This window comes from Ruditapes philippinarum, unplaced genomic scaffold (genome assembly GCF_026571515.1).
Source record: "Ruditapes philippinarum isolate M1 unplaced genomic scaffold, ASM2657151v2 ctg5770_1_1_1_1, whole genome shotgun sequence".
Taxonomy (NCBI): domain Eukaryota; kingdom Metazoa; phylum Mollusca; class Bivalvia; order Venerida; family Veneridae; genus Ruditapes; species Ruditapes philippinarum.
In genome coordinates this window covers 1-56,515 of record NW_026864447.1, presented here as the reverse complement: position 1 = coordinate 56,515, position 56,515 = coordinate 1, and the positions used below count along the sequence as shown (strand labels likewise).

Here is a 56,515-nt window from a genome sequence, read left to right as displayed (position 1 = left end):
ACGCAGCTTCCTATACATAGTTTACTTTATTCATTCTTTTACTTAAAATAGACATATTCAATACGAATGTCATAAATTTTTTATATTTCTGTGATTAAAATATTTTTGTCTCAATGATGAGCATAGTATGACTTTATTTTTTTTTATTATAAAGATAGCCATACTTTTGGAATCAATGTATGGATTTGATTGATACGTAAACAGAACAACCCTTAGTATAAGAATGTCATGTTGAGCAACCCAAGTTTGGCCGTGTCCTTGACATGATCTCGACAAGTAATGTCAATTTATTGTATATTTTATAGATGGCCATAAGTTTGTTTTATCTAGCTGTTCTGTATACATTTATGCGCAAAACTACATTTTGGAGAGTTTTTAGTAGGACAAACTTAACTTAACATTGACTTTTACATGATTTTGACCTTATATGTATTTTGCTTTCCATAAATTAGCCATACTTTTTAATTTTTGAAAGGAATTGATTGATGCTTGATCATTTAAACCACACACACTAATCATGGTGAGCAATTCAGTTACTCCATTGGCGTTAAATTGACCTTAAAAGTATAGGTCAAATAATTGAATATGGCTGAATTTTGCGGGATTTGCTATAATTGTGTTAATAATAGTCTGATTTTATTCAATTTAGACTAATTTAGATAAAATCATCAAGTGGACTTACAAATTATCTATACCTATATTGACCTTTGACATTTGAAGTCAATGCAAGTTATTGAATTTTCATATCATTGTTGGCCAAATTACTAAAGTATTACTTTGCCCTTTAATTGTCATTGACCCTCAAGGAAAATTATGAAATTTTATTTGAATTCTGTAAAACGTAACTAAACTAAAAACACGTAAGACATGATCATCATTCTATCTAAAGTGAATATGCTATTACAATTAAATGGTCTTCATGGAATCTTTTTACTTTAAAATTTCTACAACTTTGTTCTTTAATGGACAAGACGAAATTTAGTTATAATTAATGAAATGAACTTGACAGTCCTTCATTCATAAATGCCTCCTTCCTCTATGAGCGTTTTTATATTTTGATAGTTATACAAAAAGACCTTTGCCCCTTTTTGCAATTGTCATTGAATTAAGATAAATGATTTTCTGTATACCGGGGTAAACTTTATCACATTCAGTGATTGTTCTTGTTCTTCTGTTTAATGCAAGTGAAACACGAGACTAAAGTCCTATATTGTGACATATGCAATCATTCTTTTAAATAGTACAAAACTGGTCACATGATATTGCTGTATGATGTAATTGATCATTAATATTTTATGACTGGTAGAAATAAGCATGTTAACAAGTAACTTCTCGAGCTCAACAGTGCAATGTAAGAATTAGATTTAACGCATGTTCCGTTTTGTTACAGTTTGTTGAAATTCCAGTATTTGTTCGGGGTAATGAAATAATGATGAAATACATTTGGTTTTTAAAAAAAACAGTTAAGATGTCCCCCAACGTAAATTCTGAAACCCTCGACATTTCCCAGGGATGATATGTTTACTTTTACCTGGTAGACTATTTTTTGTGTCATTTTGACAACTGTCTTTTGTTTTGAAGAATATCGTCTTGGATATCAACTGTTTACACAAATATTTTACAGTTTGTCTTTAAATGAACATAATGGTAATCAGGAAACAAACATGAAAGACTAACAACTTATTCTACAAAACATTTTGTTGAGTGTCATTTGTAAGAAGGGCGACAAAGTAGCGAGAAGCAAACCTAAGAACATACTCAATCAAATCGAAAATAAAAAACAGAATCCGTTAATCTTTAAAAAGTGCATCATATCACTGTTAATAAACATTCTTCTTAACAGCGTCCGGATACCTATATATAACGCATCAGTTACGTTCGTTTCTAAACAAATAAGATCTGGAAATAAAACGTCCGCTCTACTTATTCGACCAGTATCGAGGGTTTCCATATTGTTTATGTATTTTATCGTCGGCTAATTTCATTTTCCACCTGAATAATTTTTATGTTACAATTACCTTACATTAACATGTCTAACATTTGCAACACCAGATGTTGATGAACCTCGTTTGAAACGCAAGGTCCATTAGGTCTAAATTAAATAGTATTTTGAACAGAACGATTTTTAAAAAGTTGCAATTGTCCTGATCCAATCATGAACTCATAAAGACTACCCACAATTTAAGATATAGAGAAAAAGCTTTCTTGCTTAAAACAACAACATAAGATTTGGCAAACTTTCTACTCTACTTCTCTTTACAATAAATGTAACATGAAAATCAATGCTGGTCCAGATACATGTCTGCAGAATGCTCTACCCACGAACTTTGAGACGTATACTTTTCGCACTATATGAACTATGAAAATATTGTTTTACTTAAAACTGTAATGAAGCAAGCTTTTTTACAGTCTCGAATGAAAGATTCTTTAAATAAAATAAAACCAAAGGCTGTGGAAGATTTTAAATATCCCTCTACTTGGATTTCACTAAGAAAGCGAAGTATTTCATCATTGTTAACTACGACAAGAGACATGTTGATTGAAATAACTTTCAAGTACATTATCTTCATTCTAATACTAAGGAAATTTAAACATTTACAAAGAATTATTCGCTTGTAAGTTTCAGGAATTTATTGACATATACTTTCCTGAAAATTAATATGCGTTTTATAAATTTAAATTTCCGCATGCGACATCTAATATAAACATGTCTTAATGTTTAACTGCATAAGTTTATTTCAAGAACAATAATATTATGTTTTATATTTTTTGTTCATTTTGAGTGTTTTGTTTTCCATTTTAATAATGTGTAGTAAAAAATCTATTAAGGAAACCAATATTTTGTTTGTATTTGTATCAGAGATTATGAAGCTTTAAGTGACTAAGATGTAGCTATATGAACATATTAAATATATCTATTATAGGCATCTTACATTTATTAATATAAAGAATAAAACCTTACGGTTTAATATAAGGATCACACTTTTTAGATCGACATATAAATGATAACAGCCGTTTTGAAAGAAGTCATTATCGAAAAAAGAAATAATGTAACTATCTAATACTTACAGATATGACAAAAGCGAGTAACCTGTCCACATAAGCCATGTCAATTACATTTGCATGTAGAGACTTGACTAATGTTAGTCCTATATTGTCTGTAAATGCCCTGTAAATAATAGAATTTATTTCACTATTTGCTTGTCCAACAAACGAAAATTAAAACATAAATTGCGTTTTGAAGTTAAGACAATTTTTCCGTATACTCTAGCTATTTCTTGAAAGGAAATTATTGCAGAAGAACAAATTTGTTTAAGAGATTCATTTATACATACTTACAACGAAGAGTTAACCAATACATGTATAAGTGAATATAACTGGAAAAATAGTTGATATCAAGTTCCTAAACAATAAGATTAATACATTATGAATCAGTATTACTAAATTTCCGCCATACTTGGGTAAAGTTCATCAAAATTGTTCACGTTTGTCGTGTCAATTACTATTTGTGGGTTAGTTATCTATTACTTGGAAAACTTTTTAATAAATACAATAAAAGTCAAATGACTGTACGTGTTCATGAAGTACATGTATGACTGCACAAACATCAGAAAGTTATGAATCAATTGAACCAAAATACATCCGATTGTAAATTGAAACATAAGATAAATTAATTCATAAATGAACACATAGCAAAACATTTACAGGGTTGAGAACAGAATTTACTTGTGGACAACATGCACGGCCGGAAATTCTAAAAAAAGGTTGGAATTATGTAATGTATTTTTGTTTCGATCGAAGGCTGTCTAAAATTAGTTTTACTTCCATTACAAACTGAAATTATTGACCATTCTTAACATGTTTAGGATAGTTCTTGTCATTCTAAAATAATTTTTATGATCATAGTTCTTACAATCATCAAATAAATGTTGAGGATAGTTCTAATATAAAATATACTGGATAGTTCTTTATCTTTCTAGTTAAATTGTTCAGATATTCAAGTTCTCTTTAACTACACTTCCTCCAACAAACCATTTTACACTGCGTTTAGATTTATCTTATCACACTTTCCAATGAACAGTTTATTTTACATAAGAACTTACTGAGTTTATTTTACAAAAGAACTTACTGACTTTGGCCAAAATAACGAGATTTAAAAAAAACATTCATGACCCTGTAAGTTTTCTCATGGACAAGAAAAAACCGAAAAACACATCAAAATATCTGAACTAATCAGGTACACACTGGCCAAAGCATTCACAGAAGCGGCGGCAGGGGGGTGTATTCATCGCAAGATAGGCGGATAAAAAATGGTCGTTTGCTGTATGTTTTAACTTTTTACGGGAAACACCTAGTGAAAATGGAATCAACATTTGTACTTTTCCAACATATTAAACGAACACCATTTAATACATTGCCATTTATCAAACACTTCTGTACAGTTTGATGTGTGGACGCAACTTAGCAGAATTTTGGTTAAACATACAAATGTTTGTAAAACGTCTCATAAATACACCGGCATTACATCGTATGGATGACACTAAGACAAAGCAACCATATTTATAAACTTTTTGAAATTGTTTTTGCCTGTTAACAAAAGAATTGACAAAAGTTATTACATTTTACTGTCACGCAGACGGCAGTGGATACGCAATGCGGTGGGCCCGATACAATCAATGTCTATTTTGAGGGGTTAACTTGACATAACGCAATTTTCAATGTACTTAACGTTATGTCAAAATTTCATAATAAATGGCCTTTTTCAAAAATGTTTTGTGTACGTTGTTGACTTGAATGAAGGGAACATAAATGTTTAAGGGAATTTAATGCATTTTTCATTTTGACGAAGGTTACATTTTAAAGTATAAAAAAAGTAAAAATCTAAAGGTTTTTACGATTCATGTTTAAGTTAAAGTTATCTCCCATGGCAATGACCTTAATTAGCAAAATAATAAATTCAAGGGCAGATAACTAAAACACGAAAACAGTTACTCCAAATAACTTTTCGTTTAAAACGTTTCTGTGATCATATTCTAAAATTATCCAACGTTTAAATAAACTTCATTATGTAGTTTTCATTCTCTATATGTTTATTTGTAACCATAGAATAAACTTTTACATAGAAAGAACTTTCGTTGACTGCATTCGCTTTCTAATCTTTTTCATTATGTTTTTCTTACTGATTATTTCGATTCATCCGTGCACGTTGCTGCAACCATTACATCGACTTAATTAGTTGGGAAATCGAAGAAGTCTCATACACTCATATTCAAAGACAGAATCAACAGCTAGGGAAGGTGTTTCACTGTAGGAAATTGTTTTTAAGAACATCCATTATGTATTATAAAAGATATTTACGAAACATTGATCTGAATCTAACTTCTTATATTTGGTCAGAGGAAAAGGACAACACAAATTATTCTCGTTCTACTTCGATATCATCCATTTTATAGGTATTTTGTTTTCAAAGTAGAAAATAACACCGTCTTAACTGACCAGTTATCACAATGAAGGACTTTACAAAATGTTTGATGTGTCTGTTTTAATTGTTATAGTTCATAAGAACGTTAAGAGCGTATTTGATCTACTAGAAATATTGTTCAAACAATAACCATGTAAAAGTGGTTGTACATTTTTATATTATAAGGAGTTTTTTTTTCGTAAGAAATCTTCCTTTGAGATAACAATCAATGCAGGAAAAGACCACCGATTTACAAATTCATACTGAATACGAGTGATGTGGCGCAATACGTTTGCATTACATCACTGAGTGATTATTTATCGTGATATTGAATGTATCATTACACCATCTATGTAAATGATTTTTATAAGTACCGTTTAAAAAAAAAAATATCGAATTCATTTTTAACATAGTTTGATAACAAATCCACTATTATAATAATTAGAAATAGAAGAAAGAAATGTTTTACTTGCCTTTGAAATCTTATTTGTGAACTCAGTTGCACATTGCATCACATTTTCCCGATTACGCACTATCTTCATATATCAATTTCCCGTCATTATATATTCATTTTATCGATGTCTGCGTCCTGTTAACATTTATTCTAAATTAAGCATTATTCTATTTGTTTAAACGCCATGTAAATATCTCGTAGGTTTAAGGAAAATAAAAGAGACTTCCGCAATTACCGGAACGTTTGGTACTTGTAAATTATACTTATTATACTTGTTTTTTTTTATAATATTTAACCCTTATATAGTCATTGACATATAATTGACTAGCCAAAAAAAAACCCAAAAAGAAATAAAAAAAACAAAAAAACATGCATTTTGTGTAAAGCAACCCACTCACGAAAACTAAGATTGATGATCAACTTCTTAAAACAACTGTTACGAAAGAGGGTTTTACACAAAATATAACACGTTTGATAATAATCCCCCGTTCAACAGAATGGGCAGTCGAGTGTATTATTAAATGAGATATGCATAGAATAAGGAATGTTTCGATGTCATCTGACCTCATTTGAAAAATGGCGGAAAATGAATTCCCTAAACAATGTCCAAAACGGCGGCAAAATTAAAGGTATCGCAGGCTCGGTTTGCTTGATCCTGTTATGGAAGTACTGTAATCCAGTAAACAATATCTGGAAACAAAGTGATCCCATCAGTAACATTAATCACAACAAAATTACGTGAAAATTGCAGACTCGGTTTGATTGAGTCTGTATATAAGGATAATAAATAAGTGCAACATCCCTCACGCCTACCCCCCCCCCCCCAGCACGGGTTTGAGCGGTACTCAATTCTCAACACTCAATAGTGCTGGCATCAATAATTCCAAAGGACCAGAAAATAAAATAAAGTCATAAAATTCAATTCTACACTCAATTAAGCGCAAGAGAATTATTCCGACTATCATTCTATGAGCATGTTATGATAGAAATAATTTCCTTGCATTGAAGACAGATAATTATTTCAGTATTATGTAATAGCACAGTTAAACATATCCAATACATAATAAAATAGTAAAAGCATGACATATTAAAGCTATTCGTGTTTCTCCGAGACATAGAGCAACATAACATTTACCTGGTAGATTACAGAAAATCCTCCTTTTAACTCTATGAAATTGCATGCCTGTTTAGAAGTGGCGTATATAAAAGTACAGATACATCTGATTCCATGTATGAACATTTTTTCCAAAATGTTTAGTACCTTTTATGTATGTTACAAAATATATGTATACGTATCTGGGTTTAAAGCTATTGCGCCTATTAACTTTACCATGTAGTCTATGACCTTTGAAAATGTATCTGAGGTAATTACAATGCGGTTTATACAATTGTTGCAACTATGGGTTATAATAATAGTCTAAATGTGTTTGTTTGTTTGTTTTTATTGTAATAGCTGAAGTTACAGCTGACAAACGTTGCAGCAAATGGCAGATGCCACATTTATTATTTTAGAATTTTGTTGGCATTTGTAATTTAACAAAGCAGCGGCTTTATATGTTATATTGATATCGTATTCTTAAAGGCTGTAAAATCAAAAAGTACAGACGAACAAGGACGGATAACAATGAAATGAGAAGAACAAAAACGTTGAGGGTCGACTTGCAGGACAGTCGATATCTGACTAAATGATCTTAATTTTATCTGACTTTTTATATCCAAAAGTGGTAGGGATTGGGAACTGTCCTGAGATAATCGGATTTCAGAAATACAAAGGCCGAGCTGAATATTTGGATCTCTGGAAAGTAAGAAAGAAATACGTACACTAAAGCAAACATCAATGAATGACTTTTTTCTGACATTGTTCATGCAAAGTGTATTGTTTATCACACACCCGTGCCGACTTTACGACTTCGTAAAAAAAAAATTGCACGATCATGCATATATTTTGACGTGACGTTATTAGCGTTACACAACCATAGTGTAAAGACACGCCAAATGTTAGCGTTATACTAAAGGCGCGTCATATGTCTCTTTATTCACTTTAAACGGTCTTTATTTTGGGTGTTTGATAAATAGAATATTAAATTCGTGTAAGTTCATTACTGAATTTATTGAACTCGTTGAATAAGATAATATCATGCTTGCCAGAGGCTCGCATAATATAATTTTATTCAAGTCGTGCAATAAATACAGTATTGAACTTACACTCATTCAATATCCTCCATCTCTTGTATACCTTTAGATATTTTAATAAGTATGTACAATCTAAAATGCGTACTATCTTAAATGTATACCTTCATTATCGATACATGTTCTTCTTTGACAATGGCTTTGTACTCATACTCGTGTTAATAACATTATCTCATCTCTTTCAATTTAATTTACGTTTTGTTTCGCTGATAGAAATATCAAAATAAACAAATTAGAAAGCATAACATAAATACATATTTTACAGAGGATATATTTTATTGAAACAAATGTTCAAATGTACAATACTACTTCCATGTATTTATATTTAAGTGACAAAGTATCTGCTTCACTTTTAACTTAATCAACGTGACCAATATAATATTCACATATTGTCAGTACATCTTACACAATTAAATCACAACATTAAATTTGTTATTCAAAACTAAACAAAAATATGTTAACTGGTGTGAAACACTGTGATAATACCTGGTCTTTAGCCTCTTACAGAAAATACGAAACAACTTAAAACAGAATCTTCTATAATATTACACAAAAATAGCTGTCACACGTTCATTACTATTGATTTTAATATACTAATGGTATATATCTTATTATTTCAATCTTTAAATTATCATGTCTTAACTATTTAGTGTAAATGTTAGTTATAATAAATTCATTATGTTATAAAATACATTTGCTTAAAATTGAATCACATCTTCTGTAATACTTTCAAAATAACATATTTTTGTTCAAGCGTGTCTAATATTATGAACTTAATTATTACAAAAATATCGCGGTCCTACATTTCACAACTGAAATATTATAGTTAATATGCACTTACAGAAGCATGGTTCCTATTATCTTTATTAAGTTAATAATTTACCTGTCATGACATATATAACGTGAAACCTCTTTTTGTTTAAATCTTATTCATATTACATGTTTTAGAAATATATTGCACCAATGTCATACAAGATACAGTAAACATCTGATGCCGTATTTGTCAAGTTTAACGTTCCATGCACTCGGATGAATAAGATTGATATTTAATATGGTTCATAAAAGACTGGCTGTAAAATGCTCTTAAAGGCAGTCACGCAAACTTTGATCCACATTCTGCTGATATCAGCCCACTTAAAACTTGACTCAAATGGCATGTAGCCTCAATAAAAATATTTCATACAAAACAATATAAAGCTGGTAAAGATTAATTTATGAAAATCCATGCGTTTGAACATAATCTTACGTACAAAAAGCTTCATTACAAGCGACCAAATAAGAGATAAAAATTTACTGATGGTACATATCTATATTTTTTTCCACACTATTTTATTATGGACATTTTCTTGTGAATGTGTTTTTTTGTTGTTTTTTTTTTTAATTTTTTTTTTGACTTTGTGTTTCTTTCTTTTTTACTTATAATTTATTTCATTAAAAATATACTACAACCCTACTCACGCAAAGATTAATTCGTATATTAAAATATATGCAACATTGTTCATGTATTTTTTTCTTCTTTTATTATAAGAAATAACATAACACTTTAATCCAAAATTAAGCAAAGAAGACATAGGCCTAAATTTAAACGTAAAAAACATGCTTTAACATGCATATGAATCTGTGTATACATATTGTCAAAATATAATATATAATAGTCTATTGATTTGTTAACAGGCTATACTCACAAATTGTCCATGGCAATAAAAATTATATTTAACATTATCATGTTAAATTGCAAATAATATTTCAAATGATGTATCGACTCACATAATTATGATGGAAGTAAATCGTTACATGGCAATAAAATAAGAAATGCATGGACATTAACATGAGGCAAAGAAAATTAAATACTTATCAATAACATTCTTAAGAAGAAACGAAAATTACTGTATTCAAAAACAAAATAAAAACTAATCAAACACAAATTTATATAAAACAAGAGTGCCAAGATGGCCATAGGTCGCTCACCTGATAAATCGAACTCATCCGAGCAATTACTAAGACAAGCATCATGACCAAGTTTGGTTACAATATAGTCAAATGTCACCTCTAGAGTGTCTACAAGGTTTTTCAATATTTGGGCGGTGTGACCTTTTTTTAGCCCCAGGTGACCCATATTCGAAGTTGACTTAGAAATCATCAAAACAAACTTGCAGACTAATTTCCAGGATATTTGGATCAAAACAGTAGCCATTAAAGTGTTAACAAGATTTTTCTATTTTTAGCTCCTGTGATCTAGTGTTTGATAGAGATAACCCGCATTCGAAATTTACCTAGAAGTCATCAAAACAACCTTCCTGACCATTTTTAAGAATGTTTGGATCAAAACTGCAGCCACTGGAGTGTTAACAAGATTTTTCTATTGTTAGCTCCTGTGATCTAGTGTTTGATAGAGATAACCCGCATTCGAAATTTACCTAGAAGTCATCAAAACAATCTTCCTGGCCAATTTCCAGAATATTTGAATTAAACCTGCAGCCACTAGAGTGTTAACAAAATTTTCCATTTAGCTCCTGTAAACTAGTTTTTGACCGAAGATTACCCATATTGTAACTTGACCTGTATCTTATTGAGACTAACATTCTGACAAGGTTTGTTTATGATCCAATCAAAACTGTGACTGCTAGAGTGTTATTAACCCATTTGTTAACGACGAACGACGCACGACGACGGACGCCGGATAAAGCCCCATCACTATTCCTCACTTTCACCACTTCGTGTCAGGTGAGCTAAAAATTTGTGTGTGTGTTTTCTTTCATATGAAATATAACAATTATATCAAATTTCCAGCAAATTGTAAATTTCATGGCATCAAAATGATTTTAACAAACTTCGATGTATTAAACTCATTCTAAACTATTCTAACGGTTCATGATTCATAGCATTTTGTTAGTCTGCTGAAAACGATGAAAATGCTATATTTCATGTACATAATAAAATGTCTTAAAACCTGCTAAAGAAAGTGCAGATGTCTCTTTCTGTTACGGAAAAGCTTTCTTACACTTGGCTTTGACTTTGGGACTACTTCTAAAATTTCTAAATACTGATATCATTTGTTTTTTGTTTGTTTTTTTCATATAAGTACGTCTGATTTTTATTTACTCATGACGTCTTATTCATTAAGTTTTTTCTACCTTTTTATGTATTTCAAAGCTATGTATTTTAAAAATATTGAAAAAAAATATTTCAAATGTTTCATTAAGTACTGAACATTAAAAATGCTTTCTAAATCAAATTTAAACGAATATAATCAAATAATAATTCATTGAAAATTTGTGGCGGCGACATCAACACCAACATCAATAGCAAGTAATGTAATGGTAGTTTTTGTCATTAAGTGCATTACTTTAAGACAAGTAATGACAAATAATTGTCGATGCTCATCCACTGAGTATGTTCCTATACACAATTTTACCAATTGTTTTCATTTATGCATTAACAGGATATTCCCACTTAAGAAATCGTTGTTAACCCTTCATAAATAAGTCATACCACTTCATAAAACAAGATAAATTACCACGATTATTATATGTGTAAAAAGCCGTAACTGTTATACATGTATTAAACCCATTACTTCATGAGCATATTGTCAGAAATGGATGTTTTCATTGTAAAACCTCCTGTTACATGTTCAAATTGCTATGAAACAATAAAAAGGCTCCACTAATGTTCAATTTTGGCGCACATTTTGCTTAAGCAATAGCTTAAGTAACGGCATACTCGGTCTTAAATTTAAAGTTACATGTACCATGCCAACAAGGGGACATCTTAAAATTGTCAAAAATCACTATTTTGCGCTGATTTTTCCATCAAAACTGATTTCAAGGTGCTGCAACTTCTCCATAGATTAAGATAGAATCAAAGGCTTTTCAGCGATGGTTACACGTAACCTTAAGGTCTTTTTACCCTATTATAAGTTCAAAATTTTCTTGGCGATGAGGGAGGTTAGTGCCCCCCTTCAAACCTCCAAACAGACGGGGACACGTGCCTTCTCTGGCACCTCCTTGATGTTTCTATTCGATAGGAGATGGCGCCGAAAATGTGATCACTAATAAAACACCATTTCCAAAACGAAAACAAGTGTTTGGGGTCTTAATTTAATATGGCATTGTGTCACTTTTTTCAGCCTCACAAAAGGAGGTGAAAAGGCGTGCAAAAACGTCTATATGAAGTAATGGGTTGTTAACAGAAAATATTGGAATTCCCGTACTCGAGTTTTTCCACATGAATCTAAAAGTACGTAATCGAGATACGTGTAACGGTGTAGTTCATAATTTCTGTACTATTTTACACAATAAAAAATCTATATAAATGAGCTAATGCAAGAAACATGTTTTTGAGGAAAACGTCCTTATTTATAGGAAAAGCAACAATAAAAAATCATCGGAATTCTATATAATGTAATTCATTTTGTCGTTTTCTTTATTTCCATTTTTTAACTTTGTCGTTATTTTACCGCGTCAACACACCAAAAAATGTAAACAACTAAAAAAAGTTGGCAACGATGGCAATCGCATAGGCGACGGTATGATAAAACGCAAAATTTATAAACGACTATAAACGATGTATGTTCGAATATGAATGCAATTAGGCCAGCAGTATCTCGTTTCTAATCACGTCTCGCACAAACAATGTACATTTATCGCATAGATGATTGTGTTAGCTCTCAATTGATACAATAATGTGTAAATCAATTCAGTATAGCGTTGATAAAAGCTCGATTAACGCTATCTTCTTGTGTATACTAAAGCTAAAAAGGTTAGGAAAAGGTCTCCTTTAACTGACCAAATACAGTCCTATATCAAGATCCGCTGTATTCTTAACTTGTTTAAGTGTTATGCAAATGTCATCAAGATAATTCATCAAGTGAACAGGTAAATGTCATCATGGTATTTTGACAAGTTAGCATGTCGTTTGCACAAGTCATCAAAATACTTTGACAAGTTTACATGTTGTTGGAACATGTTATTATGATAATTTTACATGTTAACATGCTGCTTGGACAAGTCAGCATGTTCCTTTCAAGACATGATTTAAATTGCACATGTTTACATGCGTAAAGAACAAAATCATATCACCATTTTACAAGATAACAAAAACATGGATCACATAAGACAGTCACGGCGTTCCAAAACAAATAGACAGTATTACCGATAAATTGTTGATAAATATATTTCACGCTCTCAAGTCAAAGGTATCATTACCAACGTGATACGTATGTTTACAGTAGTGAAGTCATACCGATATGATTTTTCTGTAGCGGATGAATAAATTCTCCAATCTGTTAAGTCTCCGTATTGAAGTTAGTAAACATGATAAATTAAACTAAAATAATTATAATGTTTGCTTGATATTACTTTTTAAATAAAATTGTTTATATGAATAACATGATACAGATTTCTAACGTATGTCTCATTTTAACAGAGTTTGAAAAGTAACTGCATGCCTTCAATAGTGTCATTGTCACGATCAACGACGAAAGATCTGTGGAGACATTTCAACTGTTTGAATTACTGATTTCATCTTCATTAATTCGCAATTTAATCTTAGTGAATTCACGATTTCATCTTAAATAATTCACGATTCCAACTTAAAAATTCACCAATTAAAAATCATAAATTTACGGTTCAAACATTGCGAATTTACTCGTGAAGTTGAAATCATGAATTCTCGAAGTTGAAATCGTGAATTCACGATTTAACTTTCATGAATTCTTGAAGTTGAAATTATAAATTCATGAAAGTTAAATCGTGAAAAACTATTTATTGATCAAGAAAATATAAATAGTTCTTAAAAACGAGAGGGCCATGATGGCTCTGAGGTCGCTCACCTGTATTTAGGCCCCCGGAGCGGGGCTAGTTTCAACCCCAGGGTTTTTATTTGAACAAACTTGGAAGACACTCATTAGAAGATGTTTCATGATGTTAAGTTTTTACTACACACATATAATGAAAAACAATGACCTCCCCCCCCACCCCGTTTTGGCAGGGCCAATTTTAACCCAATGGCTTTTATTTGAACAAACTTGGTAGACACCCACAAAAAGATGTTTCCTGCAATCTAACCTCTAAAAGAAGATTTTTTAAGTTTTTACTATACACATATAGTTAAAAACAATGACACCTCTGGGGCGGGGCCAGTTTTAGCCCCAGGGCTGTTATTTGAACAAACTTTGTAGATACTTACTAGAAGATGTTTCATGCTTAATATCTTAACTCTAGCTATTTGGGTTTTTTCAAAGAAGATTTTTTAAGTTTTTGCCATACACATATAAGGAAAATCAATGACCCCCAGGGCGGGGCCAATTTTGACCCCAGGGCTTTTATTTAAACAAACTTTGTAGACACTCACTAGAAGATGTTTCATGCTTAATATCTAAACTCTAGCTATTTGGGTTTTTTCAAAGAAGAGAGATTTTTTAAGTTTTTGTTATACACATATAAGGAAAATCAATGAGCCCCGGGGCCGGGCCAATTTTGACCCCAGGGCTTTTACTTGAACAAACTTTGTAGACACCCATTAGCACATATTTAATGCTAAATATCTTAGCTCTAGCTCCATGGGTTCTTTAAAAGAAGATTTTTTTAAGTTTTTACTATATGCATATAGTGAAAACCAATGACCCCCTGGGGCGGGGCCAATTTTGACCCCAGGGCTTTTAATTAAACAAACTTGGTAGACACTTATTAGAAGATGTTTCATGCTAAATATCTTAGCTCAAGCTCTATGGGTTCTTTAAAAGAAGATTTGTTAAGTTTTTACTATATGCATATAGGGAAAATCAATGACCCCCGGGGCGGGGCCAATTTTGACCCCAGGGCTTTTATTTGAACAAACTTTGTAGACACTCATTAGAACATGTTTCATGCTAAATATCTTAGCTCTAGCTCTATGGGTTCTTTAAGAGAAGATTTTTTGAGTTTTTACAATATGCGTATAGGGAAAATCAATGACCCCCTGGGGCAGGGCCAATTTTGACCCCAGGGCTTTTATTTGAACAAACTTGGTAGACACTTACTAGAAGATGTTTCATGCCAAATATCTAAGCTCTAGCTCTTTGGGGTTTTTAAAAGAAGATATTTAAAGTTTTTTCTTTCGGTTGCCATGGCAACCAGAGTTCTGCATGGAATTAAATTCTTTGAACAATTTTTAAAGGTGACCGCCAAAGGAACATTCCTGTGAAGTTTGGATGAAATTGGCTTAGTGGTTTATGAGGAGATGTCATTTGAAGCAAAAGTTTACGGTCGGACGGACGACGGACGGACGGATGCGGACGAAAAGCGATCACAAAAGCTCACCCTGTCACTTTGTGACAGGTGAGCTAATCATGAAAATGGTCAGGAACAAAGAAACACTTTAATTGTTGTAACTGTTATCATTACTGTTCAAAATGTAATGTTATAAAAATAAACACCATACGGTATTCTTTAAAAAAGCAATATCAGTTAAAATGTTGCTATAGTGTGAAAATTACGCCTTTTTGAGGGTTACAGGTCATCTAAAATTATTGGAATCTATATGCTCGTATAATTAGATGGCTTAATATTGATTTTTTTATCTATTCTGAATTTGTCCAACACGTTTTAAGATGTTTTGATACATTTTCATACTGGTACCTGACAAGTAACCCGACTTAATAAAAAAGACGACAATATTCCCATTTTTGTTATCGTCGTCGTCGTCGTCGATGACGACGGCGATGGCGTCTTTGCCAGGGTTGATGATGATGTGCTTGTCTTTGTTGCTGCTGCTGATGATCTTGTTCTATTTGGTCGGAGTCAAGGTCTTCTTCTGGAAAAAAAACTGATTAGTTCGTGAGAATATAAATGTACATTTTCATTAATAAGGGAAAACTTTTGGCAAAAATCATAAACTATAGTAAAGCACGCTTTACACAAATATTGTGTAGAAGATGTCATATTTCAATATGCTAATACTTATGAAAATGAGACAAACACGCTTTAATGGAAATCTTATAAAATAATACAGGGTACAATCAATTATGACTTTTTTCTGTGATATGACGAAACTGACAACTCAATTATATATGAATTAAGTGTACCATGAGCAGCGTAATATTGCCGTGTTTCAGAGTTTTCTTTTTCCTACAAAATCTTTATTTTTTTCACGATCTCCTTAATTCGTGTAAATTTCATAATAAGTAGTGTGCTGTTTACTAAAGCAAGCATACAAAAACAAGTTTAGGAAGCACTATTATGTAACTATCTGTATTCATAATTATATGATTCTATGTAAATAACTGATAACAGCTTGTTTATAGATTCATTTTGCAGAATTAGTAAATATTACTAACCTAGCTTGACAGGGAAGATTTCTTTTATTGCTTGTTTATTATAACTATAATTGGAATTTTGGAGTTTGTTATGTCTTTTGTTTATATGGTTTTACGCCGGTTTTAACACATTTTGATAATATCATGGCGGTCAGTCCGCATAACCGGCATGATTTCTGTAACAGCCAGAAGATAGAATTACCATTAAACACAGTGTAAGAAATCAATTGTCAAGTAGATTTTTCTCGCCGCTTGAGGATCGAATCAGCGATTCCTGGATTTAAAACCCGATGTTTTCTATATGAGCTAAGCGGGAAACAAGGGAGGGAATTCACTTTTAACGTTATGTCTACATTGTTATATCTACAATTTTCTTGTTACTCATATGTAAAAGAATGTTTAATGATTTTCTTACTGTGTATGTAATTATCAAGCATATCATAAACAAATGTTCGATATAAGTTTTAACAGTGAGCATTTTGATTTTTCTTAAAGTCCTGATACATGTGATGAGGAATGCAATGTTCTACAATTCTCTGGTATTACGCATTATATCTTAGATAAAAATGTATTCACATCATTGTGTAAATGCAATTATAAATGAGAAGTTTATTACTGGTTACTTGTTCTGTTACACTTATGACCGAACCAATAATTTATATACCGAATCATTAAGAATTCGGACTTATAGGAAATAATAATGTTCCGCTATGTTAAGTTTATTTTCCACCGTTACTTATAAGATCAATTTGAACAAATATGATATAAGAAGCATAATATTTTAATTGTAAAATTGAATATTTTGAAAACTTTTTAGTTCCCAAAGATGATGCCAAAAAATGACGTTTAAGCTCTTCTTCAGGTAAATGTTTTAAATATTGAAAGATAAAGAAAATAAAATACCGTCAGGATTCTCATTCAAGGTATCGTCAGCTAAGGTGAAATCAAGATCATCATTTTGTCCCTAAAAAAGCAAGCATTGGTCACTAGTAACTTTTATAACAACAAACATATTCCTGGTTAAGAATATTGGAATTCACAATGGTTGAAATGCACAATCAGTCATTAATTGACTTGCCCAGAAAGAGTCATGGAATCTTATAAAATTGTTGGAACATATTTACTTTAAAATGTCTTGAATAAATTCTATAATTATTTCAAATACAAGCAGAACGCATCATAAAACGAATAGTCTGTAAATATAATATTTTTATCAGTCGTTCCCAACAAGAGTGATCATTGTCAGAGTGAGTATTTGTTGTTGTTTTTTTTCTTCAATTATGGCATTTAATCATTCAATAACTATTCAAAGATAAGGGACACACTTGTTTAATTTCTTGTTTTAATTTAAGATATAATGTAGTACACATTTTGCCATGTTCTCGTGTCTCATAAAGTATGAGGATGATTCAAAATGTAAAGCAATATGGTCAATAAATTTAACGCAAATCTTATATTTTACATCTTTTCTTCTTCATCTAACTTCGGAATGGAATTGGTCAGTTTGATACCCCTGCGATAGGGTCTATCTGAATAAAGTAAAATTCTGGCATCTTAATCAATGATAAGCTTGACTTGATAAATGTTTTAGTCAGTTACTTTGCAGCGTTTTCTACCAGACTTAAGGTAATCTTTTATATACCCGTGACCATGGTTTATGTTATGCAATCACATCGAATCAGTTGCATAAGATACTAAATTGATTAATGAATATTCGAAATATCATAATGAACATTTAAAATCAATTTTCCTTTATTTGCTTGAGCTTTAATGTAGGTCAGTTATTTAATCACTTCAACTTAACATTACTAGCCATATTTTAAATCAAGTTAGTCATGTAATTTATTTTCAAATGTAAATATAATCCTTATTCTTTGAAGTATAGTAGAACAGAAGAACCATGAGCTAAATTAGAAAATATGCCTCATTTTTCATTACAAAATGACCCCTTTCCGAATATTAAAATGTCAGGGTATCGCTTTTCTTTCCTTTCTGATAGAGTAAACTACTAATTATATATATTTTTTAATTTTTAACGATGAAAAAGATTATTTTTTCTCTATAGGATTCATTTATTAAACGATTGATTGGTCTAAATTCACACAGATTTAAATACAGTCTGATATACATATACCTTTAAATTAGATAAAAAATGATATTAATTTAAATTAAAGAATAGATAGAAATAAAATATATACTTCACACTGCGATTTTTCTTCAATTGGAACTGAATGTGCAGGCCAAGTAAGGTTGAGTTCTTGCAGCTGAGGTTCATTACCTTGAAATATGTACATACTAATCATAGTTTTCTGCACTGTGTATTTATATCGCTCACATGTCACTTTGCAATGAGCATATTTATATCTTGTTAAATAAAAGTTTGACTATTTAAATACCATAATTCGTGTTTATAACGTCAATTGGTATCTTTTATTATCATATTTAAAATTCTTTATGTGCTCCAAAATCCAGCAAGACTTTTTCAGAAGATGGATAGTAATATTGTCATTACAGTCCTTTGAATCAGTACCAAAGTGATAGAGAATATCTAAATGACTTAATATATATATTAAGCTTTTGTTAACAGCTCAAAGAAAAAAAAACACACACAAAAAAAAACATTAACATATTCTATTGTCCAAAAATATTAACCTGCCTGTTTTGCATAAATTATCCGGTGGTTGAAAGTACTGATTTAAGACTGGGATAGCCTTGCAATTTTATTTAAGCTATCCATTCTCTTGTAAGTGTATATTAAGATAGGTAGATTACACGCGTCTACAGCACAGTATGTTGGAATGACATAATTTGCTGTATGGTGTAGGGTATGAATCCTACCTCCATGTTTGATATACGTGGAGTTTATTCAGTTTGACAGTCCAAAATGTACAAACAAAATGAAACATTTTTAAAAAGTCATTGTATATTTAGTCAATTTAAAACCGTCATTTCGTTAAAAAAAAAACATTCGCCATATTTATTATTCTCCTTTGTAGTTTGAAGTCGTTTATTTCATTCAATTGCTACAGTAACTTATAAAATCATAAACCCCTTCGTTTTCGACTTCACTGTTCAAGTCATTTAAAACGTCATGTTCTTAAATAGTCTTGTGTCTTTGATGTCCAAAACGTTAAAAAGTACACTATTTCGAAACAAGGTCCCAAACACTCTGGCTCTGCGCCAGTATTTACTGGCTTGATAAAGATGCGTTAAATTGAGTCAGGTGATAAATGGTAGACTTAATAAAAGAACGATTGACATCCTAAGTATTTCAATACTGATTGTAACAGATAAGAAAATGAATAGCGAATCTTAGCTATACTTTGTCCACACAAAATATATTTCGGTTTCACCTGCCATTTTGTGGCTGCACATTTAAAGATTTTCAACAACTTTCAAATTGAATACAAAGTAGAAAGGCAAAAAGACTTGTATATCGTAGGCTTGCACTATGAACAATTGGTGCACTTCATCCTTGTATAAGTCCATTTTTAGAGACACCTTTTGATACAATATAATTGGCGAAGAATTTCCTATCGAAGTAATGACGATTTTGACACTTTGTATAATGACTAAAATACCACAACTAATCACCGGAAAAGGTAAGCAAATGGGCAGGTTAATATTTTCGAAAAAAAAAGAAATGGAAAAAAAATCTTAGATAATTACAATTTTCTTCACTCAAACTGGTTGTCTTTTCTTTCAGAATTTCATTCTGCTTTTTATATTCTTCCACCTGACGTATGGAAACACAGTAAATATATAATTATATACATGTGTAATCATTTGCTAAACTATAAAGGTCTTTTTATCAAATTAGAGTGTAAAATTGTTTATGTTGATTATTTATTTGTACTGGAATGAAACATATTTAGCGAAAGTCAAAGTGATAATTTCACTCATTATAATAAGGAATCCGTTGCAATGACACCCCTGTTGATGAAAAATCAGATATCAAAATACATTCAGACAGTACATCAACTCATTTTATAAACCACTTTTTAAACATTTAATCAGTAACATTGATATAAATTATCTTGTATGTGCAAAGAAAAACATAACTGTATTGTACTAGTTCTTTTTAATATATCTTTTTCATGACTAACTTGTATGTATAAATCTACTTAATAATAAACATCATCATCGTTATCTGTTTTGTTTTATTTCAATTTGGATACATTCTTTCAAACAAATTATAAGGATCAAAACATTAAAACATCTTTATCGTGGGTTATTGAAATAGATAGACTGCATTTTCTCGCTAATAAGGATACAATTTCTCAAAGTAATGCTTACAAAATACATCCGAACAAAAACTTTCAAAAACATATAAGTGCAGTCCTTACCTCATTTGCCATTAATATTTTTTCTTGTTCGATCGATTCTAATCTATTAGAAAGTTTTTCTAATTTAACAGTTGATTCCTCTGAGATCTTTTTCAGCCGAATTTCCTGTTTAATATATAAAACATTTTATTGCTGCTCCTTGTTTGAACTTATTAAAATAATTTTACAAACATCTGTATAAGAAATAAAATAACAACAAATTGATTTGACGCCATTGACTAAAGTTTATAATGACCTCAGCTATGTAGCTGTTTCTTATACATGCATAGTCACATGACTCTGATCTACTTTAAATACGATTTTCGAAATTAACGCTAACATATCTTATTTGCCCTTTAGTGGCTCAAAAACAGGCAATCGTTTCAATTTTGTTTGTTTTACCTTTTTTGATAACCCTCATAAAAAGTGCATTTATCAATGGGTATGACTCTACAATTATATTTTTTAATTTCAAACATTTAAAAATGACACATGCTTTTACAGATAAAAGACACATATAAACCACAACCCTTTGTGAATTATACAATAATAATCGATCATTTTACAGTTTATGACTTGTGTCTCCGACACTGCAATAGATACATGTATTGTGTACCCATTTTTAAGTTAGTCAAGGCATGAATCAAGTATTGACATTCAGTATTGTAAACTTATAAGGTATATTGAATATCCCAAGGTATACAAAGTGATCAACCACCTTGGAACACATGTAATGAGGCATTAAGAAAAGTTGAAGTTAGCATAACATCAAGTCACGTTTTGACATCAGACTGGGCTTTCTTCAAGAGTCGTTTTTCCGTAATTTCAATAATTAATTGTCGGAGAAAATATCGAAGATACCTGAATAATTATTGACATCTAACAATGATTTCTTCCTCTTTACCAACTTTAACATTTGTCTTGGAGGTCGTATAGAACATTTTATTACTATTCGAGAGGCATCAGATCTCTCCACAGTATTGAGAATTGATTGATAGCGGCATCCATTTTTGAGTAAGGAATTTGAAATTAAAGTTAATGAATATCATAACCTTAAAACATTAAAAACAAGTCTATGAATATGCTATGCGCATGCTCTGCTTCAAAATACGACTTTACTTTAAATTAACGAAATATTAACATCGAGGTGAACATATTGGTAAATGGAAAAAATGGAAAATGTCAATCACGTTTACTTTAACACTACAAACAGTGATGTGATTCTTTCCCTTTTTTCTTGTTTTAAATGTTTAAATTGATTGTTGTTTTCTTGAAAGCGTTTACTTATTCATGTTTCCGATCGAAAAAAGTAACACAACAGTAAACACAATAGCTACAATATCACTCAGCATTATAATATGTCCGAGTCAACAGTCTACAGAAATTTTGCTGTTCCTGATACTTCGAAACACCTTACAAATTATCCCTTAATAGACATTATTCGGAGTCTGACGGAAATATACGGTGTGCTGCTTTTGTTCGCAGATGAAATTTCCACCAACAGACACTTTCACTTTCCCGCCCTTTTGACACATAAACAATAATTCACAGCTGCTAAAAGACCTTTGGTATGGTCCATTATCGAGAGGTAAACTTGTCTAAGCTATTGATAATCACATGACTCTGACAATGATGTTGATGATGATGTTATTATTGTAATTAATTTCGACATCACCTGTCATTGCTATTCTGTAGCTGACATTTGACATATCATTTGATTTATTAGTTTTTTTCCAAGTATTCATAGTGAATTGGAGGGTTCGCAGACTGACTTAAATTCACAAAACTAATTTAGCTTGTAGGGACAAGATCATACAAATTGCCAATAATGTCTCAAATATCGTTTAGAACATGTTGAGTATGAATTTGAGACAGTTACAACATCAGTAACTTCATAACGATATCACACATATGTTTCTCCAATTTCTGACAAAGTAAAGCAGTGTTTCAATTTTGACTTTATTTTTAGTGAGAGCATATCAACGTTCAGCTACAACTGAGGATTCAGTGTTCCATGTTCCAGATTCAATTTACACTTGTAGTACTACCTTTTAACATACACGCGGAAACCATTGTGTACTCTACAGAAAATTGGAGTCATTTTGAAAACTGTGTCTTAAATGTTGCCTGTCAGTGAAAAAAATATAGTTAAAAGAAAGTCGGTTTTTGATCTTTCAGTACAAGTTTCTAATCGCAACTTAACTGTAGTCCAACTAATTACATCAATATATTGTAAACAGGCAAAGTACTTTGCTTATTCCAACCCCAAGCTGCATTTTCCACACGTACACTACACAAAAGTTATTACAAAAGAAGAAATTGCTTACTTGACCTAATGAATATCGGTTTTATAAAAGAATTCCCAAGATTCTTTTTTTTTAAATAAGAACAGGAGACACAGTATTTCTCAATGCAAATAATGTCTCTCAACTGTAATGAGGTTTTAAATCTACCACCTTTAATCATTACCGGTAATATAGAAACAATACCCCTCAATTGTTTGCCAATCTAAGTGAGACCGTATAAGACCGGGTCGGCCATATTCATTATACTAAAAGTAATTGCGGTATTAATTTTTCTGATAACCTCAGAACAGGTACGCTGATGAAAAGGTTTACAAAACAAATTAAAAAAACGCTCGAAAACTATCAGAAATACATCATTGGATAATTCTTTTATTGAGATGATTTACAAAATGGAAGATGTTTTTTTATTAAAACCGTTTAAATGGGTTAAACTGTTCAATCTCAATTTATTAGGATAACTTTAAATCACCTGAAACTGAAGACAATCGTTGGCGCAAATAAACACATAATATTCTATATTCGGGTATACATCGGGTATACATCTTTGCTGAGCCATTTGATGTCAGATGGTCAATAAAGAGTTTGAAGGGAGTGCCGTGTTTTCCTAATCCATTTAAGAGTACATTTTGTAGAAGAAAAATTATATAATTTTTAAAACAATAAAACACTCATGTTTCTTATCAAGTTTTGTTAATTCTTAATGTTTCCATAGATGGCTTTTGAAGTAGACTGAATTTAACCTTGACTCTTAGATGACCCTGAACTTCGCCTCAAATGTTTGAATTTGCTTGACATATAGTTTGTTGAATAATTCAAATGTGAACTTGACATTAAAAATGTCGTTTGTTATAATTATTTTATTTGTCTACGTATATATACATTTCACAAAAAGTATCAACTATATTCACTTCAAATTTAGAGTAAACGTTCAATATCAATTTTGAAATTAATAAATGCATTTGTAGGGAGAGGTTATCCTACAAGCCTTTCTTCTTTCATTATTTCCCTTATTTGACTTAAGATATTTGCCTTTTTTATGAACCGTTTAAGTTATCTACTTCAAACTTAAAAAATAAGGTAAGCTTCATAAGCAAGTCTACAGAGCTGTGTTGCTTTCCTGTTTATTTCCAGCAATGAGAAAAGTAGACACGCTGTCTGAAGTCATGTCTTGTTCTCTTTTTTCATCACTAAAATGCACTAGAGATCAAACCCTTTTGAAAAGGCAATGCCTCTAAATATTTTTGGTTCACTTGTACTGAAACATAGAATACAAATTAAGTTGAATATTTGCTATAGACCAGTGTTTTTGTTCACTTACTTATGTCCACTTTTAATGTTTAATGTTGCAAAGATCACTGTTTCAAGATCATAAAAAGTTAATGGATTCAAAGAGGTCTATTTATTAACTTAAATGGTAACTATGGTTAAGAAGTTGGCTCTGTAGATATGCATTTCAAATACGCACTTTACATTTACTTTGTATAAAGGTACCAGATGGAGTATGTATCACCTTAAATGAAATCATCAGGTCATGAATACGATACAGATAACTGAATTATAGCTTGTGCAAATTGATTGATGTTTTAATTTAGTTATCGTGTCACTTCTATCTTATCTCATTGTACTTTATCTTTCAGTACATATACACTTAATAGTAATGAAACATTATTAATACAATTTATATTATAGGGGATTAGATTAAGTTCCTTTGAAGATAAATGAAATATGAAAAGTATAAACACATATTTTACCGACATAAAAAAATTAAGTATCTCTTGACAACTGCAAAAGGTGTCCATTATTTAGAAAACTGACTTTAAATTTTATAAATCAGATAAATTTTACATTTTCTAAAAAAAAAGTTCTACATATCTTATATAAAGATATATAAACTTTAATAATTGTCAGATAGTATACAGGCAAAAATGTACACAGTAATTTTATATAGAAATATTAACAATACATACAAGCTGCAAACAGTCTAAAATAACACTGCCTCTTAAAATGAGATGCAATTAATCCTCGTTACTGATTCTATTGACAGTGTTTTATCAACAAGTGGTTTTACAACGGCAATACACATAACTTTTTCTATTTGTCTAGTATTTTGTAAATGTTTCATAAATTTTAAAGCAAATGAGCTTAAAATTTCACGTCAAAAAAGTAATAATAACAGGCATCATCACATTTAAACAAATCTCAGAGATGTCTCAGTGAAATGAGGTAAAAGAGTTGGAACATAAACATTTGAAAATGGGGCTTCATTTTGTCTTATTCATGATAGAGTTATATAAATTTGTATAAATATAGAGAATTATATAAAAGAAACAAGTTTGTGTGGATTTAAAAGGAAGTACTTTAGTAAAAGCAAAACTGTTCATAAAAAGAATTGTGATTTTTAAGCTAATCAGGAGGCAGCAACCCCAAATGCCCCTCCCTACATTATTTAGACACAAAGTGACACCTGTGTCGAACAACCAACTTTCAGTCAGCTTACTGGAATGATTCCTTACATGAAAAAATGAGTCTCTTGCAGGACTGAAACCACAAAAATGAGGGGCAAAGACGTTTACCACTCGACCTGACACACCCGCTTGTGATTGAAATTCACAATGACTGTATCACAATAAAACAGCAAAGAAACATAAGTGCACCAATTTGAACGATCAATTCAATGAATTGTCTGCTCACTGACATTCACAATCCTGAATACCATATTATATAATTGGCTACAACTTTGTTTGTCCATAAATGACTCTAATGCATACGTGTGTGTTTTTTCTCCTCATTCATTCCCAAATTTCTTAGAAAATGGCATGCCGATTCATTTTTAGAAATAATATAAATCACATGTTTAATTTTTCTGAGAGAAAATATCTAAATATATTACAATTTATGTCTCCTTAACTCTTAGAACCTGGGTCAGAATGTTTTACCTCTGCTTTTTTATATTCCAGTTCTTGGTTCAAACTGTTTATTACATCAATCATTTCTTCAGTCTCCTTTGTCTGAATAACTTCCTGCAGAAAATGTAGATTTTATTTAATAATGTTATTTTTATCATTCATTTGTAACTATTGCAAGTTTGTTTATGATCGATATTTATAAAAAAAAGATGAATTTTATGTATTATCATTAAAGACATTTTTAGATAAGTTGGTAGTACGCCTTATTTTAAACATAGTCCGTCCATTTCTATAATAGTAATAATAATATTAATAATAATTATGATAATAATAATTATAATTATTATAATAATTATAATTATAATAACAAGCAATATGATCTAAATTTCAAATACACATTTCACTATTTTGTCGCATAATAATTATATAATCATTGTGAAATATTTTCTAATCAAGATCAAAGTCGAATAATTAAGTCATTATATACATTTGTTCAAAGCAAACATTTATACCGGTAAAAATATCAAACTTACTTCAACATCTTCAATTACTTTTTCCGTATGTTGCTTAAGGTTTTCTAATTCTTTAATCTCATCGCTATTTTCATCACATTCAGCTATATCCGACGCTATAGTTTCACTTTTGTCTTCAAGACTTTTCTTCACCATTAATTTGTAATCAGCTGGTTTCATTTCCAATACATTGTTCCCTTTCAACTTCATTAACAATCAATAATAATAGTGTAATTAATATGTCAAAGCATTTACATATTTAAAGTTGTATGTGTTAGTTAAGTGTGTATTTGACTCTATCACGTCAAAAAAAACAATTATTGTTAATTATATTTACTTCTTTACCAATAAGTGTAGCATTTAATCGATTAACTTACATAAGTTTTTATATAGATTTGTAACAATAAAAGTTTCACGGTAAAAAAAACATTATTTCTAAACAATTGTCAATTTTGGCTAAAGGCACGAGGCAGTTTATGATTATTACAATTCTTAGTTTTCATAAATATTTTAAGAAATTATTCGTAAACAAATTATTTAAAATCTATAGAGCTTTTATAAATGAAAGATTTCATGCGCGAGAATATCAGTTTTGATAGTTTAAAATGAAATATAAATTTTTCAAATACAATATGTTTCATTTTTTAATTTTGTTTATTATAAATAGATGATTATTTAGAAATCGGTTCAGACAAGCAATCGTTCAAACCGCAACTTTGCAGTGCAATTAAGGAAACATACCCCACAACCTGTAATACTTCCAAGCATATCTTGCAAACGTTTACAATTGTGCAATTGATTGGCACCTTCTATACTATTAACTAGTTTGTCAGCAACCTTTTTCGCCTCTAAAATCTTGTCTATAATTTTTTTATTTTCTTCTGATTGGTACTTCACAACAAAGTCCCTCTCTGCATACTACATTATTGTAGTAAAATGCACAATTGAAAAATGAATGGATTTAAAAATCCTTTACTTTCAAGCGTTTAATATATGGATGCTATTCGTTGCCAAAAATCAAGCCTTGTTGATCTGAGTGGAACAGTTTAAGACAAAATACAATTCTATTTCTTTGTTTTTGGATTGAGTTTGCCGATTTAACATTGTAAACATGTATTGCAACGAAATACATTTTTTAAACGACAAAACATAAACTGGTTTTCTGAGAGTGCAATTCCAAGTGTTCATCATAACATGCGGAATACCCATTGATCGTGCATACGCGATACTTTTCTTTAGCTTGACATGATTCGAATCAGCATAATCCAGCTGTCCACGTTTTGCAATAGGATATAAACTAAGCTCCGCCCATTTTCCTGCCCACTACATAATCGTAAATAAACGTATTTATCCGCTCATTTTCGGTATTTACCGTCAACGCCTGCGGTCTGAGATCACAAGGAATCAAGGAAACAGGAGCACACACCGGCGTAGTTTCCGTTAACAACACCTAATATGTGTTTGAAAAGCATGACAGTTATTCACCAAACATAATTCAATTGCATGGTTGTCATTCTATGAATATATTCAATCATCATCAGTGGACATTAAATGATTATAGGCCTATAAGTTTTGAAACGTTGTAGTTTCCACATTTCCTAGAAAAAAAACAAGAAAAACTCACCTGGTAACCATCTCAATCTAACATTTAATGGGGTTGTTTGAGGGTAAATATTTTTCAAGGATGTTTAAATTATTATTAAGACTATATTTAACATGCTCTTTTTCAAGATAAATGAATTTTACTGGTTATTAATTTATGTATACCTTTTTGTTTTATCTCAGTCTAACAAAGCAATCCCTTACAAAACTTAATACATATTCTGTGTATAAAATTTTTCTCTGCTTTTGATCAGAAAGACAGCAAGTCTAGGTAACAGCTATTAACAACATGTATACAAAGATTTTAGAGCTGTGATTGAATTAATAAAATGCATTAAAATTGGTTCGCCAACGTCAGCTTACATATATTTAATAATAAAAAGGCTAAATCACATCCTATGACTCAAAGAACATGTATATCTCCCAATGGAGGTAAACAGAGAAGCTAAGTTGAATATTTATTTTAACATTAAGATGGGACAAATTAACACGTTTTTGTACTACGGAATTATAAATAGTAAACTTTGTATAGTTCCGTGGTTATACACTTGGTAAAATTTTTTGTTTTTTTCTACAACCAAATAACTTCAAGGAAGGAAGTCACAGGCTTACTATTTAGTTTTCTTTATTCATTTTGCCAAAAGCAAGATCCATGTATCGCATTCTACTACTGACTGCTGAATGTAAAACAAAATGGTTACAAATAGTTCTGTAAACATATTCTACAATTCACACTTTTATTGAGTGGTTTGTGTCCTTATATATGGGAAACATTCCCTTATGTTAAATGACCAACTTTAGTTTTTGCGTATTATTATGCTCACTATCAGTATTATGACGTTCAACAAACGTCGTCACATTGTTACATTATATCCTCACCACTTTTGTATTTCTAGAATATCCTGTGCTCGAATAGGTATTCTATAATGCTGTTGATGTATGCGACAAATATAATAGTTTAATCTAATTTGAAACATTTTGTACGCGTTATTACTGCACAGTAAGAGTTGCCTCTCTTTATATTCTGGCTTCGCCTTTTTCATTTTCGTCTATTTACGTGACATTGCGATATATGGAAGTTACAAAATCGTTTACAATTGTAAATCGCGTTAGAATGTAAAGTTGTCAACCTGCAGTTACACTCTCAACGTCATAATGTACGGCATAAAACGTGTTGTGTACGTTCTATCGTCTACATTCGCAAATTTAAGTTCGAAATTCATAAATACAGTTTGCAATTTATCTAAGTTGCATGTTACCAGCTTCGGTTTTGTCGAATAGAGATAATCACAACGCTTAATACATGTAATACCAGTGCAGTATGTAATTCTCGGATCGACAATTATATTTCTACAAATCTGTATAGCAGAACCGAAGTATGCATTGTCAAGTTTCAAAGGCTGGATGTTTGGCAACGAATAGCTTCCATATAAATAAGGATACTGAAATATTCAAACGAATTATCAGTAAAGAAAAATCAGAATATTTTCGGAGCAAATTCCTTAATTCCTTAACGCTACTTTTACAAAGTCAGTCAGTTTTAATAAGATATTATATTCACTTTAATTACAAATGTATAATTGCTAACTACAATATTGATATATGCTTTTATTTTTTGCTGCATGAGTTATGATTCAAATATAATTAAAATATGACACAAACTTTATGAAATGATCAATGCTTTTCTCTTCAATAAATTTCTGGTTAAAAAATCAAAAGTTAATCATATAAATTATGTTTTGTACCTTTAAAAGTAAACCAACATAAACTTAGAATTAAAAAAAGAATATCAAATTTGAAATATACTGCAAATGTATTAATTCGTTCTTACGGTTTGCAATTCTTCTATTGCCTTTTTGTAATATGTCTTTTCGGCTATATCCAGACAATCCAAAAGCCTTCTCGTCCATTCAAAAATTTCTTGAGTTCCTTTCTCATCCATTAAATTGTCAGGCGAGTGCATAAGTTTGTTTCTCAAATTCAAAACCTAAAAAAAGACTGCAACTTCTGTTAGTATTTCAATCAATGTTAACAAATGTTTTAAAGCCATGCTAGTTTAAACAACATATTAAAGACATGAATGGAATTTAAATAAACCAAATGTAAAATGAAACAGAAAATAAAAGGTATATAGTTACAAGCTTTTTTGGAATGAAACAATACATTCATGCATAAACAACATATTGTATGCTTGCACTTCTAAGATGTCAATATTTATCGAATCTCAAGTACAAATATGATCAATATGAAAATAAAAGCAATTAAGATAAATATAGGGAAATGTTTTAAGGGAAAATTAATAAAGAAAGGGGCAGGTTATTAGAGAAACAAAAGCAACAAGAACATGTTTGTTAAACATAAATGTCCGCGGCTCAGATTTGTTTTCTGTAACTTTTATGAACAAGAGAGCCATGATGGCTCAAGATCGCTCACCTGACCCATCGAACTCGAACAATTACCTAGACAAGCATTTTGACCAAGTTTCATGATAGGTGTGTCATAAATGTGACCACTAGTGTGTTAACAAGGATTATCCATATTTGAGCAGTATGACCTAGTTTTTTTACCATATTCAAACTTGACCTAGAAATCATCAAAACAAACTTTCAGATTTTCATGAGCTAGCTCAGGTGAGCTAAAAAGGTTTAACCATTGACAAGTTGGCCAGTGATTGTTGTGTTTTATAATTAAGTTATCACTTACTTAAACTAAAGGAAGAATTCTATACAAGTTATCTATCGTCTTAACTAATATTAAAAACATTTGTTTACTGAATAAAAGCTGTATTGGCAAAAGTGTAAAAATCTAATTTTAGCACTTGTGGCCTTAACCAAATTTTACCGAACTCAATCTCAAGGACGATTACTCAGCAAGTTATCTTCCCACCAAATATGAAAAACATATGTCAATGAATAAAGGCTTTTTGGGCAAAGGTGTACATGTATAAATCAATTTTACCACTGGTGACCTTGACCCAACTTACCCCTTACTCAATTTAAAGGAAAATTAAGTTATCTTCCTACCAAATATAAAAAAAATCTGTCAATTACTAAATGTTGTATGGGGAAAATTGTGAAAATCTATTTCTAGCACTGGTCACTTTGACAAAACAGACCCCTAACACCATTCTCCAAAGGAAGACAATTTTTTAATTTTATATTCCAACCAAATATAAAAAAATCAGTCAATAGAATAAGGTTACACCTGTAAAATTGCAAATTTGAAGTCTATTATGACATTGATAGTCTTAACCTTGTCCAATATGACCCTAATTTGACCTAAAAGATTAGGATCTTCCTAGGCATGTCTGTATTACAAACTAAAGACATCAATTTAGCAAGATATGTTTGTAAAACATGTATGCCCCCTATCAGCCATGTGGCCAGGTAATTGTGACTGACTTTTGACATAGTGACCAATAAAATCAATAGGGGTTAACTACTTGCCCTGACAAGTCACTTGGTCACTGTGACCGTAAAGGTTTTGTGAAGCAAATTTATTACATAAATAACACAAATTCTACTAAGTTATATAGTTTACATATGTTTAATGCATCATGTAGGCCTCCAAGTTAATGACTTGCTGTCCATAAGGAATAGTTGTATATCATTTTACCTTGAAATGATTATGCCAGAGGCATTTTTAGCTTAATAAAATTATCCACCAAGGCAAATTGAGTTGAGTTATTTGTCGGTAAAAGTTTTTACGTACCAGGTCAATGTGCCTCTTAAATCAATACGGGTAATTTAATGGCCAAGACCAAAAGACCTGTGAGTGTGCAAGTAAAGGGTCAATGCGCTGTTGAAATATTGATCAGAAATCTTTTTTTCTAAAAGGTCAATTTGATCTTGACCTTTGACCCCTTGAACTTAAAAACCAAATGAGATCATCTTCTGAACAAAACCAAAGCATTTGTGAAGTTTGAAGGTCAAGGGTCTATAGATATTCCAGTAATTGCTAGGAAACATTTTTGTCATACAAGATAAATGTAACTTTAACTTTTGATACCTGACCCCAATTTAAATAGGGGTCCTGTACTGGCCAAGACTAGTGCACCTATGCAGTTTGAGGGCAAAGCATGGGTTATCAAGTTTTTGATCATAAACTGTTTCTCCGTTTAAGTTTAAAATGATCTTAACCTTTGTCTCCTTGACACAAATATTAATAGGGATCATTTTCTGGCCAAGACTAGCGCACTTTCAATGACGTTGTCAAGGTATTGATCCAATACCATTTTCCCTAGAAGGTAAATATGACCACTGACCCATCAACTCAAAAATGAATAGGGTCATCTTCTTGACAAGTCAAATTCGGCTACAAAGTTTTAGGGTTAAACAGCCTATGGGTTATCAAGTTATTGATTTGAAATTATTCTCACCTGCAACGTTTTTAAAGTGAATTTGAAATTTGACCCTTTCACTGAAAATTCAATAGGGTTCATCTACTTGTCAAAACAAATGCACCTTTGCAGCTTGAGTGCCAGAGGACCATTGGTTGTCTTGCTATTGATCGGAAACAATTTTTAATACAAGGTCAATATGACCTTGACCTTTGACCGATTAAACCTAAAATAAAAGAAGTCATCTGTTTACCATGACAAATGCACCTACGAAGTTTGAGGGCCAGGTCCCCTTGTCAAGTAATTCATCGGAATATGTTTTACCGATAATGTCAATATGGCCTTGACCTTTGACCCTTTGGTCCATAAATAAATGGGGGTCATTTACTTGCCATGACTAATGCACAAACGAAGTTTGAGGGCCAACATCCTATTGGTTGTCAAGCTATACATCGGAAACTGTAATCCTGCAAAATCAATGTTGACATGACCTTTGGTCCCTTGATCCTTATATCAAAAGGGGTCATCTGCTGATCATGAACAATCCCAATACCAAGTTTGAAGTTCCTAGGCCTAAGTGTTTTTTAGTTATTGATCGGAAATCATTTGACCTACGAACTGACAGACCACAATAAATGCTTTTTGAGTAAAACTATTTAAATTTTTTTGTACACCAATGATTTGACCTCGACACAAGTGGTCCCTTTCTCAACAAAAAGTTAAAGGACCATGTAAGGCATCCACCTTCTAAATATGGAAAAAAATCATTAAATAAATGAAGCACTAAGGAAAAAATTAAAATAAATATTCTTTTAAAAAGCAAGTGTTGAAATTATTAAGCCATTAGTACGGACAGAACTTATGATAATAAGATATCACAAAATTGCAGGTTTAGGTTAACCATGACAATTTTAAAAATGCCAAATTGGCAATAACTAATAAAAATTGAAACTATAGTTGCCCAAATCATGTACTTATGTAGCTACCTATTTGTTCTCTTTCTTGTTTTTTTTAGCCACATGTAGAAAAATAGCCACATAAAAAGCTAACTGATTAATGAAATCAAAGAGAAAGTTATGTTATCTCTTGTTCCTCTAGCCACTTGAATATCAATATGTAATCTCGGACTGACAGACAGACGGGCAGACTGTTCAATTACTATTTGTACGGGGCATACAATCGCTTAAAATATAATGAGGGAGCTTTCAGTTGTTCCCGGTATGGGATGGTGTGGACCTTTAAAAATCTCCTAGTTGTTGTGAATGATATTGTACGTATTCAAAGACAAATGTGTTGATTAGAAGTTTGTTAAGACAAGAGAAAGAATGGGGTTGTACCTGCAAGTGAATTGATATTGTCAATAGGCTGTGTTCTCTGCCTTTCAAACAGTGAACATGTAAAAAGTACTAATGCAAAGTTTCGATTACAGCACATGTACAATACGAAATATTTACGAAAAGAGATTTATATTTATGTGAACACTTAGAAACCAATATTTCTTCATGTTATTTACGAGCTAGTCCGTGCAATGTATTACCTTGTAATCTACGAAACATTTTGGCATTGTTATACTATTCAAAAAATACCAAGAAATAAAATAAGTGATTTAGTTGGAGGCATTGGGTTAGGACTTTTTGATTGAAAAATGTAGAAAAATAGGGAATTAAAAAATGGGACATAGTGTTATAAATCATATATATTATATAGTCAACATCCCTAAAGTTTTTTTCCGAAGTAACATTCGCAATAACATGTAAATCGTTCTTATTTAAAAAGCAACGCACTTCTACTACATACGACGTCTTTCGAAAGATCCACAGAATGGTTAGATCGATGAGTTCCCCAATCATAAGGCAGATGGCACAATAATTAAATGAGACAACAGTTAATTACACCATTGCTATAATAATACGTATGAAACGAGGAAAAATGTCATAAGTTCATTATCTGATTGAGTAACACATTTAGAAGAGAGGTACTCGACATTACTCCGCTAGTGTTGCAGCAGAACAGTGCCTCAAAATCTGGAAAAAGGTTATTTCTCGGAAGCATTTTAAACAGGAAAAAACATGAAAATTGCAGACTCGGTTTGATTGAGTCTGTAAAAAAAGCGAAAATGAAAAAGAACAGTATACCTTAAGCCCTGCTGAACAGGTATAAAAAAGTGCATAAGGTCAAGTACGAGGGGTAAAAGTGGCAACGGCAGAAACTTTCACTCCACTCTCACACACCGCTACACGTTCCTATTTTCCCTCACTGTCAGAATTAAGCGATCAAAAGTCTTTAAACGCTCCTGCAACGCCGAGCAACAACGGTGTGAACGATGTTTTTACATACCCACATTCTGTTTATGAGTATAAGGTTGGGTTTTCAAATAAAAGCACGTTTCACCTCCTGTGATAATTTATGTCAGGTGTTTCTAGGGTCACGATCTTTCAACCTCGTTTATAAGGCCGAAACATTTTAACCCCTTTCCTTTTCTGGTCGGTTTTAGCAAATTTAATGCGGGGTCCAATGGGCGAACCCTTTCCTTAACTTTTCTTTCAAGATGCAAAACACATATAACACATTAAGGCTCGATATGTCACTCCTTCCCTTCGCGTTGTTTTGTGCATCTTCTTCAACTATGACTAGTGCTGATTTCGTTGTCAAAGGTAGCGGAAATTGGCCGCCCAGGACGAAGATAATTCCAGACATTTATTCTACCTTCCTCCATCATTTACACTCGTATAGCTATTGTACGAGATAGAAGGGCATTTTCTTAATTTACTAAAACAAGATCCGTTTTCATTTTTGACGCGCATTGAACAGACTAAATCAAACCAAGACTGAAATTTTAATGTAATTTTGCTGATTTTACTGCATCCGCGGGATCACTGTTTTACCAGATATTACCTAATAATCCACGGACTTTTTATTAAGCTCTTTGCTTCTCTCTAAAATCACAATGAAACTCAACCATGTTTACAACCAGTATTTCAAACCATAAAGTCATGTATTTAAATAACCTTAAACATGCACGTGCAAATCTTGCAAAAATAGACTAATGGTTAGAAAATCAAAGACCTTTCAGACGCTATTGTTTACATGTACTTTTAGGTTCAAATCATGGTTAAATTGAGTTGTTACCATTAATGTAAATATGCCCTTCTTCTTGCCCCAGTGTAATGGATGCCAATGAGTCCTGATACAGCACAAAAATACTTTAAAATCTGGGGCATCCTAAAACGCCGACTATTAACACAAAATATAGCCTTTGAGTAGACTTAAAAAGCGTGAAGCAGGAGTTTGAAAAACTGAAGCAATCTTCCATATATAAGACATTGTAAGCGTGCCAAAAAGATGTTGAATGATAAAGTTAGGATAGACACAAGTTTATAACAACAGAGATACTACGACGAGCTTCGAATAAATTTTTTTGAGTTCTTGTTTGTCGTAATAAAACAAGTTGTCCCAAGCATTCATCGAATTTTCAAGGGTCCAATGATGACAGTGTATATGATATCCATGGATATTCGATCACGAACAAATATGAGATATATATTCTCTTCTAATAATTTACATTTATGTTATTTCCACGAGCATATGACAAAATCCGTAAATCTTTATTCACCTTTCAAGAAATAAGAGGAGACACAGTTAAAGAAAGGTTGAAATAGCCAAGCAAGTCATTTGCCAAAATTGGGAAACATTGAAAAGTTCAGTAATTCAAATATAAGCAGATTGGAATAATGTAGCGAAATGTGTCACCAGCAAGGAGTCGAAAAGAAGACTATATTTCCTTGACAATGTTATTGAAGTGCACAACAATGGAAGACCAAGAAATAAAACACTTTTGAACACTGGGAGTACCAGAAAGCACAACATGCTGATAGCGTCAAGAAGGATAATCCTGAAACCATATAGGAAGAACACCAGACAAGCCAGTAATTTTAAGGTTATGAATGAGACAACGGCGCCGGACACGGTCAAATGCCTTCGAAATACCACAATAGGTAACACGGACTTCCTTCGATTCAATGTCTGATTGGCTGTTGAGCATTCTTTATAAATTCAGATTGCAATTTGTTCTGCTGTCATAAATTGAAAACGAGCTTTGTGCATTATAGGGTCAAGCACTTTGTTGATTGCTCTTGAGAGAAATCGTCCTATAAGTAGTGAGATCATTTTTCTTAAGTAGAACAGACGTTTGCTAGTTTCCATTGAAATTAGACCTAACCGTTGAGTTGATCTATAATTGAAAAGATGAGAGATGGATTTATGTCAATTCTTGAAAGACTTCTTTGAGGATTTTGTTATTGATAATATTAGGAGCTGCTTTTTCTAATGTTAATGATTTTAATGTATCTGATATTTCTTGCTGTGTGATAACTATACTTTGGCTCTAAGATATTAAGATGGTAGTAGTGTATCATATTTCTTCTTCTACTTGAATACCAATGTTTCTTGTCGATGTTGACATAAATTGTTTTTAAATGTTAGAAAATCTTAAGTTGATACATTCTCATTTTCAAGATAAGCTGCAAATTTATGTGTGATTTTTTTACTGCTGCGCTTGTCTAAGTATAGAACTGATATTGTTTTATTTCTTACCTGCCCGCTTTTTATGTCCTTTGTCGTTTGCGCGATTGCATTTTCTGATTAGTTTTCTTATATCTATATGCATCCACGGAGGTGATGATTGACGTTTGTGACTATTTTGTTAGAAATACATTAGCTGCAATGGGTTGATTTTGTCTTTTATTTGCAAAGTGTTCGTGTTGTCGTTTTGAATGGTATCCCATTGGAGACCTCATTTCTCAAACCAGCATAATAATCTTTATCATATTTCCATACTTTTTAAAAGCTTTGAGAAGATGGTTTATAGAAGTCAAGTGTATAAAAAATGGGCAGAGATATTTTGTGACTTGGTCAAGGAATGGTATGCGACTCTACTTTGCAATTTTAAGAGACTAAAACATATCTATCAGGGAGTTTGAACACGAAGTATAATGTGCAAGTTGTTGTTTTACTTAAGTGTTCCAATGCTGTTGATTCGTTTGCCTTTGTATCGTTTTGCGTGTCTAATTTGAAATCTCCAGTTATATAACTATTTCAGATATATGTGTATTGAAAGCAAGACCGATTGACATTTCAATCTGAGAAATTATAAAAGGACTAGACTTTGGAGTAAAATAATTTAGAAAAAGTACCATAAAGCATTTTCTTCATTTTAAGATAAATTGCAGACCAAATAAATGAACACTATTGACCTTAAAGAAGTATCTACGAATTGGAAGAATAGTTTTTTTAGCATACACAAATGATTGTTAGTACGTCAGCCGTTTTGAAAATTATTGTGAAATTACATACAGTCTGCATCTATTACGGCGGTAATCCAGGTTTTTTCTATTGGGATACTGTCAAGCGGACCTAGTTCATCTAAATACATATTATTACATAGTATTGTCTATTATTTTAAAAAATAAAAATAAAACAGTAAACGCAAAATAAAGACAGCTTTTAAAGAAAGTTATGACGATTTCACTTTATAGAGCAGAAGTGTGCATTCTTTTTTGAATTTTTAAATTTTCATTACATTTGTTACTATAATGAAAAGCAGCCGATATTGAATTGAACATTTTACTTAGTCTAGTTACAGATGATGGTTCAGTAAAATAAGCCTGAAATTGATATACGAATGCATAAGAAAACATTGCTTACCCTTTCACAAGGTTCAGCTGAGCCATCTGGAGAAAGTACTTTACAATTTCTAATGACTTTGGTAGCATGAGATATATCAAGACATTCTATACTGTTGTAGTTCACTACAGCTTCTTCTTTTTCGACATACATGTATAATTTAACAACTTCCCATTTTACATCGATATCTACATTTTCAAGATCAGGATTGTCAATGCTTTCATATGAGGATTTGCTCCATTCGAACTTTAAAACGCCAAACTCTGTATGATTGTGAACAAAACGTTCCATCAGTATTTTGCATTTCTCATGTTTACATTCCCATGTTCTTGGAATTTTTCTTGCAGTTTTTAATTGGAAAATTTTATTTGAACATAGACATCTGAAAAATTGCTTTAGTTCTGAGACCGGAATGTCTTTCAAGTCCTCATTGAGCTGATCTATAATATATTGACACAAAACAGATCTTGTGGTGCTGAGCCCAAACACACCTTTTAACCAGTTTTGAAAGTTTTTGTTGTAAATATCAACTGGCATGTTTTCAAAGCTTTAGAATAAACGTGTTTTTTTCTTCCCGTTGTCAAACAAAAAGCAGCCTTTTCAACGTTACAGGGTTATTTCCTAAATGGATAAACAATGCAAAATAATTGTGTCATACAATATTTTCATATAATTTGGCACTATATTACATCAACATTATTATAAAAAAGTAAGAGTAAGCAAACATGTAATGAAATACAGTCAATAACTTTGACAGAATTAAACCAAGTTCATTTCTACCTTCAAAGCAGTGGGCAGAACGATGCTTTTTCAATCTAGAAAAGAAGAATAACTCATAGGTTTGCAAGTCTGCATAAGACGGTAAATGTCACTTGTTTCATTTAAGTCATAACACACACTTTAGTAAAGTGATGTTATTTTTGTTTTATTCGTTTTTGTTTATGTTTTTTTTTTGTTGTTTTTTGGTTTTGTTGTTTCTTTTTTGCTCACAGCAAGACATCTTTAAAGATGTTTTCGGTAGTTTTTGTGCGCATCGTAATACGCCTCCAAGGGAGATAATCACTGATAGTTACTCTTCACAAAGAAGATATTTGAATAGTACTCGATTTTATTATTTAAATTTCGGTTACTGAAGAAATAATGAGAAAACAATAAAGAATACATTTTTTCTAAATGGTCAAGGAGAACTTGTAAGAATACTCTATAAGTGGTTAATTTTTCGATGTGGAAATATTTGCGATTTTTGCAAATTGATATTATTCGCAAATATTTTATCGCGCAAAAATTATTTCATTTTATGCAAACCTTTTTCTACCAGCATCTTACATCAATAAGTTTGACTGTTCAGGTAATGAGCTTATTTTTTCTCACTGCTTGTTTGTTTAAGTTTGGTCTTAAAAATCACAAATGTTTTAATGAAATAATGTACTGTCTGTGTTAATAACACAATAGGTTATTCATATTACAAATAAATATTTCAAAATATGACCAAGAAATGTGTGATAAGACCCTTTGTCAAACTAACAATTATAATATATATTTCAAACAATTATATAAAAAAGTCAAGTATTAAACACCTAAATAGAACGATTACAATAATGGCGTGTTCTTAACATGTATCTGCTTAATTAATAATATCACAAAAATAGTTAAGTAGTAATTTCAAAAAAAAATCATATTTTGCAAATATTTCTGCACGCAAAAAATTTCACTTTTTGACATTTGCAAAAAAAAGTGACGCATCAATATCCACTTATACAGTAATAGGAGAGTTGTTTTGACAACGTCAGACACGGGATTCTTTTTAACATAAGTTTAACAGCATTGGTGATAATTCCGGCCGCGTCACCCCACCCACTAGTGGCATATGCAAAAGTGCGTCGCTACTTGGTTGTAAAGGCAGACAAGCAGATGAAGAAGTTTTAAATGATACATTTAAAGAAGGTTAAAAGATATAAATAGAAAATAGAAAAAAATATGAAAGAAATATTCCTTTCTTCATTTATTTCGGAATACTAACTGATTGTTTTCTTTGTTTTGTCGAGTGAAGAATAAAATGAGGGCCCCTATTAAAAGAATGTTATTTTTTACATCATATTACATCAAAATATATATTTATTTATATTTTATACCTTATACCTTAAATATCTAAAATATAGCAAATTCCATGAAAGGAATTTCGGGATATCCCTATTTATTTAAAACAAATCATGCTTATTTTTCTCATCTGACTGTCCGACAGACAATTTGGTGTCAAAAAATGTAAACAAACTTGTACACAAATCACAATATTATAACTAAAATGACAATAAATTACAATATTACAATATAACCAACCCTTTAACAAGTACGCAAAAAAATGATTTTTTTCTCACATGAGCCTTTTATGCAAATATGGAATTTGGTTTTCCCAGACATGTACAAAAGCTACCTACAATTCATCGGGTATGATTTAAATACGACGCAACGGAAAATCTTTTTGGGTAATGCATTAAGCGTAAAAGCGGTAAAATGTCCTATTTTAACACTCTATATATTTTAATATTACTTGAGTATGTAAAGAATAAAAAATGTAAAAAAAAAAATTAAAAAGTACATGTAATTTTGATGCATTGAAGATTATATGCCGGATAAATGGACATTTTCTCGACAAAACGAGATTTTTATACTTTTTTTCTTTACCATTTATAAAATAATTTAAGTTATATCGGAGACATTTCTACAATTACGGCACAATGCATTTTTATGTAATTACGCTAATAAAAGTGTTTAACTCGATCTATTACGTATTGAAATCAAAAACAGTTAATAACATTCCATTTTGTTAGAGATGATAAATTCATGTTTCATTAGATTTCTTTTGTCGTGGGGTGGGGGAGGGGGTTGAGGATGTCTAGGTCATATATACACTTAAATTATAATGATCCAGATTTTTTAAACTTTTAATTATCCGTCTCATTATTAAAACATAATCATTGTTCCATTTGTGGAGTTATCTGGGAAAGCAAATGAAATATGTAAATGAAACACATCATAATTAAGTATGTTCGAAATCCATAATCAATTTTAGTTGTCAGCATTACATTGTTCATAACTCTTGAAAATGGATTCCTGACGAAAAACACTTTAATATTCGACAACAATTTACGAAACATATGTCGAAACAAAAATGCCTCGCGTTTTTCATGGATGAATTCTTATATTAATTTTGTATTTCTTGCCGATTAATGTCTTTTTCGGAACATGTATATTTACAGACTGGAAATAATCAGATCATGGTAGAAGTTCTTGAAAATATTGTATTTCAGTTTTATGTCTTTATTTCTTTACCACAGGTGATTAGACAAGTATTGTACACAAGTATGCTATAGGTTTTACAAATAATGGAGACCTATTGCAATCAAAGTGTCCATTCCTGAAAAATAATGGACACATATTGAAAGGGATAATCCCTAATATTATTTTTTTGATTAGCAATTTCTAACCCTTCACAGCCTTATCTATGACAACCAGAATCACATGATAACAAAGACTCCAACAGGCCTTTAAAAGGGGCACTTATGGGGGCACGTCATACGCCATTTTTTCAAATCAAAATATTTTCTTATTATATTTTCGTAGGTTCATGCGGGGTATATAGTATTCGGAACATTTCTCTTCAAGACATAAACAGAAGGAAGGAGTTTATTTGATGCATTTTTTTCGAATACCCGGCTGAACGGCAAGATCTAGTTGTTTTGAAATGCTTGTACTTGTAGTTTTTTTTAAAATTGGCAGATATTATGCGCAGGGCGGAAATGTCAACTTAAATCGCCCAAGAAAACAGATAAATTTCTGCAAACAAAGGGAATATTCAACATAAATTTTTACTTGGAGAACTTTTAATAATCGAAAAATGAAACGTTTAGTTTAAAACATGAAGTTTTAAACCGTATTACGTGCATTTGTAAAATTTTCACTTGAGTCAGACTCTACAAACGCTTGATCTTTACCATGCGGAAGTTGTAGTCATCAGACGTTCAATTAAACAAATTTTGACACCGCCTACTCATTATGGCGGCCGCCATGACAGCAGTCCTCTGAATATTTTAAATTAAAAAAAATCAGCTTTGTCAATGTAAAACACCTGAAATTACTAACAATTGGTAGAAAGGTAACTATCCGAAAATAGACGATGGTCCTCAACTGAATAGTCTAACAAACTTAAGGATAATAAATGGTTCAAAAATTGCCCCCAATTTGGACATTATAAACACTCATTGTATCATATATTTCCATCTCAAACACACACGTCGTGCTCAGTCATGACCTATCAAACTTAACCAATGCTGAAAACTGTATCTACTTCAAATTGCTGGGTATATTGCTCTCAACCGGGTGCCACAAACTACCCTTGTGGTATATGCAGCCGACCAGTCGCAAGTAATCATCGAGCTCTAGAATGTGAGGACTTCTAAAAATGGATACACATTAAGTGAGATAACATCTCCCCAAAGAATAAATTAGACTTGAACACATCTGCGGATGTTTCTAAATTCAAAATTTCACCATTTTTGTGTTTAAATGATTAATTCTGCTTAAACCGGTGCCAGGGAGCATGGGCGGTAACTTGTATTATAAAGTAAGGTCTATTAACAGATCATACGTTTCACCCATTATTCAAGCGAAATAACACTTATCAGTTTGGTGTATGTTTACATCTGCAAGATGTGCGATTATTTGTTATTTTGAATGAAGGTTCAAAATCTGTTCGGATCCGAGAGGTAAATTTAAGAGTAAAATAAGAACAAAAATTGAAAAAATCGTCCGGAATTCGGAGTAGAGAGGTTCCGAATCCGAAAGGTTTTTAACTATTGAAAATAGAACGAATAAAATCGGGACCGGACACTTCGTTCGGATAAGAAAGGATTCCGGATTAGAAAAGTTCGGATTAGCAAGGCTCCACTGTACCTAAGAAATAGAAATACTATTAACTGGGAAAATTATAGACAATCACGTTACCTAGTCACAAATTAAATATCACTTTTTTGGGTAGATGCTCTAAATGATGTTAACAGTCTGATTTTTTAAAAATGATACAGTCTTTTTTAACCAACAATGACACTACTTGCCCCCAAAACACTTTGAACTAATAATTAAGTATGTGAAAATGATGTTCTTTTATCTGATCAGGAAGACATGTGTAATGTTTTGAATGGATTTTATATCAAAAGTATAGGAGATAGCAATATACTTTGTAATGTTAGTCATGTAAGTGCAAGTTAAACCATGGAAACAACTAATATTTCTGATGTGTTAGTTTTTAAAACTGTTTCTGTTAATTTTGTCCGAAAAAAAACAAACAAAAAAACAACAAAACAAATAGGAGATGAGTACCAAAATGGTTGAAGGCTATGACAGTATTTCAGATAAAATGTTAAAAAAATATCTCTCCTGTTATTATCCAACCACTAACAGATATAATAAATAAATGTTAAGAAGTAAATTATTATTTCAAGATATATGGAAGAAAGCTCAAGTTGTACCCATTCATAAGGAAAATAGTATTTTAGGCAAGTAAGAGCAATTACAGACAGAACGTCTTTTACCTGTAATGTCTGAAGTTTTTGAGAGAGCCATTTATGAACAATTAATGTCACATTATGATAACAGTTTTAATCCCTTTTTAATGCTTTTAGATGCAAAACTGCTATTTTAAAAAAAAATTTCAAGACTGGAAGTATTTCGTAGATAAAATCCGGTATTTAGCAGCTATTTAAATGGATCTCTCAAAAGCCTTTGACTGCTTGCCGCATGATTTATTGTAACTTAAAACGAAATGTTTTGGTATGTCTGAACAGTCGCTAAATCTTAATTAAAGTTATCCACAGCAATGTGTAACAATAGGAAATATATATGAATTGATTATCAAAATATAATTAAAGGCGTGCTGCAAGGCTCAATACTTGGACCGATTTTGTTTTATATTTTCATAAATGACATATTCCTTTTCATAAATAGAAGTCAATTTTATAATCATGCAGATGATTATACTCTTTCTTACTCAAGCAATTGTATAACAGACTTAGTAAGCACACTAGAAAAATATAGTTTAACTTTGACTGGTTCTTAAAATATCAAATGAAGGCAAACCCCGAGAAGTTTCAGGGCGTTGGCGGTAACTAGCACTTTTCAGTACCGTCCATGAAAAGGCTCAATCAAACCGATTCTGCAACATTTTCAATCTCGCAGGGATTCTGTGTTTTTTTTTTCTATTTTAATGGGCAAATCAGTTTATTTTTCCCTGATGCGGCTTTTAAAAAAATCTCCCCGGAAAATTTAATCATGATTTTTATATTTTCGATCCCTTTAAAAATCGAAACGTTCAGAACGACATTATCGTTTTGTATTTCATGTTAAATTTTTACTTTACTGTCTTCTTTTTTCGCTTTATTTAAAAAATGGGGGGTTTCCCGTATTTTCCAAATTGAATGGATTGTATAATCACCCAAAGGATATGTTGTCCGCTTTATAAATTTGTCTTTTGACGTCTTGTCTGTGATTTTCTAAGGAGCAATGCATGCAAACTATTATTTTCTTCAATCTATATCATATATCATTGAATACTGTTGTGTAACTGGTTATCTGCCTGTTAAGCAGATTTTCAAATATTTGGAATTGTGTTTCTGGCCACACTGAAATACAAAATTGTTCATTTTAGGTCCCCTGCCCCCTTATTTACCCATTAACATGTGCGTATGTTTACCAATCGGAACAACTCGGCTATTATTCATAACAACTTCGGACTTACTACTGACTGAAAGCAGTTCTACAACATGGGATACAAAACAGATAGTGAACTCTTAAAAATCTTAACAATGTATAACGAATGTATATATTTGATATAGAAAGAAACATTCCTGTTAAACAAATTCAGCTGACCAAATTTTCTTCTAGGCCAACACTTTATTTCCAAAAAAGTCACGTATCAGTGAGTTCTTTCTACTCGCGCGAAGGGAGAATTATGATTAAACTTTGTCTGATAATCATAATTATTATATAAAACCCCACTGATGTACAAATAAAAACATATCTACAAACTTATAGATTTAGTTTCGTTTAATTTGAGACTTTAAATAATTCAAATTATAAACAATCATTATAACTTTTTGTAAAGTTATGGAAACGCTCATTATTTGAATGAAAACGTTTTCTTGTCGTTTAAGACACTTTTTATGAATAAAGTGAATAAAGTATAAGAGAATGACAAAACTTATTGACCCTATGTCAAATGGATGTGCCCATGCATATTAATTCCCGAGTTTTATTGTTAATATACATTTAGATTCTCCTTGACCACCGTATAGAGACCTACTCTAGGCTCGAAATTCATACATTCATACAGTAAAAATTGCATGCAAACCTTTAAGGTCATGACTAGTGACATGTCCGGGTCCGTACTCGACAGTGAACTGCTTTTTGCGCCTTTCCCGGCGGGTAGACCCACATTTACCACACACACACACACACACACCAATACTTGTAAGGACCCTCCAATGAGGACACATAACTTTTTGCAGTCAATTGAGGACACTCCTTTCTGAATGGTTTTCTTTCAAAATAACTGCCCTAAGATCACAAATATATTTTTTACACTATAGTTATAACTTTTAATCAACGATACTGTCATTACAAATAGACTGGAAAAAAGACAGTCTATTGAGGACCCACCCCCACTCAGGTGTGTCTAACCTAATGGGGACATTCTGACAAATGCATCCAATTAAGGACACTGGTCAAAACACATTCTTCTGTGGACGTTGTTAAGTGATAAGTGAACTGGCAAGCTATTGAGGACATAATAACTTCACTATAGGAAAACGTCACGGGATGTAGAAAATCTAAGGTTGTGAAAAAGAGAACATTGATACTTAATTATGAGGTAAATTTTTGTATATGTTTATATATAACGCACACACGGAGGGTTATAAGCCCTTTTCAACATAATGTCAGCTTTGTAGACGGGTAGTTTCTTAACAATTGGGTAGTTTCTTAACAATCGTTCTCAATACCGGATACTCTCACCAGTTCTTAACTAATATCCTTCTTAACTACCATTCTTCCAGGGATGAAACCCAGCTCAGAGAGAACACTCGATGATATCCTTATACACTGTACCTTTATAAAAAATTTATGAGCTTAGCATACATGGTACAAACAAACTAAATCTAGTACTTTTCTTCACAACTGATTGTTGTAAGGGTCATCTTATCGACCCAAAATCATTGCTTACAATAATATGAACATAAACAAAATTTCAGAAAGCTAGCTGTGTACTACATAACACTATGGGAACAGAATTAGTGCATTTATTCCATCTTGCTTTATGATATTGGGACTTACATTATGCTTGCTTCTTTACTTCTTTATGACAATGAAAACCTGCGTTTTGCTGAATTCAATCATGCCTTATTATTACTGAATGCACTTTCATGTAATTGCAACCTTATGTGTTCCCTACTAAACCATCAAACTCACATATTTTAATATGCTATATGTTTAATTGCATCTTTTATAAAGATCAACGTATTATGTTTGGTGTTTAATATAACATTCTTTGCTTGTTCTTGATATAACTAAATGTCACATGGTTAGTTTCTGTCAGTACCTTTAATTTGCCTTATATTGTCGACATTATGTCACAATAAATTATTAATTTTGATCAATAATTGGCGAATTTGATGTGTCTTAGCATTCATATGCTTCAATATATTCACTGATTACAAATATAATGCAATATATCACTGCGCATCGCCAACGAAGATGACAACGATAGCGATATTATAGTCGCATGTGACAGTACGCACTAAGCAGTTGGCAGTAAGCATAATGCGAGTTGCAATAATTTGTGTTCGTATTATGACAGCAGGTGTCGCTTTATCGGTACATCCCGTTATTTTCCGGATGATCCCGTATTTTGGCACGTGGAGTAAAACAAATTTACGTCCCCTTTATACAGGGGCGTATACAGAACAGTGTTAGTTGGAGACTAACATGTAAAGGGAAAATTTAATGGAAAACAAGGGAACACGATGCGACAGACGAAAAGTGCGTGTTTTTGAAGATTCCGCCAGCATGTGAAAAAAAATGTTATAGATTTCTCTAATAACTCATCCTACAAGTGGCAACTCACCTCTTATATAATTGTTTACATTTCTTTTTGGGCGTGTGTGATAGTCGTATGAGCAATAGTGAAATTGAATTTTAAGATATACTATGCTCAAACTTACGGTGGCACAAAGGTGACATGTGTGTGTTTTTATTTATCTCATGCGCAAGAGATACTATGTCGTGACCACGGGTTACTAAGTCGTGACCACGAGATAGTTAAGTCGTGGGAACGAGATATTTGATAACCAATCAAATTACACTATTTATATGAATTTTCCTAACAAGGATGCCCCTACTTCTCCTGTCCGTAAAAGTACGTACATTCATACAGGTTATTGATTGGTCAAAGATTTAGCGTCATTGTGACCCTGATTTCTGGCCAAATTGCCTAAAAATTATTAGATGTCATCTACTGATCTTTTTAGGTTATATAAACTACAGCTTATTCTTTCTAAATCATTCATCGATTAGACAATGATTTTACATGAAGTGTCATATTTGTCGGACCTGTGACCTCAAACATCCTCATAGGATATCTACTGTCCATGGGCAATGTCCCTACCAAATAAAATAAACCAGGACTAAGTCCCTCTCAAATGTTAACAGACCGTTGTACGTACAAAATGACCAATTCTATCATAGAATTATTCCAACAAAGGGCTATAACTAAGTCAAAATTAATGTATGGTTTATGGCCTGATGATCCTTAAGACATGTATCAAGTTCAAAGTGAACACTTAAGTATTTTAAAAAAAATAATGTTGCACGTAAATTTTTAAACAGAAATTTTCTAAGTTTAGAAAATCATGGTGTAATCTGATTAAATTATTTCGTCTGCACGACACAGTTATCTCGTTCCCACGACTAAAACGATCTAGTAACTCGTGGCCACGACTTAGTAGTTAATACAGTTCAAACTTGATTTTTTTCTGTAGAATAAAATAAATATAATTTGGCTTCATACAAATATTGTGCTTTCAATCCTTTACACTGTAAGTGGGCAGTATGAATATACATTCGTAAACGTATAGTGTTATTACAAAAAAAAAATATATATATGGAAGTTTCTTTTAAAGACAGACACAACTTTACTTGACCCGTAATAAGGAAAGCAGATTCCTATACATTATGTGTATGTGTTTTTGTATTTTCTGATCGCAAAATCAGTAAATACATAGCTAACATCCACGGTCTAACACAAAATTTCCTCACAGACCTAACAACGCAAAGTAGTTCTCACTCAAAACTGCTTAAAACCCAGCAATTTAAAGAAATAATAATTTTTAATGTAGGCATTGAACGAATTACAGTGCATTAAAAGTTAACATTAGTCAATAGAAATATGAGGTTACAATCACAAATTTTGCGGATGAATATCTTTTTTACCCAATGAAAAATGTTCCACTATTTCCGTAAAGCTTAATCAATGAAAATGCTATTTTTAGCTATGTCGATTACCGAATACTCCAGAGCGTAGCACACAAATAAATCTGACTGTCGAGTAATGGAATATATACATGTCGGACTGTTTTGGCGAGAAGATTTTCGCTAAATTATTTTCATCAGTGTTTAACAACAGGTTTATCGTGAACAAAATACCTCGAAATAAATAAGGATTACAAATACGAAATGAAAATTCTCAATTTTAGAATTACAATACATTTGTTTTTATTCACGCTACATACGTATTACTTCACTGTGGTGCAGAGGTAGCGCGCTCGTTTAAGGTGTGAGAGGCCTGAGGTTAAAATCCTTGTCGAGGCAACATTTTTTTTGAAGTGGCTTTTTTAAGGAAGTTGCCACGATATGCAAGGATAAAGTGTGGCTGTAATAAAAAATGAAAAATGATTTTTGATGCAACTCTAAGCATGCAAAATTCCATATGTATCAATCACAAACTGCATGTTAAACGCAGTCCCTGCGTAAGATGAATAATAGTATATAAAAATAAACTTACACAGGAAAGATCAGAAAATACCACAGAGCATACAGCCCTTTGATTATTTAAATAAAACATATTTAGTAAGAATTTTATAGATTTCAATAAATTTCTGTGATAAAATATGTTACTGAAAGATGTGCATAGTATATCATTAAGCACAAATGTATATATGTGAATGTGGTGGTGTGTAAGGGATGTCTGATCTATAATCAGACACACATATGCCCAACATTTGAGCCGCGTCACGAAAAAACCAACATAATGGGTTTGCGACCAACATGGATCCAGACCAGCCTGCGCGTCCGCACAGTCTGATCAGGATCCATGCTGTTCGCTTTCCAACTCTTTTACAAGTAGAGAAACTGGTAGCGAACAGCCTGGATCCTGATCAGACTGCGCGGACGCTCAGGCTGGTCTGAATCCATGCTGGTCGCAAACCCATTATGTTGGTTTTGTCGTGACGCGGCTCATTTGTAATTGACTATGCACGTGTTACAAAAATAAACAACTTCCTTCTTTCCTTATTATACATGTATATTTTAATGCGTTACATACCTATTTGCCACTACTAGTGACTCTGAGACATTTATTTAGTTAAAAGGCCAATAATTTTTGCTTTTTAATGTCAAAGTCATTAGATAAGACCTTCGTAGTACCTAGGCAGGTGCTAGACAACTTGATGACAGCATAATATGTTTTGGTAAGGGAGTACAATAAGAAGACTATTGCATGAAACTGACACGTATATATTCCACGTATATTTGGGGGTAGGTGCAGCCCTTAAGCCATGGCCTGAAACCGCCACTGACTGTACGTGTAACTGCCCCATTGCATCACTTTTTACGAGCATATTTTTTCAATTAGACTGTATACAAATACATATATTGCATAATCCTTTACTACTTGTATTTATATCCTTTCAACTGCAAGGTATGTATTAAACGCTTAGTACGTATTTATATATACATGTACGCGGTATCTATACGGAAAATTCCGATAATAGGCGAATCGTGGAAACAATTCCGTTGACATCGATAACAGAGTTCTCGCCCCTTAACAGTACATAGTTTTAATTGTTTATCATAATGTAAGATGATCAAACATTATCCACAAAGCCTCAGACACCGAGCTTTATTAAGCATAAACACTGCATAATGGATATAAGCGAAAGCTAATAGTAATCACGCCATGCGAGCTATAAGTCATATTTTAAAAAATCCATCAGGGAACATTAAATAGTTAATTTTAAATGACTTATACATAAAAGTAATACAAAAAAACTTAACCGTAAATGGTTTGTATAGAGCATGAAGAAAGGTAGCTTATGCATAAAGGTATATGACGTTAACATTTTAGTATTCCAAATGGCTTGTTCCAATTTATTAGTTATCACTCAATGAAAGAATTGGTGACTACGAAATGTTTGAATGAAATAACGAAAAATGGAAACCAGCATAATGCAAAGTTTAAATATCATAAAGCAAGATGGAATCAAGCATAATGCAAGTTCTAATGTCATGTAGCAAGATAGAATTAAGCATAATGCAAGTTCCAATGTCATCAAGCAAGATGGAATCAAGCATAATGCAAGTTCCAATTTGTCATCAAGCAAGATGGAATTAAGCATAATGCAAGTTCCAATGTCATCAAGCAAGATAGAATAAATGCATTAATTCTGTTCCATAGTATGTAACACAGACCAAGTAACTTCGATTTTTACGCATGAAATGGTAAAGGAAAAACAACAACAAGAAAACAACAGCTGAACAATATGATGTATTCTGAATGTTTTGATTACATTATATCCACTTCAATGTTTCATATACAAAACATGGCATGTAAACAAGATAATTAAAGTTTTTTTCTCTTGAAATGAATATAATATTATTATCTTTCAAAACTTGCAAACTAATTTAGCATTGTTTTCATTAAGCATTTCATTTAAGTTTCCTCAAATGTTGATTGTTCAGCCTCGAATTTTACTTCTATACAAGCAAATTCCTTGATTTATCCCCCTGTCGAGTACTGGTTATTACTAACACATTAACTGGAGACATAAGGCTTTATTTTTAGCTCGACTATTCGAAGAATATGAGAGCTATTGTAGTCGCCCCGGCGTCGGCGTCGGCGTCTGCGTTGGTTAAAGTTTTTTGTAAAGTCAAATATCTCATTTATTACTTGAGATATTCAATTGAAACTTACAATACTTATTTATAGTAACAAGGTACATCAGATTGACAAGTTTCATAACTCTGCCTACAATAATGACAGAATTATGCCCCTTTTTAACTTAGAAATTTTGGTTAAAGTTTTTTGTAAAGTCAAATATCTCACTTATTGCTTGAGATATTCAATTGAAACTTACAATACTTATTTATAGTAACAAGGTACATCAGATTGACAAGTTTCATAACTCTGCCTACAATAATGACAGAATTATGCCCCTTTTAACTTAGAAATTTTGGTTAAAGTTTTTTGTAAAGTCAAATATCTCACTTATTGCTTGAGATATTCAATTGAAATTTACAATACTTATTTATAATAACGAGGTACATCAGATTGACAAGTTGGATAACTCTGCCTACAATATTGACAGAATAATGCCCCTTTGGAACTTAGAAATTTTGGTTAAAGTTTTTTTGTAAAGTCAAATATCTCAATTACTGTTTGAGATATTCAATTGAAATTTAAAATACTTTTTTATAGTAACAATGTACATCAGTTTGCAAAATTGCATAACTCTGCCTGCAATATTTGCAGAATTATTTGCCCCTTTGAAACTTAGAAATTTTGGTTAAAGGTTAAAGGTTGAAGGTCTTCAAAGATATTTACTTATGCACTTCAGGTCATAATTGGAGGGTCATAATTGTATGTCACTGACCAAGTTCCATAACTCTATCTTGCATTAAGGCTGATTCATATCCCCTTTTCTACTTAGTCTCTTGGTTAATGTTTACATGCAAGTTTTACATTTCTCAATAACTATTAAAGATATTTATTTAAAACTTCACATATGCATTAAGGGTCATAATTGTAGGTCACTAACAAAGATCCATAATTCTATCTTGCATTTAGGCTGCTTTTTCTCCACTTTTTCAACTTAGAAATTCATGGTAAAGTTTTGCTTGTAAGCTGTTATCTCAATAACTACTGAAGGGTTTGTGCCTTTTTTGGGACAATTTTATGCATTCATAATAATAAAGCAGTGATTTACTTGATAAAACATCTTAATAACAAGCCTTTGTACCTTTTCTGTCAAATTTATGTATTCATAGTTAATTAGTATTATTATACTCAATAAAACACCCTTGTGACATTACCTTCCGAATAATCAAGCCAATACTGTATAATTAGACTCTCTCTAAGGCCTATAACATGAATTTATAAAAAAAATTAGCCCTTTTGTGAACTTAAAAAATTTAACATTACCAATGCTCTTTTACTATCAAGCACTTAGAATAGTCGAGCGTGCTGTCATACAGACAGCTCTTGTTATATATTTATCATGGCGTAAACAGTAATATTCTTTGTACATGATAAATATTCAGAGCAATAACAGGGGCCATAACTCAGTGTTAGATAGTATTATCTGGGCATGCCAATGAGATGCAAATTGTCTTTTTGTATTAATGGTTCCTATAAAGTTTAATTGAATTCCAGCCAGTAGTTGCAGAGAAACAGCTCGGAAACGATTATTGCTTTTTACACATACTGCATACTAATCAAGGGCCATCACTCTGTGTTGGAAGGTCTGACAGGAACAAGGCAAAGATATGCGCATCTCTTGGTATTGATGGTTGCCATAAAGTTTCGCTGAATTCCAGCCAGTAATTGCTAGCGCGGAAAGAGGGCGGATGGACAATGCCAAAACAATATCCTCCCGTTTCCATTGGCGGGGAATAAAAAAAGCAAATGCACACTTTAAAACATATACTGCTTCTATTGATATATGTCTGTGGATCGAAATTCCATCAAGATTTCACACAGAAATTTCAGACCAAAATAGGATGAAATCGCATTACAAATGTTTGTGTTAAATCAAAGTACATGCTGCTTCAATATGGCAGGTATCAACTCATTTGATCATAATACAATAATTACTTAACACCAAAGTTTGGACTCAAACGTGATCTCATTATCAGCAACCTACAGGCCAAAATAGATCAGAATTTTTACTTAAGTACAGACGATTATTGTCCTATTTTATTCAAAACAACAATCAAGAGTATAACTGTCCAGAAGATGTAATTGTAACAATTAATGAAATCACTAATAAATGTCAAGAAATTGTGGAAAAATAAAATCATAGTTCTGCAAGTCACGGTAAATTTAAAATCAAATAAGTCATTCTGTGTGAATATGACATTGCCTCTACAAAACAAGCAATTAATTTGATAAACTTCATGGTCAAATTTGTTTTACTACAACCAAGAATAACATAGACTGAAAATCTAGGCTGCATCACTTTTTTTTTGAAAATGTGTTTGAATATTGGGATTTATACTTCTGCTGTAGCATTAATTGACATTACGCCGCCTGTCAGTCAAACTGGCAGGGGTCACAGAGATAAGCCAATCAGCGATCGTTATCAGTTCAACGCTAAGATGCCTGCGAAGTCCACCATTTTCCTTAGAAAAGCTACTTGTCTAAGACAATGGTACAGAAGTAGTTTAGATTGAAATTTTTTTAATTTTCTGTCAATTTAAAGCTTTTTTAAATCGATTTATTAATTAAGTTACCAAATATACTGACATATTAACAGGTCGAGTAAGTTTATTATATTAAAAGTCAATAATTTACTACATATGGAAATAATAAGTACTTATAAATAATTAACATTTATCCTGGGTATTACACAATGCATTGGAAAAGGAAAATGTTTTAATAAATCCACTTTTTTTATTTCCATTCTATCTATTCATAATCACATTTCATATCATAAGGTTCCAGAATATGTGACTATTTTTCGTTTATGACGTATAGCGCCAATAAAAACGCAGCCGTAGAAATACAAATATAATGAGTAAATACAATAACAAATTTGATGATATTAGCTAACCTGAATATTTCTATTAAAGTTCAATAAATTAATATTAAATATTCAAATACCAATAACATCAAGAAAATAACGTTGTGTGTCATATCAAATGTATGTTAACAATAAATAATCACATATAAAAAGTTAACAAGGGCATGGAAATTTCTGAATCAATTTTAACAATTCACGAACAAATTAATGTATTATCTTAACTGAATTCCTCACATTAAACCCGGAAAATGATTTTAAATTTATTTGTGTCACTAATATAACTTAACTGTTGTATCGCTTTTTAGCTCACCTGTCACAAAGTGACAGGGTGAGCTTTTGTGATCGCTTTTCGTCCGGCGTCCGTCCGTCGTCCGTCCGTCCGTCCGTCCGTAAACTTTTACTTTAAATGACATCTCCTCATAAACCACTAAGCCAATTTCATCCAAACTTCACAGGAATGTTCCTTTGGTGGTCACCTTTAAAAATTGTTCAAAGAATTTAATTCCATGCAGAACTCTGGTTGCCATGGCAACCGAAAGAAAAAACTTTAAATATCTTCTATTAAAAAACCGTAAGAGCTAGAGCTTAGATATTTGGCATGAAACATCTTCTAGTGAGTGTCTACCAAGTTTGTTCAAATAAAAGCCCTGGGGTCAAAATTGGCCCCGCCCCGGGGGGTCATTGATTTTCCCTATATACATATAGTAAAAACTTAAAAAATCTTCTTTTAAAGAACCAAAAGAGCTACAGCTAAGATATTTAGCATGAAACATTTTCTAATGGGTGTCTACCAAGTTTGTTCAAATAAAAGCCCTGGGGTCAAAATTGGCCCCGCCCCGGGGGGGTCATTGATTTTCCCTATATGCATATAGTAAAAAATTAAAAATCTTCTTTTAAAGAACTCAAAGAGCTATGGCTAAGATATTTAGCATGAAACATGTTCTAATAGGTGTCTACCAAGTTTGTTCAAATAAAAGCCCTGGGGTCAAAATTGGCCCCGCCCCGGGGGGTCATTGATTTTCCCTATATGCATATAGTAAAAACGTAAAAAATCTTCTTTTAAAAAACCATAAGAGCTAGAGCTTAGATATTTGGCATGAAACATCTTCTAGTGAGTGTCTACCAAGTTTGTTCAAATAAAAGCCCTGGGGTCAAAATTGGCCCCGCCCCGGGGGGTCATTGATTTTCCCTATATACATATAGTAAAAACTTAAAAAATCTTCTTTTAAAGAACCAAAAGAGCTACAGCTAAGATATTTAGCATGAAACATGTTCTAATGGGTGTCTACCAAGTTTGTTCAAATAAAAGCCCTGGGGTCAAAATTGGCCCCCCCGGGGGGTCATTGATTTTCCCTATATGCATATAGTAAAAACTTAAAAAATCTTCTTTTAAAGAACTCAAAGAGCTATGGCTAAGATATTGAGCATCAAACATGTTCTAATAGGTGTCTACCAAGTTTGTTCAAATAAAAGCCCTGGGGTCAAAATTGGCCCCACCCCAGGGGGTCATTGATTTTCCCTATATGCATATAGTAAAAACTTAAAAAATCTTCTTTTAAAGAACTCAAAGAGCTATGGCTAAGATATTTAGCATCAAACATGTTCTAATAGGTGTCTACCAAGTTTGTTCAAATAAAAGCCCTGGGGTCAAAATTGGCACCGCCATGGGGGTCATTGATTTTCCTTATATGTGTATAGCAAAAACTTAAAAAATCTTCTTTGAAAAAACACAAATAGCTAGAGTTAAGATATTAAGCATGAAACATCTTTTAGTGAGTGTCTACAAAGTTTGTTCAAATAAAAGCCCTGGGGTCAAAACTGGTCCGGCCCCAGGGGTGTCATTGTTTTTAACTATATGTGTATAGTAAAAACTTTAAAAAAATCTTCTTTCAAAAAGCCCAATGAGCTAGAGCCTAGATGTTTAGCATGAAACATCTTCTTATGGGTGTCTACCGAGTTTGTGCAAATAAAAGCCCTTGGGTTAAATTGGCCCTGCAACGTTGGGGTGGAGGTTGGGGGGCCTATATACAGGTGAGCGACCTCAGGGCCATCATGGCCCTCTTGTTTGGTGATGGTCGTTAAAAGGTCAATGCCAAATTTGAATTACTCATTATATAGTGCTGCATGCAGTCCATGCCAAAGTATGAACCAAATCTGCTCATAAATAACAAAGTTTGGGTTTTGCTTAACTGTTGTATTGTCCAAGTATTAATCAAATCCATCCATTACTAACAAATTTATACAAATTCTAGAAAAATTCAAAAACATAACTTTGACAGTCAAGGTCATGTCAAGAACAAAAATTGATTATGCAACATGTCAGT

General features: G+C 31.9%; 1 protein-coding gene across 1 annotated transcript; it reads right to left on the bottom strand.

The window, feature by feature from the left end:
- Positions 1–9,462: 9,462 nt before the first annotated feature.
- On the bottom strand, positions 9,463–38,688 carry LOC132725579 (ERC protein 2-like). Its single transcript, XM_060710715.1, has 10 exons — positions 38,092–38,688; positions 29,881–30,036; positions 27,189–27,365; positions 26,469–26,651; positions 25,966–26,049; positions 20,745–20,849; positions 20,068–20,134; positions 18,597–18,676; positions 17,302–17,362; positions 9,463–15,896 (listed from the first exon to the last, which is right to left on the bottom strand). Exons 1-10 carry the CDS (start codon positions 38,605–38,607, stop codon positions 15,772–15,774), a joined length of 1,554 nt encoding a protein of 517 aa, XP_060566698.1. The 5' UTR covers positions 38,608–38,688; the 3' UTR covers positions 9,463–15,771.
- Positions 38,689–56,515: the final 17,827 nt, after the last annotated feature.

What these genes read in the sequence shown, in the direction of transcription:
- LOC132725579 (XM_060710715.1), bottom strand. Translation starts at nt 38,607, where the DNA reads ATGCCAGTTGATATTTACAACAAAAACTTTCAAAACTGGTTAAAAGGT. An exon ending in CAGCTGAACCTTGTGAAAGG is followed by an intron (nt 30,037 to 38,091) that starts GTAAGCAATGTT and finishes GTCTTTTTTTAG; the next exon opens with GTTTTGAATTTGAGAAACAA. An exon ending in AAGAAAAATCGCAGTGTGAA is followed by an intron (nt 17,363 to 18,596) that starts GTATATATTTTA and finishes TTGCTTTTTTAG; the next exon opens with GGACAAAATGATGATCTTGA.